The sequence below is a fragment of the Rutidosis leptorrhynchoides genome, chromosome 5 (assembly GCF_046630445.1).
Source record: "Rutidosis leptorrhynchoides isolate AG116_Rl617_1_P2 chromosome 5, CSIRO_AGI_Rlap_v1, whole genome shotgun sequence".
Lineage (NCBI taxonomy): Eukaryota > Viridiplantae > Streptophyta > Magnoliopsida > Asterales > Asteraceae > Rutidosis > Rutidosis leptorrhynchoides.
This window is the reverse complement of record NC_092337.1, coordinates 78,113,305-78,185,393: the sequence shown is the minus strand read 5'-3', so window position 1 is coordinate 78,185,393 and position 72,089 is coordinate 78,113,305. Positions and strand designations below refer to the sequence as shown.

The following is a 72,089-nucleotide window of genomic DNA, read 5'->3' as shown; positions in this document are numbered from 1 at the left end:
ATTGGAGTGTATATACCAATAGTACATACATCTAAAAGCTGTGTATTGTACGAGTACGAATACGGGCGCATACGAGTAGAATTGTTGATGAAACTGAACGAGGATGTAATTGTAAGCATTTTTGTTAAGTAGAAGTATTTTGATAAGTGTATTGAAGTCTTTCAAAAGTGTATAAATACATATTAAAACACTACATGTATATACATTTTAACTGAGTCGTTAAGTCATCGTTAGTCGTTACATGTAAGTGTTGTTTTGAAACCTTTAGGTTAACGATCTTGTTAAATGTTGTTAACCCAATGTTTATAATATCAAATTAGATTTTAAATTATTATATTATCATGATATTATCATGTATGAATATCTCTTAATATGATATATATACATTAAATGTCTTTACAACGATAATCGTTACATATATGTCTCGTTTAAAAATCATTAAGTTAGTAGTCTTGTTTTTACATATGTAGTTCATTGTTAATATACTTTATGATATGTTTTCTTATCATAGTATCATGTTAACTATATATATATATCCATATATATGTCATCATATAGTTTTTACAAGTTTTAACGTTCGTGAATCACCGATCAACTTGGGTGGTCAATTGTCTATATGAAACATATTTCAATTAATCAAGTCTTAACAAGTTTGATTGCTTAACATGTTGGAAACATTTAATCATGTAAATATCAATCTCAATTAATATATATAAACATGGAAAAGTTCGGGTCACTACATATGAAACTCACCTTAGCAGCACATAAGGTAATTCACCAAAAAGTGACCAAAACTCGAAATGCAAAATTAAACGTAGATCTCAACCTAGAGAACATATGTTGGTCAATACATGTCTAATAAGCTAGGTTGGGTCATAGTGTATCACAATCCTAATGCTCGAGACCGACATGCAAAAGTTAACAAAAGTCATCTCAAAAGTCAACCTGACCCAATATGATCTTTAAATCTATACATGTTTATTAACATAGTATAAGTCTTGATAATTGAACGAATTTATAGTTTAACAAACTCAAAATATTATTTATTTCAGGAGCTATGTTATATTTGAATTATCATGGCAATCGAAAATATTTCATTATTTCACATAGTTTCCCAATACTTGTAAAATCAGATTATAGTGTTTATAAAGCTTTAAAACATGATAAGACAGTCAACTTTGATAATTGTTCAACAAGACGAGACGTGCCTTATATATAAATTCATTTACTCAATTAGTAATATTTGAAAATCCAATTTATCAATCTTATAAATAGTTGTTTAAATATCAATTGCAGATTCAAAAGCAATTTCAATTAATGTTAATCATAATTCAGTTGACCATAACTTTTAATCCGTTCATCGAAATCACGCGATTTCTAAATGAAAAGTTAATAATTTTTCGTTAGCTTTTCAAAAACATGTATATCATATACTTTATATCAGTAATATATGTATTAAATTCGTTATTCATTATAAACTATCTAACGACAAAATTAAAGCATACAAGCATGGATAAACATATATACTCGAACACTAGAGATTGATACACTATTAAATATATAAAAGATAAGATATGAGTGCTCACATATCAATATTGAGATTCAATATTGCAGGAAAGTACGTAGACGCAACGGAGATGATAAACACTAGTTTGACCTCACGAGCTATACCCCTGAACCAAATCTATAACCTCCAAAATTATACCCATAATTTTTTTAGCTCTATCCCGCTCATAAAACTCGTTTTGAAATGACTTACTCATAACCTCGTCGTAGTATTTTATGTGTATTATTAATAATAATACTAATACTACTAATAATAATTAGATTAATAATAATAATATTAATATTAATAATAATAATATAAATAATAATAATAATAATAATATAATAGTAATAATATAAATATATATATTACTCTTACAGAAGAAAGAAAAAAAAATGAAGGTGTATGTTGAGTCGAGCAGAAATCGTGTCTATTTATAGTACTTTTCCAAAAACTGTAGCCTATGCGATCGCATGGGTTTCATGCCCATTTGTCATGCGATCGCATGGCCAGCTGGTACGCACCCAATATGTTTTGTTTTCTTGTTTGTCGACATATTGTGGCTGTAGCAAATAGTTTTTACTGTAGCAAATAGTGTTTTACTGTAGCAAAGTCGTTTTCACTGTAGCAAATAGTGATTTTCAAAAACACTGTAGCTTTTCGGGTACTATAGCAATTCGAAAATACTGTAGTAAATTAGTGTTTTACTTGTTCATCTTAAACGTTTTAGTTAAGTTATCTAAATATCAATCGAATCAATAAACGAATGTTACTATCGTTTACTAAATAACTTGAAATTATATATATGTATATATCTTTATTTAATATACGTAAATCAGTTTTTAAATACACATTGCAAGTTATTTATGAATAATTAATATTCCAACTTATTGTATATATATATATATATATCTATTTACAAATAGATGTTCGTGAATCGTCGGTCAATAGTCAAAGGTTAACTGAATATATAACATTAGTTCAAAAAAGTTTGAGAATCAATATTACAGACTTTGCTTATCGTGCCGGAAACATATAAAGATTAAGTTTAAATTTGGTCAAAAATTTTCGGGTTGTCACAGTACCTACATGTTAAAGAAATTTCGTCCCGAAATTTGATTTGGATGGTCATGACGGACAATAAGTATGTTTTCATGACGCATACTAGCTGAAAATTAGTGTTTTATCATCATTGAGTAATATAGATAAAACAATTCGATTTTGTGAAGAGTACGAGTGAAGTTATCACAAAAGAGTGAAATGAATAAATGTAGATTCGTCATATCTTTTGACGTAGATAGGATTGATTTCCGGATTTCAAGGGATTTAGAGAAAATCTTCGTAATAAGATTTGATTCTTCGATAATTAAGAAAATTAGGATCTTCTTTGATTAAATGCGATTACCTGTCACGATTGCTCTGTCAGATTTTTCGCTATAAATCTACTCCCTTCGTTTCTTTATTTCCACAGCTCGCCTTCTATTCTTCCTCCCTCAACTCATACTTTAAAGTATTCGTCAATATGCTCCATCCAGTTCTGGTTCTTGATATACTCCTAACTTTCATATCTATCATTCTTCTTTTTTCATTTGCTGCCGGAAAAATCTATTCACTTTTACTATACTCTTGGCTTTATAGTGTTTTTAGTTCTCCCGTATCTTTACGTTGCAATACTTATTGATATACACGGTTTGTAATTTATGTGTTGTCGTCGGGCTTTATATCTCTCCTTATTTTTCAGAGTCCCTGCTTCTGTCTTTCTATAATCATCGACATCCACAGTTAATGCTCTCTCCTATTTGATGCGATTTATACCCCCATTTCTATTTCGGAGCTTCATGCTCTGTTTTCTCTTCTATCCATTAAGCACCGTATGTAATGGTCCATAATTCGCAGATATGAATTTCGGAATGAACATAGTTAATGTTCTAAGAAAAAAATCGTAATGGTACGGTCTTGATTTGTCAAATTACCAGAATACCTCGGAAAAGGCCGAATCATCAAGAAAAATATTTTCTTGATATGTTTAGAGTTTAAGTAGAATACAAGAGTCGTGTAACATGGCACATGATGACGTTATGATATGTGAATCATCACATTCCATTTAGAAACTCAGCATGACTTACTGTAATATAACCACGTTGATCAAGTGTCGTTATATTATACTAACTCATGCTCCAATTCCCAACACTTCTTCAAAAACATTCATAATTTGAACTCGAAGGTTTACAAAATATAGAAACTAAACAGTTTCCTTTATGATGTAATACGGATAACGCGGGGAGATAAATGATTTCAGAATAGTTATGAGGATATCTCCAGAAATATCGAGGATATTTATAATGAAAGATACGATGATATCTTAGAATTTCTAATATTGAAAGATGATAAAGAAGATTCGTCCATAAAGGTTTAGAGTCAGGAGTAAGGTATTTGTTAATGACTTCAACAGATACTGAATCATTTGGATTCTTTGAAGGCAGGTTTAGTCTTTGTGATTTGTCCACAGCCTCCTTCATAGTTTGCTCAATCCGTTTTCCAGTTCCAAACCTTCTCTTTTTCTGAGCTTTGCCAACACACTGTTCTTTATCATCAAACTTTTGGCTGATAAGGTCGTTTACAGTTTTTGCTGCTTCATCAGCATTCAAAGTTATCATAACTGAATTATCGGTTATCAATCCGAGGTGTTTTCAAAAGTTTGAAGGGTTTGCATGAAGATTGTAATTGTCAAGATATGTATGATGTTCTAGAATTTTGAATGATACAAATTTTTTTTTCTGGGTTTATGAGTAGAAGTGATGTTCTAGCACAGTTTTGAAGTCAAAGTATAGCTTTGAAAGATGTAAGAATCTAAGAGTGATGTTTTCTGTTAAATCTTGGCTTGGATTCCGATTTTTCAAAATCAGAATATGTAATCAAATTTGAATGTGAATGGTTGTTTTGATTTCTAGGAAAGAATATATATCGTTGTGAAAGTAGTGAGTATAGTTGATGATTTGTTGAATCGGAAGCGAAGAATGTAACATATTATTTGTGAATTTATATATCTTTTGGGTATTACCTACCCGTTAAAAGTTTCACAAATAATATTTTGTACAAGAGAATTTTATTACAATTTTTATGAAAATATTAGTATGTATATTTTCTTCAAATGTAATACAGATTTAATGAGTTAATATTATATTAAGCTCATTTGATTTTCAGCTGGTACTAGAAATGAATAATGTCTAAAACTTTAGAAATTTCGTAATCTTCGTGGATTATCTCTTCAACGTAAATGAAATTATGAATCAATACTTCGTTATTCATTTTTATTGATATTTTCTCGGTGAATGATATTAGTTCTCGTGGATTTCTTATGAACTTCATAAGATAAATGATGCTTTCTAAAAAGTTTCGAGTACATCGAAGATAAAAGTGTAAAATCAAACATGTAGTTGATTAATACACTAAGTTTATTATGAAATGGAATTCATTGAGTTGAAATAGAGATTGTAGTTAATGATGATTAAGTCGTTAACGAAGGATGTACATCATAGCATATTAGTAATATGAATTAACCGAGTAGTACCTACTAGTTAAGATCCACACGTAATAGCTTAGTACGAAAATATTTATTTTTATCTCAAAATTCATATATATATAAAATATACATATAATTTCTTCAGATGGAATGAGTTAATACTTCATAACTCGTTAATACGATATACGCGTTGCTGATTAGTGATGATGTTTGCGGTGATGATGGATCTGGCGGAGCTTGTGATGTTGTATATGCTGCTGATGCTGATGATGCTGACGGTACTGACGGTGCGGGTGGTAAAACAGATCTAGCTTGTAAATCGTGCACCATTCCGATCAGGGTTTTATTTCATCATTTCTATTCGCTCAATCATTTGGTTTTATTTCATCATTTCTATTCGCTCAATCATTTGGTTTACAATTAGAACTAGAATAAGTAATCTCTAAAACTTTTAGAAACTACATATTCTCTGCAGAATATTTCTTCAATGAAGCTATGAATCAATACTTCATCGTTTGTTGTTGTTGGTATTCCTTAGTATCTATGGTGCGTATGACGTTGATGTTCGAGGTACAGATTGTGATGTTAAGGTGTGGGATGCGGAGGTTGTTGTTGGTGGTAGTAATGGTACCGTTGGTGTTGATGATGATGGTGATGTTGATGCCGGTGTTGCTGCTGGTGCTTGTAACATTTGCACCATATTCTCTAAAGTCACTACTCGAGCGCGAAGCTCGTTGACTTCTTCTATTACACCGGGGTGATTGTCGGTTCGGATGAACGGACGAATAAGATCTAGAATTTGAGATAGTATATAATCGTGACGAGATACTCGAGAAATGAGAGAGAAAATGGTATTACGAATAGCTTCACCGGTAAGTGCTTCAGGTTCCTCGCCAAGAGGGGAATGTGGTGGATGGAAGGGATCGCCTTCTTCTTGTCTCCAATGATTTAGTAGACTATGAACTCATCCCCAATTTATCCAGAATAGATGATGGCTAATTGGTTGATCCATTCCAGTCACACTGCTTTCGGAGCCCAGGTCGAATTCCATATCGGAATAGCTGTCGGAATCTGAGGAATTCGAACTTGATGCGGGATCCATCTTGTATAATTAGGGAGATGATTTTTTATTTGAAATAGATTATAGAATTTAGATTGGTACTCTTCAATACATAATTTACATATGTATATATAATACCAAAATTCCATAAATCACGGAGGAATTTTCGAAAGATGTCAGGTAAAGTTTACAGTAACAGATATGCCAAGATATCAATTTGTCTGTACACTATCTATGCAATAAATGCAAGAAAATGCGTCTAGACTTAGGAACGATAAGCAAGTAATTTCTGACAAGAAATGATAAGCAAAAGTCGGTAAAAACAGATACGGTCATAGTCCAGACTCATTAATGCATCCTAACAATTACCAGTTAAATACACTAATGCAAATTCTGGTTCCCTATGACCTTGTGACGACCCGGAAATTTCTGACCAAATTTAAACTTTATCTTTAAATGATTTAATGTTTTCGACACGATAAACAAAGTCTGTAATGTTGAGTCTTAAAGTTTTGGAACTATATTCATGTAATCAATTATTCTTTGACTGTTCTCGAAGATTCATGAACAATATATATAACTTAATGTGCATATATATATATATATATATATATATATATATATATATATATATATATATATATATATATATAAGATTTCAAGTTATTTAGTAAACGATAGTAACATTCGATTATTGATTCGATTGATATTTAGATAAGTTAACTAAAATGTTTAAGATGAACCAGTAAAACACTAATTTGCTACAGTATTTTCGAATTGCTACAGTACCCGAAAAGCTACAGTGTTTTCGAAAAATCACTATTTGCTACAGTAAAAAATGAAAATGTATATATGTATATGTATATACTACGAGACGATGATTTATAGAAGCAAATAACCAAAACACTTAATTGATTAAAGCTACACTTCGAGTGACATAGTTTATCAATGATTAAGTTTAATTTTTGATAAAGGTACACGTCGCGTAACGAAAAGTACTAGTTTTCTAAGCGTATGAAAATGCATTCGAGAAACCGGAACCGGGACATAAGTCGAGTAACAATGTACGAGTCATCGGACCAAAAATTACAAGTCAACTATGCACGTAAATTTAATATAATATATAAATAATTATATAAATTAATTATATTATAAATATAATTAAATATTATGTCGACAAACAACGAGACAAACAATTGTGAGCTGGATCATAGGGCCATGCGATCGCATGGCCATGATTCCCATAAACCATGCGATCGCATGGAGGGCTGGAACATGTCAGGATCTATAAATTCAGTCGAATTCGTTCCATTTTGTTTGCACACATACATATTACACTCGTATATATATATTTATATTTATATTTATATTATTATTATTATTATTATTATTATTATTATTATTATTATTATTAAGATTAATATTATTATTATTAATCTTATTATTTTTTTAGTAGTATTATACATAAAATACTACGACGAAGTCATGAGCGTGTCACTTTCAAAATGGGTTTTCAAGCGGGATAGAGCTAAGGAAAATATGGGTTATAACTATGGAGGTTATGGGTAATGTTCATGGGTATTGTTCACAAGTCAAACCTAGTGTTTATCATCTCTGTTGTGTCTACGTACTTTTCTGCAATATTGAATCACAATATTGATACGTGAGCATTCATATCTTATCTTTTATATATTAATAGTGTATCCATGTCTAGTGCTCGAGTATATATGTTTATGCATGCTTGTATGCTAAATTTCGTCGTTAAACAGTTTATGATGATTCACGAATTTAAAACATATATTACTGGTAAAAGGTATATGATATACATGTTTTTGAAAAGCTGGTGAAAAATCAATAATTTTTCATTTAGAAATCGCGTAATTTCGATGAACGAATCAAAAGATATGGTCAACTGAATTATGATTGACGTTAATTGAATTGCTTTTGAATCTGCAATTAATATTTAAACAACTTGTTTGTAAGATTGATAAATTGGATTTTTGAATATTACCAACCGAGTAAATGAATCCTTATATAAGGTACGTCTCGTTTTGTTGAACTATTGTCAACATTGACTTTTTGAAACGACTTTGGATAACTTTTGTATGTCGATCTCGAGCATTAGGATTATGATACACTATGACCTGACCTAGCTTGATAGACATTTATTGACCAACATATGTTCTCTAGGTTGAGATCTATGATTATTTGGTATTCCGAGTTTTCGGTCACATTTCGGTGAACGACTTTATGTGCTGCTAAGGTGAGTTTCATTTGCTCCCTTTTTAATTGTTTTTGCAATCTATATTTTTGGGCTGAGAATACATGCACTTTATTTTAAACGCAATGGATACAAGTACATACTAAATTCTACACCGAGTTTGAACCGAAAATCCCTTAGCTTTGGTAACTAGTAACTGCCAGTTATAAGAACTGGTGGGCGCGAGTAGTTATATATGGATCCATAGGGCTTGACATCCCCGTCTGTTCCAGGTATAGAAACCCTAGCCTGAACTATAAAACAGACGTATGCTATTTGAGGTTAGTACACGTTGGTTTGCGTGTATTTTACATGTTGGTTGCATGTATGTTAAAACAGGGGTACTTATTATAACGTTAAAGTTTAGTTACCAGGGTGCTCAATCTTGTAGAATATTTTGATAAACGTTTCTGGATGAAACAACTGAAATCTTGTGATCCACCTTTACGTACAGATTATGCAAAACGTTAAAACTATGAACTCACCAACCTTTGTGTTGACACTTGTTAGCATGTTTATTCTCAGGTTCCCTAGAAGTCTTCCGCTGTTTGCTTATATGTTAGACAAGCTATGTGCATGGAGTCTTACATGGCATATTTTTTTTCAAGGAAACGTTGCATTCACCAAATCATCACCATGTATCTTATTTTGACTGCATTGTCAACGGAAGTACTATTGTAAACTATTATTTACGGTGATTGTCTATATGTAGAAATCATCAGATGTCAAAAACCTTTGATTTAAATATTCATTTATGGTGTGCCTTTTCAAAAGAATGCAATGTTTACAAAATGTATCATATAGAGGTCAAATACCTCGCAATGAAATCGATGAATGACGTGTTCGTCCATATGGATTTGGAGCGATCATCACAGACCTCAAGCTCTGATACCAACTATGATGACCCGTCCAAATCCATTTGGACGAATACATCATTCATCGATTTCACAGTGAGGTACTGACATCTACATGATACGTTTTGTAAACATTGCATTCTTTTGAAAAGGCACACCATAATTGAATATCAAATTTCAAGGTTTTTGACGTTTGATGATTTATACATTTAGACAATCACCGTAAATAATAGTTTACAATACTACATTCGTTGTTAATGCAGTCAAAATAAGATACATGGTGATGATTTTGTGAATGCAACGTTTTCTCGAATAAAGCATGTATGACTGCATGCACATAGCTTGTATCACATATAAGCAAACATCAGAAGACTTCTAGGAACCTGAGAATAAACATGCTTAAAAGTGTCAACACAAAGGTTGGAGAGTTCATAGTTTTAATGTTGCGTATAATCTGTATATAAAGGTGGATTACAAGATTTCAGTTGTTTCATCCAGAAACGTTTATCAAAATATTCTACAAGATTGAGCACCCTGGTAACTAAACTTTAACATCTATATAATAAGTACCCCTGTTTTAACATACATGCAACTAACATATACAATACACGCAAACCAACGTGTACTAACCTCAAATAGCATACGTCTGTTTTATAGTTCAGGCTAGGGTTTCTATACCTGGAACAGACGGAGATGTCAAGCCCTATGGATCCATATATAACTACTCGCGCCTACCAGTTCTTATAACCGGCAGTTACTAGTTACCAAAGCTAAGGAATTTTTGGTTCAAACTCGGTGTAGAATTTAGTATGTACTTGTATCCATTGCGTTTAAAATAAAGTGCATGTATTCTCAGCCCAAAAATATAGATTGCAAAAGCAATTAAAAAGGGAGCATATGAAACTCACATTAGCAGCACATAAGGTAATTCACCAAAAAGTGACCAAAACTCGGAATGCAAAATTAAACGTAGATCTCAACCTAGAGAACATATGTTGGTCAATACATGTCTAATAAGCTAGGTTGGGTCATAGTGTATCACAATCCTAATGCTCGAGATCGACATGCAAAAGTTAACAAAAGTCATCTCAAAAGTCAACCTGACCCAATATGATCTTTAAATCTATACATGTTTATTAACATAGTATAAGTCTTGATAATTGAACGAATTTATAGTTTAACAAACTCAAAATATTATTTATTTCAGGAGCTATGTTATATTTAAATTATCATGGAAATCGAAAATATTTCATTATTTCACATAGTTTCCCAATACTTGTAAAATCAGATTATAGTGTTTATAAAACTTTAAAACATGATAAGACAGTCAACTTTGATAATTGTTCAACAAGACGAGACGTGCCTTATATAGAAATTCATTTACTCAATTAGTAATATTTGAAAATTTAATTTATCAATCTTATAAACAGTTGTTTAAATATCAATTGCAGATTCAAAAGCAATTTCAATTAATGTTAATCATAATTCAGTTGACCATAACTTTTAATCCGTTCATCGAAATCACGCGATTTCTAAATGAAAAGTTAATAATTTTTCGCCAGCTTTCCAAAAACATGGATATCATATACTTTATATTAGTAATATATGTATTAAATTTGTGATTCATTATAAACTATCTAACGACAAAATTAAAGCATACAAGCATGGATAAACATATATATACTCGAGCACTAGACATGGATACACTATTAAAAATATAAAAGATAAGATATGAGTGCTCACGTATCAATATTGAGATTCAATATTGCAGGAAAGTACGTAGATGCAACGGAGATGATAAACACTAGTTTGACCTCACGAGCTATTGATAGTGCTCCAAATGAACATATATTTAGTAGCAATATCCTTCCGATATGTAAAGTTTTCAGTTGCAATTGTTCTATTTTCAAGTAATATTCGTTTAAATAAATAAGTGCGAAGACAAAAGGCGAAAACGAAGATTTGAAGACGCAAACGTCCAAAAAAGCTCAAATGTACAAGATACAATCCAAGTGGTTCAATTTATTGATAAGAAACGTCTAAAAATGACAAAAGTACAAGTTGCGGAACACAAAGTACAAGATATTAAATTATACGAAAGGACGTTCGAAAATCCGGAACCGGGACATGAGTCTACTCTCAACGCGCGACGCAAGGGTGCAAAAATTACAAGTCAACTATGCACATAAATAAAATATAATATTTAAATAATTATTAAAATTATTTATATATTATATTATTATTTAATAATGTCGACAAGCAAAGATCCAAAATCATGTGAGCTGGAAATTCAAACTCCGCGACTCGCGGAGTTTGAAGGGTAAAAGTGCCGCAACTCGCGGAGTTTGAAATTTCAGAAATGTCCTATAAATATCAACGTTTTCTGCCGAGTTTTAGTACACCAAATAAATAATAATAATAATACTCTTGTTTGTTTCAATATTGTGATAGTTTGATTCAATAGATAGTCAATTAGGCCGTTCGATTTGAATATATCAATGGTTTTTGTTTGGTGAGTTGTTAGTTGTTGTTGTGACGTATTCAAACAGACTTGTTAAGATATATGTAATTTGTAATTCAATTAAATATTTCTATGGTTTCAATTTGTTCTTTATGTTTTTTGGCTAAGGAAAGAAAAACACTAGTCACTCAATTTATTAAATTTGTTAATTGTTAATGTTAATTATGACATATTAGACATAGGCATTACAAATCTTAATCAAAAGCAACTGATTATCGGATCTATCATCAATCAATCAATTCAATTCAATCAAACACATTAATACAAAGGGTTAAATCACATCGGGACATCGATCATAGAGATTAGTTTGGGTCTAAATGGACCTCGATGCCAACGCATATGCCCAACTTTTTATTGGGCTAATTGTTTTTTAATCACATATACAAACTTCATGTAGCCCAAATTTTTATTGGACTTATTGACTGGATAAGTTCTTACTTTGTTCAATGCACGACTTGCACGTTGTTAGTTTATGTGACATAATAGAGTTAAATAAAAGAATTTAACCGTATACAAGTTTTTAGTAAACAAAAGTTTGATTAATTAAGATACCTTCGTGTTGTACAAAAATTGTCTAATACAGAGCCAACAAATAGTTAAATTATTATTCGTATTTCAAGTTAAGGCCCACTTCCTAACTAGAAGTCATCGGACCCGTTAACAATCGTGAGCATTTAACGTAGATAGGCACCAGCTAGCCAATGGCGAAGCTAGTGGCACCTGCAATGAGCATCAACGGATAAAACATATGGCACCCGCAAATTTGTTTTATTGTTTATTGAATGCAAACGGTAAGAAATTGATATAAATACAAATCTTTTTTAAAATCAATATTTACCCAACAATAAATACAACCCATTACAACTATCATTTCACTACCAATTTACTTAACATTTCATACTACTCCGCTATCATTTTACCATCTCAATTTCATCCAACTTCTTCATGGCTCCGTGTTTCGTTAGATTCGACTTTCATTCGTAGTTTTTTTACCGACGACATGAAAGAATATTAGGGCGGTTCGAAACACACTTTGGAAGATATCGATGTTACCATCTTTGATTTTGGCAGCTTGTTCAATTTTTTAAGACGAAGCATTGATTGCGAGGCATCGGAGTTTGCATATTGGGATGAAGTCTCGAAGCTATTCGTGTTTCTTAAGCACAACGAAAAATGGTACGAAATATTTGAAAAAGCAATAATAACGAGAGTAGTAATGAGGGATACATGAGTGATGACACAATCGGGGACTAAATAGGAATGAACAATCTCAGAGGATAGTTTTCATAACTTAATCTTGTAAATTAATCATGTTTTCTATAGTAGCCATATTGGCTAACAACATGACACTGCAATCTTGACCCATATAAATCTAGTTCAATCCAAACTGGTCCATGTAAACAAAATACTTAAAAATGAGATGGGTTGGGTTCAATTTCAAAGTTATCAAAAATCTATTTTTAGCATGGTTATCATTTTTTTGTTTTCAATCACTTAAAAATTAAATTCTCTTATGCTGTATTATAATTATAATTATTGTAATTGTAATAGTGTAGTTTCTGTAATTTCTTTTAGCACAGTGATTATTTGTAAATCCGTCAAGACACAGAAACTTTTCAACTTACGATACTTAATATATAAGGTGAATTAGCTTCTATAGTTATTTAATAAAAAAAGTTATTGTTCACTATGATAATACAACAATATAAAGATTAAAGACATACACTAGTAAAAAATTATCAATACGAAATTTCAAAGGAAATTAAAGCATAAAGTTCTTTTACCACGTATTATATTTTCTAATTTTTTTCCTCAGCTTGTTCCCACATCGGTAAAAGTTCAAACTAAAACCCTATTTATAAAGCGCTTTTGTAAGTCATTTGTCACCGGGTTTGGTAACGCTTGCCTGTAACTCAAGTGAGGGTATTAAGATGATTGGATGGTTACTTAGTCAAGTTAGATTGGTTCTGCTGGAGTGTATACTAGCTTGCCCGTTCCAAGTTGTGAGTTGAACCATGTGGCTCGAGCGAAAGCTTGGGCCTCATGGATCCTAGAGTAGAGGGCATTGCGTAAGGCTGGTTTCACAGAGCTGCGAAAACCTCTCGCTCATGACAGTGGAAGGATAACGAGCTGGTTCTTCACAGGTCCATATAATCTGCTTGGCTGGCTTAATTAAACAGCCATTTTTGACTTTTTTTCATCTTATATTTCATCTTATAATCTGCTTGGTGCTTCACAGGTCCATTATACACGTTTTGCACTTTTGTAAATCATAATTATATCTTATTTTTAGTGATCGATCGTAACTCTATTTGAGTCTTATACTGCTAATAGTGATATAGACAAATTAAAGACACGTTTTTGCACTTTTGTAAATCATAATTGTATCTCATTTTTGGTGATCGACGTGTAACTCTTTTCGTGTTAGAGTTAGATAGGTGTGTGAGTTTGCCTTTCAAAAAAAAAAAAAAAATTTGTCTTTTCAAGTCTCGTAGTAGATATATCCCATCTCAAATAACTGAACAACCATTTTTTAGACTATTTTTTATAATCTGCTTGGTGCTTCACAGGTCCATTATACACGTTTTGCACTTTTGTAAATCATAATTATATCTTATTTTTAGTGATCGATCGTAACTCTATTTGAGTCTTATACTGCTAATAGTGATATAGACAAATTAAAGACACGTTTTTGCACTTTTGTAAATCATAATTGTATCTCATTTTTGGTGATCGACGTGTAACTCTTTTCGTGTTAGAGTTAGATAGGTGTGTGAGTTTGCCTTTCAAAAAAAAAAAAAAAAAATTGTCTTTTCAAGTCTCGTAGTAGATATATCCCATCTCAAATAACTGAACAACCATTTTTTAGACTATTTTTTTTCATCTTATACTGCAATAGTGATACAGACAAATTAAAGAAACATTTTGCATTTTTGAAAATCATAATTGTATGTCATTTTAAGTGATCGATCGTAACTCTTTTCGAGTCTCGTAGTAGATATATCCCATCTCAAATAAGTTGGGAGGACAAATTTTTTTTTTTTAAATCCTCATTCTACACTTGACAAGTGATTTTGCATAGAACTATTTAATGACGAGTATAAAATTTGGTTGCAACCGTCTCTTGATTGTTTTTTTTTTTTTTTTTTTTTTTTTGAAGTCGTTTCGGTAAGGTCAGATTTTAGGGGTTGTTTTAATTGTAATTTTGCATGTTTGTTTTCAAGTGACTTGTAGTAGATATATCACATCTCAAATAACTGAACAACCATTTTGCATAGAACTATTTAATGACGAGTATAAAATTTGGTTGCAACCGTCTCTTGATTGTTTTTTTTTTTTTTTTTTTTTTTTTTTTGGCATTTGAAGTCGTTTCGGTAAGGTCAGATTTTAGGGGAGTTTTAATTGTAATTTTGCGTGTTTGTTTTCAAATGACTTGTATTTATACAATGTATGTTAAAATACAATGCAAATTTAGAATAATATGGAATTAGTTAATGTATATGGGTAAAATATCTAGATATTAATATGTATATGAAAAATATCTAGATATTAAAATGTAAGGAAAAATCTAGATATTTATGTGTGTAAGAAATATCTAGATATTTATATGTATAAAAATATCTAGATATTTATATATATCTATGGAAATATCTAGTTTCTAGAAACTTCCATGGAGTAGTATAAATATAGGTGGGTGCTTCATTTGTGTAAGGTGTGAAAGTTGTGAGAGTGAAATAAGAAGTGAGTTGTGAAGAAGAGAAGAAGAGTATGAGTTAGCGAAAGTAGAGAAGAGAAAACTTGTAAGTAATATTGTAATTGTAATTTAATATAAGTGTTTTTGTTAAGTTTCCCGATCAAGCCTTAGTTTGTGTTTAAGTTCTTAGTGCACTTTTGTTGTTCTTATTATATGGTCGGCTCTGCCGCCTAAGTAATACATGGTCGGTTATATCGCCTAAAGATATATGGTCGACACTGTCGCCTAAGTACATTGTGCACTAAGGATTTATAAAATTAAAGGCTAACCAACGTCAAAGTGTTGGTGTAGTGAGTCTAGTATAGTCTAGGTCCTCTATAGTGGGTGTGTTGGGCTCATCGAAGCTTCCAACAATTGGTATCAGAGCGGGTCGTTCGGGACCATTGCTAGTGGAGGTACTCATCGGTAAACGTTGGATGTTTACATTGACTTGTTTTCACCAAGGCTCTAAGGGAGATTCTGTCGGAGCACAGTTAGGAACTGTGAAAGCTCATCGGTCTGGGACCAAGCTTATTGGACGTTGGACGTCATGATGGCATATCTTGCAAGTACGAGCAGTGGAATCAAGAGTCTCAATAACCACAACTATGCTTATTGGCGGACTTGTATAGAATCCTACCTACAAGGACAGGATTTATGGGAAATAGTTGCTGGCAGTGACACAACGCCTCCACCGAAAGAAAATGCTGAAGCCTTAAGAAAATGGAACATCAAGGCCGGGAAGGCTTTATTTATATTGAAGACTACAATCGAGGAGGATCTATTGGAGCACATCCGTGACGAGAAAACACCAAAGGCAGCTTGGGAAACTTTTGAAAAATTATTTTCAAAGAAGAATGAAGCACGCCTCCAGCTCTTGAAAAATGAACTCGCAGTTATCTCACAAGGAAGTTTGTCTATTTCCCAGTATTTCACCAAGGTGAAATCTATTTGCCGTGAGATATCTCAGCTTGCTCCTGAAGAGAAAGTGAGTGATGCAAGGATGAAGAGAATTATCATCCATGGCTTAAGATCCGAGTATAATGGATTTATAGCCGCTGTGAGAGGATGGCCTACTCAACCATCATTAATAGAGCTGGAGAATCTATTGGCTAATCAAGAGGCATTAGCCAAGCAGATGAATAAAGTAACCATAAAATACGGAGAAGATGCACTCTTCACCAATAAGAAAAAAGCAACATCTCGAAGACAAGAGGCGATGAAAGAAAGTAAGACATATGGGTGGAAGGGTCACCCAAAATCAAAAGACAACGCTTCAGGGGGAGATCAACAAGGAAGAAGAGATCATCGCCAACAATATGGGGAAAATGATAAGAGAAAGAATGGTGAATGCTTCAATTGTGGCAAGAAGGGTCATTTTGCTCGAGATTGTAGATTCCCCAGAAGGCGAACTTTCGAAGGAAATGTGTCCGCCGCAAGAGATGAGAAGAAAGAGGTCACATTCGAAGCAACCATTAATGAGGAAACATGGGATGCAGAAGCTGGACTCTCTGTTGAAGCTGACATAGATGATCAAGCTCTTGCAGCAACCTTAAAGTCAAAAATAAACTACAAAGATGATTGGATCATTGATTCTGGGTGCTCAAATCATATGACCAATGATGAGACGAAGCTGTAAGAAATGGATGATTACAAAGGAAAGAGAGTCGTGTTGACAGCCGACAATTCAAGGTTGTCTATTTCTCACATTGGAAAGACAATAATTCCAAATGAAGTCGACTCTCATAAGCTCCAACTCGAGAAGGTGTATCTTGTCCCTGGCCTAAAGAAGAATTTACTATCAGTACCACAATTGACAGCAGAAGGGAATTATGTGCTCTTTGGACCAGAAGATGTGTTCGTATTCAAGAGAGTAAAGGTGGTTGGCAATCCAGTTATGCATGGAAGAAGAATAGAATCGGTCTATGTATTATCTGCTGAAACAGCTTATGTGGATAAGACTCGAAAGAATGAGACGGGTGATCTTTGGCATGAACGTCTTGGGCATGTGGGCTACAACAAGTTAAAGGAGATGATGGTGAAACACATAGTAAATGGGCTTCCTCAAATTGATATCCGAACAGATACAATATGTGTTGGATGTCAATTTGGAAAAGCTCACCAATTGCCATTCAAGGAGTCACAACATCAGTCCAAGACACCACTAGAGCTAATACACTCAGATGTCTTCAGCCCAGTGAAACAAACATCACTTGGAGGTATGAAATATATGGTGACATTCATTGATGACTTCTCAAGATATGTGTGGGTTTACTTCATGAAGGAGAAGTCGAAGACTTTTCTGAAGTTTAAAGAGTTCAAGAACAAGGTAGAAAGTGAGCTCAATACTAAGATTCGATGCTTACGCACAGATAATGGAGGAGAATATTTATCAACCGAGTTCAATATCTATCTTGAGAAGCACAAGATCAGAAGGTAATTAACTTGCCCTAATACTCCACAACAGAATGGAGTGGCAAAACGTAAGAATCATCATCTTGCTGAAACCTGTCGAAGTATGCTTCATGGTAAGAATGTACCAGGAAGATTTTGGGCCGAATGTATGAGGACGGCTTCATACGTGATTAACTGACTCCCACAAACAAAGTTGGGATATATTTCACCATATGAAAGATTATGGAAGATCAAGCCAACCGTCAACCATCTCAAGGTTTTTGGATGTGTATGCTACGTCTTCGTACCAGATCATCTACGAAGCAAATTTGATAAGAAGGCAATTCGATGCATTTTTGTCGGTTATGATGAATCAAGAAAAGGATGGAGATGTTGTGATCCAAATACTGGAAAGTGTCATACTTCAAGAAATGTGGTATTTGATGAAGCTTCTTCATGGTGGTCACCTCAAAAGATAGAGCTTCCAGAATCTCATGGATTAGAAGAAGTTCCAGAAGAGAAAGAAGAACATAAAGAGCACATATCGGATCCAATTAAAGAAGGAGATGGATCGTACTCTAAGGAAACGAGTCCATGGAAAACTGGGGTACATCAATCTACATCCGAAGAGGTTCGTCCAAGCCAAATGGATGCCGAGGAGCATGTGCAAGATTTACGGAGATCAACAAGGCCGAGGCAACCTAATCCGAGGTATGCCAATGCTGCTCATGTGGATGAATCAATACCTATTGAGCCTTCCACTTATGAAGAAGCAGCACAAAGTCAAGAATGGCTGAAAGCAATGGAAGAAGAAATTAATGCACTAAAAGAAAACCAGACATGGAGTTTAGTTCCAAAGCCAAAAGATGTAAAACCAATATCTTGTAAATGGGTTTACAAGGTGAAGACTCGATCAGATGGCTCCATTGAAAGGTATAAAGCTCGACTTGTTGCTAGAGGTTTTTCTCAACAATATGGGCTGGATTATGAAGAAACGTTTAGTCCAGTGGCGAAGATCACAACAATTCGAGCTCTACTAGCTTTAGCCGCTAGCAAATCTTGGAAGTTGTGGCAGATGGATGTCAAGAACGCTTTCTTACATGGAGAACTTGACAAAGAAATTTATATGGAGCAACCAAGAGGCTTTGAAAACAAGTTCCATCCTGACCATGTCTGCAAATTAAAGAAAGCACTATACGGCTTAAAGCAGGCTCCAAGAGCTTGGTACGGGAAGATTGGCGAGTTCTTGGTATAAAGTGGTTTCACAGTTGCTAATTCAGATTCTAGTTTATTTGTGAAACAAGATCAAGGAAAACTAGCCATAGTGCTAGTATATGTGGATGACTTAATCATCACGGGAGATCACTATGAGGAGATCCAAAGAACAAGAGAGAATCTATCTATCAGATTTCATATGAAGGAGCTTGGAGAACTCAAACATTTTCTTGGACTCGAAATAGAGCAGAAAAGAGAAGGATTATTTCTGGGACAACAGAAATATGCGCGAGATCTTTTACAAAAGTACGGAATGCTTAATTGCAAACCTATCTCAACTCCGATGGATCCGAATACAAAACTACGAGCAGATGAAGGAAAAAGTCTTCAAGATGTTACCATGTATCGAAAGATGGTCGGAAGTCTTATTTATCTCACACTAAGCCGGCCAGACATATCTTATGCAGTTGGAGTGGTTAGTCGATACATGAGCAATCCGAAGAAGCCTCACCTTGATGTTGTACGACGCATCTTAAGGTATGTTAAAGGCACTATTAACTTTGGTATTTTATACAAGAGAACAAAAGAATGTCACGTGACTGGATATTGTGACGCCGATTATGCTGGAGACTATGATACACGACGATCAACAACTGGATACATGTTTAGTCTTGGATCGGGAGTAATATCATGGTGCAGCAAGAGACAACCAACTGTATCCTTATCAAGCACCGAAGCAGAATATCGATCGGCAGCATCAGCAACACAAGAAATTACTTGGTTGAAGCAGCTAATGGAAGATCTTCATCAATCAACAGATTATCAAGTAAAGCTTTTCTGCGATAACTTATCAGCTATACGTCTAGCAGAAAATCCAGTCTTTCATGCGAGAACAAAACATATAGAAGTGCACTATCACTATGTTCGCGAGAAGGTCCTTGAAGGGGAGATCAAGATGATGCCAACAAAGACAGATGAACAGGTTGCAGATATATTCACCAAGAGCCTAAGTAAACCGAAGTTTACAAAATTCAGAGAAACACTTGGAATGGTCTGCAAGACATCGTTGGAAGAAAATTTGCATTGAGGGGGAGTGTTAAAATACAATGCAAATTTAGAATAATATGGAATTAGTTAATGTATATGGGTAAAATATCTAGATATTAATATGTGTATGAAAAATATCTAGATATTAAAATGTAAGGAAAAATCTAGATATTTATGTGTGTAAGAAATATCTAGATATTTATATGTATAAAAATATCTAGATATTTATATATATCCATGGAAATATCTAGTTTCTAGAAACTTCCATGGAGTAGTATAAATATAGGTGGGTGCTTCATTTGTGTAAGGTGTGAAAGTTGTGAGAGTGAAATAAGAAGTGAGTTGTGAAGAAGAGAAGAAGAGTGTGAGTTAGCGAAAGTAGAGAAGAGAAAGCTTGTAAGTAATATTGTAATTGTAATTTAATATAAGTGTTTTTGTTAAGTTTCCCGATCAAGCCTTAGTTTGTGTTTAAGTTCTTAGTGCACTTTTGTTGTTCTTATTATATGGTCGGCTCTGCCGCCTAAGTAATACATGGTCGGTTATACCGCCTAAAGATATATGGTCGACACTGTCGCCTAAGTACATTGTGCACTAAGGATTTATAAAATTAAAGGCTAACCAACGTCAAAGTGTTGGATTAGTGAGTCTAGTATAGTCTAGGTCCTCTATAGTGGGTGTGTTGGGCTCGTCGAAGCTTCCAACAATGTATTCAGTTGTTATTGATGTTTCAATGTGTCAAATAGATCGTATGATCTATCGATCGAAAGATGTTGGGTGTGAGTCAATATTGTAATACAATTAAATGTTTTTAATCTAATTTAGGTTTATCAAAAAGAAAATGACTCAAATACTGACCTGCAGAGAATATATACAGTACATTTTATTGCAAATCAATTTGTTGAATAAAAAGATCATTTAAAATATTTATATTTTCTTGCCTTTTTTATTTACCTATACATACTAATATTGATTGATCATCATACTTTTAAGTTTTGTTCATTTAATTATATTATATTTTACAATTTATGATAATGAAACAAACTTGCGTGATAAAACTTGGTGATGCATTTTTATAGTGGCAATTTGTATTTCTAATTTATATACGTAGTACTAATAAAATTGATCAAATTTTTAGTTAGATTCATATATTGTATTTTACGTAGGTCGTGCAAATTTTTATATTCCCTTAGTTATACATATTTTAATATCTATATTAGTCTTTCCCATTTTATTTATGCGGATGATGTTGTGATTTTTTCGGATTGGAATGCCATAGAATTGAGGCGAATTCTTCTTATCTTGGAAGTGTTTCACAAAACTTCGGGTTTAAGGTTGAATGTTAATAAGTCGAATGTCTTTGAAATTGGTGTAGATCATATGGAGGTGGAAACATTCGCTAATGCTACGGGCACCCGAGTAGGTACGTTTCCTACGACTTATTTGGGTATTCCCATTGGTTCTAATATGAATATGGTTTCGAATTGGGAATCGCTAGTAGTTAAGTTTCGTACGAAGCTGGCCACTTGGAAAGCGAATCTTATGTCGGTTGGTGGTAGATTGACTCTTATAAAATCTGTAATGGGTAGTTTGGGGATTTATTGGTTCTCATTGTTTAAATGCCTCGTTACTATTATTAAACATCTTGAATCGATACGAGCTACATTCTTTTGGGGTGGAAGTAATTCGACCAAAAAAATGTCTTGGGTTAAATGGGAGAAAGTTTTAGCTTCGTTTAATAAAGGCGGGCTCAATATTGGAAGTCTTAAAGCATTTAATTACGCCTTAGTATTTAAATAGTGGTGGCGTTTTCTAAAGAGCCCGAATGCTTTATGGACTAGAGTTATGAAGTCGATCCATGGCCATAATTTTTTTGATGCTACTGTTGGCTCATCTACATGGTCATCGATCACTAATTGTTGCTCGAAATTGGTCTCTAATCAGACACTTCCTTCTGATTCTTTTCGGATTCTTGTGGGCGATGGTCACAACATACGTTTTTGGCACGATTTATGAGTTGGAAATGAACCTCTTTCTTATCGTTTTAATAGAATTCTCCACCTTGATTCTACACCTAACGCAACCATCTCGGATAAATGGGTTAACGGTAATTGGGTGTTCACTTGGGTTAGAGATAACTTAGGTGGAAGAAATGAAACTCTTATAAACACTCTTCTCGAGACTATTGGTAAACTGGTGCTAAGTGATCGGCCGGATTCATGGTTGTGTTCGTTTTCTAATGACGGGTGTTATACGGTGAAAAAAGCGAGAGAGTTGATCGATGATAAGTTACTTCCCACATCGCAGATTCACACGGTTTAGTACGACTTTATCCCTAGAAAAGTTAATGTTTTTTTATGGCGTTTTCGTTTAGATTCCCTCCCGGTTCGTTGGAATCTTTCCGCGAAAGGGATTGATGTTGCTTCGATTGCTTGCCCGTCATGTATTAATGGGGTAGAAACTAGAGACCACTTATTTTTCGATTGTGATTTGGCTCGTGATTTATGGCGGAAAGTTCGTGTTTGGCTCGATTGTGATATGCCTCATTTTGTTTCATGGGATTCTTTTTTGGTATGGTTAGAAGGTGTACGTTTACGGTCTTCTTCCAAGGAAAGGATCATTGCGGTTATGGTGACGTCGTTATGGGCTCTTTGGCGATTCAGGAACGGCCTCGTTTTTTCAGATTCTTTTTGTAACAAGAGTAGTTTATTTGATTTTGTTAGATTAATTACTTTTCGTTGGATTAAAAATAGAGGTCATTTAGTTTCCAATTGGAACTCATGGCTTGCTATACCTTTGTAATCATCCCTTAGCACCTTGCTAGGGATCGCTTTTATTTAATATAATTATTCTTTGGCCGTAAGAAAAAAAAAATAAACGTAAATCAAAATTTTCTGGATATCACATATAGATAAATACTTGATTAAATTTCTTCGGTTAATGAATTAATTTCCTTCACACAGTGGAGTGGAATTATCGTAACATCGTTAATGAGCATAAAAATTATATATTTACTTTAAACTGAAGATTATTGAAACTTTAAAGTGACGATTATTGAAATTTACAGCACGTTTAATAATTAAATTGTGACCTTGCCTAATAGTTTTTTTTGTTTTTTTTTTTGAACGACAAAATTTTATTAATAAACATAACAAGTCAACAATTACAAAAAAGAAACTAGCAAGGGGCTAGAACCAAAAAAGGGAGAGAAAAAAACAACTAAAAGCAAAACCAAAAATGGACAAAAGTTAACACGTTTAATAATTTAAATCCTACCTATAATGGACAAAAGTTACATAAACATGTTATATGAGTTATTCATTCATTACACATACCTTATAATATGATACCAACTTTTTTTTATTTATGTTGAACGAAATATGTGGTAGTTAATTAGTAGTAGTAATAGTTAGTTATAAATCCCCGGGAAATTACATTAAGATAGTCCCGGGTCTCTCTCTTTAACAGCAGCTCCGCTCACTGAATTAATTCCGGCAAATGGCTTCCTCTGCAAATGTTCCGTTCGTCGTCTTCTTGTTATTGTTCCTCGTAACCTCGTCATGTTGCAATGCAGATGATAGTAAACAACAAGAGTTGGTTCTGACTCTTGATCAATCCAACTTCACACAAACTATCACCAAACATGATTTAATCCTCGTCGATTTTTATGCACCTTGGTACGTATGTAACGTTACTCTTGTTTTATATATGCCTTCATGTTGTTAGACGTATTGTTGTATTGGATGGATTGGATTAACGTGAGATTTGTTATTTGAGTTTTGCTTGTCTATGCTCGTGCGATATGTTAAGCTTCATTTAATGAACTCGAAATTTCCCCAAATCAGAATTTGTAATTAATGAACGCATAATAATGGTAAATATCATATTGAACCTATGAGTATTAACTGCTGATGATATGATATGATAGTAATATATAAGAATACTTCGACTTAAATAAATACACATTAACGTGCGTCAAACAGGCAAAATTAGCAAAATTGAGAAATCGTTATAATTTTCGTTGTTGTTGCCGATACTTTTATCAGTGGCGAGTTTAGGTTAGTGTCGTGGAGTCACGGGACACCACTAGTGTATAAAGTTTACGTAGAAAATACTCTTTAAATTCTATAGGACACCACTAAATATAACTATAGGACCTCATATGTTTTTCGAATTTATAGTTTTTCGTTTCAATTTTTTAGGACACCACTAAATTTAACTACTCGGACCACATATAATTTTTGAATTTGTAGATTAAACAACCACTAAAATAACATTCAAATATAATTACTACTTGAAAAAAAAAATTCGGGACCCATCGAGTCCTGATCCTGGAATCGCCACTGACTTTTATATTGTTGTTTAGTTGTTGATAACTAAACTAATGCATGGGAATGATCAGTAAGCATGCAATTACATAACTAATTACTGGTAATCAACTTTTAAGATCTGATTTAAGAGGTGTTTGGATCATATATAGTGATGATTGCATATTCAAAATTAGATTAATCAAATCAAGTATTTAACTTTTAGATACCAACTAGTCCTTCAAATCTTGTAATTTTTGGCTTAAAACTCTGAATTAAAAAGTTGTATCACGCCGGTTTTACCAAAACTTAAACTAATTATTTTGCTGATACACATCTTGAAATGTGGTATTTTGATTTGTAATATATTAACATTTATCATATAATTCTCATTTTGTCACCAGGTGTGGCCACTGCAAGAAACTTGAGCCAGAGGTAATAATCCATTTCTATTTAAATTTTAGTTAGTACAACATTTAATTGGTTACATATACTCATTATGATCTTATAACTTGTTTAATAAATTCAGCTTGAGAAAGCTGCTTCGATATTGCGTACAAATGACCCCCCGATTACTCTTGCAAAAGTTAACTGCGATGACGAAAAGAACAAAGATCTTGCAACCGAGTACGACATAAAAGGTTACCCAACACTTAAAGTCATAAGAGATAAAGGGAATACTATTAAAGATTATAAAGGACCTAGAGATGCAGAAGGAATCGTTTCTTACTTAAAGAAACTAACGGGACCCGCTTCTATCAAAATTGAATCTGCCGAAGATGGTAGTCGTCTTATTGATGGCGATAACATTGTTATTGTAAGTCTATCACACCATTCATAAATTCTTACCCATTTTGACATGTATCAGAACATTACCCATTTTGACATGTATCAGAAAACTACCCATTTTGACATTGACATGTATCAGAACACTACCCATTTTGACATGTTACCTGCAGCCCATTATATGTGGCAAACTGTCAACTAATGTGCAATTTGTTTGTTTGTTCTCTTAGGTTGGTATATTTCCTGAATTATCTGGAGAAAAGTTCACTACTTTTTTAACGCTAGCTGACAAACTACGATCCGATTATGATTTTGCTCATACATTAGATGCTAAATTTTTACCACGAGGTGATTCGTCTGTTTCTGGACCTATTGTTCGTTTATTGAAGCCTTTTGATGAACTTGTGGTAGATTTCGAGGTACGTTTTACATTCGACAGTTGATCGTGATTATGATTACTTCCTTTCAAAAAGGATTAACATTTTTTGCAGGATTTTAAATTGGAAGCCTTAGAGAAGTTTGTTGAGGAAGCAAGTGTTCCTACTGTAACTATCTTAAATAACGATCCAAAGAATCATCCGTACGTCCTCAAATTCTTGAACACTCCCAAAACGAAGGTGAAAAAAAGTTACTTGATTCATAATTCTTTTATTTGTTAATATATTTTAGAGATTTTGTAACAAAATATTGTGGAATTGGTAGGCTATGCTTTTTGTGAACTTTAGTAGCAAGCCTTTTAGTGATTTCGAATCCAAATATCATGATATCGCTAACAAGCACAAGGGAACGGAATTAAGTTTTTTTATGGGAGATGTTGAGGCTAGTGAAGGTGCTTTTCAGGTTGAAATCTCTCGATCCGTATTCATTTTGAAGAATATCTAATCAAAATGCTGATACTTGATTAATCATAAATGTTTCACCTAACAGTTTTTTGGACTTAGAGAAGAACATGTTCCTGTTATCCTTATAAACAATGAAAAAGAGAAATTTGTGAAACCGAATCTAGAGCCTGATCACATCGAGTCATGGCTGAAGGATTACAAGGTGATTCTTTCCAATAAATTTATTTTTTAAGTATTAAATAATTTTGGATTGTAATTACGCGCGGTAGTATATTTTTAATAAAATTTTTGAATAAACATGTAGGATGGAAAAGTTGCACCATTTAGGAAATCGGAACCTGTACCCGAGGTTAATGATCAGCCAGTTAAAGTGGTTGTTGCAGACAATTTCGATGAGCTCGTCTTTAAGTCAGGGAAAAACGGTACACAAAGCGTTAGTTAAGTAGTCAAATTATTCAGATCAGTTAGATTATGGGTCAGGCTATTCTGGTCCAAATCTGACCCGTTTATAAGACTAGTTTCATTTTTTGCATCAGCAACCACTAATGAAACGCTACATAATTTACAGTTCTGGTGGAGTTCTATGCTCCGTGGTGTGCACATTGCAAAAAGTTGGGTCCAGTTCTCGATAAAGTTGCTGCTTCATTCGCAAAATGTCCTGATGTTGTCATCGCTAAATGTGTAAGACTTCCAAACATTTAAAAATAAATAAATAAATAAATAAATAAATTAATCATAACTGTAAGCTTTTTTAATGTTAAGCTCAGTCGGTGCGTATTTGGTTACTTTGTATAGGATGCTACTGCAAATGATATTGTTTACGAAGGAATCGAAATTAAGGGGTACCCGACATTGTACTTAAAGACAGAAAGCGGAAAGTTGCTGCAATACACAGGAAAAAGAAAGAAGGATAAGATTATCGATTTTATAAAGAAGAACAAGGATAAAGCAATACAGCAAGATTCTGCAAAGGATGAACTGTAGTTTAGGTAATTACTAAATCTCTAGAATGGAAGAGAACCCCCTTTAAAATATATGACTGTGGAGCAATAAGCTCTGAACATAGGTGGCAATTTCAACCCATTTACTTCTTGGTGGGTCAATCGGGTTACATTTTGTCACTGACAGGTTACAAGGATAAACTATTTGACATTAACTAGTTATTTTTATGAAACAGGTGCAGGAATCTTCTTTTGGATCAGGATAAACTATTTGACATTAACTAGTTATTTTTATGAAACAGGTGCAGGTATCTTCTTTTGGATCACTCGAATGGATACCCACGGGCAGCTAACGAACAAGAGATGGAAATTTCAATATAGCTGTTTCCTTGCTGTCTATCTTCCCAAGCGGCCAAGATCTTATATGATATCAACTCTAGTTAAGTTAAAATAAGACCAATGATTTGTAGTTTTTACTTTTTACAATAGATGCATAGCAGCCATCGACGATGTAGTCATCTTTTTGCTAAACTTTCATTAGGAAGTAAATGGTTATTTTGTTACTCCGTATTTGTGTTTGATAATCTCCCTGATATGAAAAACCAATATTGCTCACAACAAAAGATGATAGCATTGAAAACTTAATAACTTTTCGCAATTAAAATTAAGTATCTAAGCTTTTATGTTTAACTGAACACCTCCAAAATTGTCATATCAGCTATCCACAGTACCGCTCCATTCATACTTATGCCATGAATCAGACATGATGAATATTACGGTCGATACAACGAGTAGATCACATTTAGACGCAGTTATTTCTTTAGCTATAGGAGAAAAATCAAAACTAAAAAGAATATACACATTCAACAAAACTAAACCTTTCAAGCATGTAATAATTGAACATACAAAAGGAAATAGGCAAAAGATGGGATCAAAAGCAATGACATGATATTCTTCTTTCGTGTGGTAAATTCGTCCGATCAAAATATTGGATGTAAATAATATCAAGTTTCCAACATACCAGGAGATTCGTCTTTTGTTTATAAGTCTTCAAGTAAAGTAGACTGTGGTTGTTGATCTATAGATTATTATATCATTTGAGCTTCACCAAAAGGATTAGATGAACATTTCTTTTAAATATAGATCTCAGCTCTTCATTGGCTTCAACACCTATTCTCCTGAAAAAATGTTAAATCTTGTGAGATTTATTAAATTTATCTGCCAACATCATAAACACTTAATTACGCTTAAACAAACCAAAACTCCCTTAAAAAATCCATAAGAAAAAGTGAATTTTGAAGTGTAAAAAGAAAGATTACCCAATTTTACAACCATTTTTGCCGACTATGATTTTGCGCTGGCTCATTTTGTTGGTAATGAAATGCTGCTCAATCCTTACAGACCCATCACGCAATTCCTTCCAATCTATTAATCGATGTTCAACATCATACGGTACCTCCTGTTACAAATCACCTTGTTATACCACCTCACCATTCACCAGTATCGAACATAATTACAAAATTTGTCTAAAAATAATCTTTTTTAATTGAAATAATTTGGGAGGTAGAATGCCCATTTGACAAGTTAAAGATACGATAATAAAAAACACGAATCGACTCATTTGGCCATTAAGATGTAAATGGGTTAAAATTGCACCTCTGTTAACATATAAATTCGCCGAACAATACCTGATGAATATGGTCTAGAAATCTTTCCCTAACAACTTCGAGTGATATATTCTTCATGACATCATCAGTCATGTTTAAAGGATCTTCATCCCATGGTCTTTTAATCGCCTATACAAATTAAAAACAATTATTACTAAAAACAACAAAACATCACTGTGCACAAAATGGAAATGCGAAATAAAAGAACTCGCAAGTAGTAAAATACATGCCTGATCCATCAAATATTCAGTAAGATCTTTGACCCCGGAGCCCTTTAGTCCAGATATCATAAAATACCTGATATGAACAAAGTTGAAAATATAACTTATACAATACAAGTTCTAACAAATGGACGAAAAAAATCATTGAATTAAAAAAAAAAAAAAAAGTACTTCTCGTATCCGGGAAGATCTTTGAACTGGTCAGCAACCGTTAGCAAATCTTTCTTTTTCTCTACCAAATCCACCTTATTCATGCATAATATCCGTTTTTGTTTTGGATGTACTTGTGAACCCATTCGTTTAATAAGTCCAATCACTCTTTTATCGGGCCTGTGTACATAATATACACATAAATACGGGATAGGTATTGATTTAATAGCACTGGACAATAAAGAAAGTAATCAAACACAGACTAGTGAAGTGCCCTTATAATAAAAAGTTTACTTTTGAACTTGGAGAATCATAAAAGATAATCGCTTGATATATTCTAAAGGATACGCATAAGTTCGGTATTAACCTGGTGAGATGTCTATGGACATCAAATAGAACAACGAGCACGTCATAAAGATCCATTGAACTCCATGCACTATCAACACGAACTTTGATGTCAGATTTTGGGAGTCCGACACTTCGCATAATTAGCCCCGGGGTGTCGAAAAAACACTGTTCACCAAATAAAACTATGTGAGGATTAATGCAACATAAGATTAAGATATTGTAAGAAAATAGATCATCATATAAGCTAATATAGCATTGTAGAATGTCATAAGCTACAACAGGTAATGAGATGTCGAGAAGCACCAAAATAAAAACAAATAACAATAAGTAAATACTGTAGATGAAAAGAAATATATAAGTTAGTCAACTATAACTAAGTATATGTATATTTTAAAACAAACGTTTGAAGCTAAACTCATTAAAAACATTGAAAAACCTAGTGACAGTTTTATATATGGGATATCCAATAGCATAATATTCATTCGAGTGTTTCATGTTTTAGGTAACATTGTAAAGGTATTTTAGACTATCAATACCTAACAACTCATTTTAAATCGTACTACAAAGACACATGAACATAAAAACTGTTTCTTTTCAGAAAAAACGTACTATTTGAGTTTTGCCTTTCGTCATCACTCCTAACACTTCATGTGTAGTTGTGTTCGTCTTTCGTGAAACTGCAGCAACCTTTGTCCCAACCTATAAGTATTCAAAACAAAACTCAGCAAACAAATGTGAATAATATCAATTAATTAATCTGATCTAATCCAACTTCAAATAAAAGCAATTAACTTGTCCGTCCGAGTAATAATTAAGTACTTCAACTTGGCCTTTAATATGAAAAACAACTAATTTTCAAGATCCACAAGACCACAACTACCAAATGTTTCTTGTAAGTATACATATTCATATCAACCGAGACTGGTCTATTTCGATGTGCACTATCGAAACGATGAATATCATATTCATAATCATATAATCAACTTAAAGACATTCGAATACGCAACATTTCAAAAAACAAATTAATAAACAAACAAACAAACCATGAAATTAGTAAGAGCAGATTTGCCAGCATTAGGAGCACCAATAATTCCAACTGACAAAGATAACTGATCTTCCTCTTTAACAATTTCATCATCCTCACTCTCAGTTTCATCACCTTCAGCAACTGCAGCTTCGAGTAACGACTTCGAAAGAATCATAGTACGACGTCGTTTTTCTTCCTGTTCAATCATTCTCTCATTCTTAGTCTTACCTTTTTTCTTATATTTCCTCTCTTTCACAATCTTTTCATGTTCTTCAGCAAATAAAGTCTTGTTAACTTTTTTACGATACTTTTCGTCCCAAGTTGATTCTCGATTTCTAGTCTCATTTGATCCTAACCCTAAACCTGAATTTATATTTGGTAATTCATATTCACTGCTATCGAATCCAAAACTGCCGCCATTGTTGTGATTCGTATTGAATTCGTGCAATTCTTCAGATTCGGAAACTGGAGTTTGTTCTAAGGTTTGTGATGAAATGAATCGGAAGAGGAAAATTGGGGGTTTTGAAGTGGGGTTTTTGAGAGTTTTAATAAAGTTTAAAGCTTTCATGGTGAGGATGTAATTAGCTATGAAAACATGCAAGTTTAGTGATGGATTCACGTATTACATGAAAATAGATCGAGAAATTGGATAGATTAGTTGATGAACTGAGTAGAAAAATGGGGGCGAGCAAAAAAAAGGGTTCTATTGAGGGTTTAAGATTGTTGCAGAGATGATTAAACTCGTTTTGCAAGAAAGGTCCTCATGGTCTTGAAAATTACAAAACAGACCCTGGATTGGATGAGAATCAAACCCGACGTGATGACCATGGACTAATTGGATGACCCGAACCCATAAGGCAATTAGATGGGTATAAAAACGCCACTTCCATTTTAAGATTAACGAAAGGTATAAGCTCTTAATACTACTAATCCACAAACCTCCCCTTTCTCGATAAGCCATAGCAACGTCCCACTTGACCAAAACAAAATTCTTTAGTTTGATTGACATCTCTAGATAAATTCAGTTTTTAAATGGAATTTGAGTTGAACCACAACTTAAATGTGTTGTGTTATATAAATTCAATTTGGGTGGTTTTTATTGTGATTTCAAGTAGTCGTTTCGGGTACTTTCAAATAGTAATTTCAGGTGATTTGGGTAAAGGTCAGATGATTTCAGGTTGTTGTGTTAGGTGTTGATGCCTTCGGGTTATTTTTGATACCTTATCAAGCATATACGCATACATGAGTGCGGATTCGAGTATATGTGTGTGGCTAGGTCGATTTGAAGATACTCTGTTCCGGATACCGTGATAACTCTAGCCGAGATAAGAATTTGCTAGAGGGTGGTTTATGGTCGATTCTTGTTTTGTTGCCTTTTTGGCAGTTGAGTATTTAATCATATAATGTATTTTATTCATCTTGAAATCTTGTTTGGATAAGGACTAGGTTTAGATATATATAGTCGAACCTTATCTTGGGGAATCATCATGGATTCATGGATGAGAGACTATAAATATTCGGTCAAACAGTGAGTTATGTTGGACTTTATTTTGGGCTCCAATCCTCAACCATCATCAAATGAAAAGACGATAATGTTCCATGTCTTATTCTTTGTCACGTGCTTATCATGTGCATATTATTTTTAAGTCCCCATCTAAAGTCGTACACCGTTTAGGTTGCGACGTCAAACTTTTCATTCCCGTTGTTCGTTTCTTATAAGAGCATTTCCAACGGTAATCGTGCTCGGCTGCCCTCAAACCTGACCTTTGAGGGCGCCGATGGTATTCACACCGCCCTTGGCCCGCCCTCGATTACCTCTCTCCATTTCACCCGGGTTTTGTCACTTTGAAGCATAATCGAGCACGAGTTAATTTGTTTTTTGTTATATCCTTTCAATTTCATTTCACTAGTATCAACTCCTTAGTTTGGTAAAAAAAAATGTTTTTAAAGGTTTTTAAAATGGAAAAGGGTAGATGAGGAAGAAGATGATAGATGAGAGAGTAGCTAAAAATAATAAATAATAAATGCTCATTATGTTACATTGTTGGAAAAAATATATGCAATGTATTAACCAAAAGGGAGGCATTATTTATATTCTTATTTAAGTTTAGACCAATTTTGTTAGGATTAATATTCCATATATATGTATAGTATGAATATACATATAAATAATAATTTTTACTCGTATTATGTTAATATAAATAAAAATAATAAACGTAAATAAATCCTATATAATAATAATAATAATAATAATAATAATAATAATAATAATAATAATAATAATAATAAAATGTGAGGAAGGATGTTATGGTTAGAAGTGTTTAGTTATGAGTATGTGATAGGAGGAAGTGTAGATGAAATGGAGAGAGAAAGTTTATGTGACATTGATGTGGCGGTGGAGAAAGATGTCATGGTTGGAAATGGTCTGAAGAGAGAGTATTCCTCGATCATTGATTACCGCATCTGTAGAGACCTATCCTAATCCATCCACACGAAGTCCATATCGATTATAAACGATTCACAACAGTTGATTACATCGCGAGGTACTTGACCTCTATATGATACATTTTACAAACATTGCATTCGTTTTTGAATAGTCAATCTTTCATTACATCGAAAGTTGACGGCATGCATACCATTTCATAATATATCTAACTATAATTGACTTAACAATAATCTTAATGAATTTAACGACTCGAATGCAACGTCTTTTGAAATATGTCATGAATGACTCCAAATAATATCTTTAAAATGTGCAATTACACAGCAGAAGATTTCTTTCGTGCCTGAGAATAAACATGCTTTCAAGTGTCAACCAAAAGGTTGGTGAGTTCATTAGTTTACATAAGTAATCATTTCCATCATTTTAATAGATCACAAGAATTTCATTTCCATTTCTCATAAATATACGTCCCATACATAGAGACAAAAATCATTCATATGGTGAACACCTGGTAACCGACCTTAACAAGATGCATATATGAGAATATCCCCATCATTCCGGGATCCTCCTTCGGACATGATATAAATTTTGAAGTACTAAAGCATCCGGTACTTTGGATGGGGTTTGTTAGGCCCAATAGATCTAATCTTAGGATTCGCGTCAATTAGGGTGTCTGTTCCCTAATTCTTAGATTACCAGACTAAAAAGGGTGATATTCGATTTGATAATCCAGCCATAGAATGTAGTTTTTGAGTACTTGTGTCTATTCCGTAAAACAGTTATAAAAGCAGCGCATGTATTCTCAGTCCCAAAAATATACATTGCAAAAGCATTTAAAAAGGGAGCAAATGAAACTCACCTAATGTATTTTGTAGTAAAAATACATATGACTATATTGAACAATGCAGAGTTGGCCTTGGATTCACGAACCTATATCAATTATATATATTAATACATATAATTGTACTTGAACAAATACTTATATTATTATTAGTGACAATTTTTATCTTATTAACTTACATATTTTATTATATATTTATCTTGTATATTTTAGATAACTAGAAGTATTAATATATTTAAATTATGGGTGTTAAATGTATTTTTATATAATTACTCTTTGGTTTCCAAAATACTAATTATAATAGCACTGGAATAATTACAATGATAATAATAATAATTTTCATACTACTACTAATAATAATGATAGTATTAATAATAGTTTTTATAAAATTATAGATTTAAAGTAATGATACTTTTAGTAGTAATTATATTAATTTTCAACAATAACAGTACTTGTTAATGTTATTCATATTAACGAAAACGATAATATTAATAATAATACTTATGTCACTACTAATAATAGTGAATATTATAAGATAATACTAATACTTAATAATAATGCTATTAATAACAATAATAACCATAACAATAATAATTTATAACAATAAAAATAACAATATTAATAATAATAATGATTTTTAAAATATAGAACTACCTTGAAAGTCCTTCAAAAAATATAATTGCCCAAAGCAGGGATCGAACCCGCGACCTCTCGAACACCCGTCACACACCATAACCATTGATCCGTCTATGTATTTATGAATTTAAACCTAACTGATATATAATTAACCCGATATACTTTTTCTGTTCCATTATCCTTCTTCTTCATCATATATATGTTCACAGTTCTTAACCCAATCATAACAGATAACTAATGAATTGAATTTATATTATGATTTTGAACCTAAACGGCCTGTGTGGTTGTTTCAATTGATTAAAAAAAATATACAGCAAAAGGAAACGCTGAGCAACGAGGATGAACTCAAATCGTGATCATGACTTAGAGGTCGTTTTTGATAAAACTTTTAACACAAAATAGATTCTAATTCTTTCTTAGAAACTTTCTAAATACTCAATTGAAATAATTACATAAACCTGACTTCGAATTTATCCAAGAACACGATGGTTTGACTTTTTACATTTAAACTTTGACTCTGCAATTAGAACACGATATCACGAATTGGATTTTGAAATTTTGCAGATAGTTTGGACTAAAGATTTTTAACATATCTGCATTAATACATTTTGAATTTTTATTCGTGATTTTGGTATTGAAAAATAAAAGTAATAACATAGCAGGGGGCTGGGTTCTTCCTTTATTTTGGTTTTGTTTTGATAATTTGACAACTGTAAAATGTAAATTGAAAATGGTAGTTGATAATATAAGGTGGAACGATTTAATTAATACTGAAATGGCTCGTTCTTTCTACTAATGCGAGTGCCAATTAGTCAGATTACAAGGACAATGATAAATGTTAAAATATAAGAAAAAGGACTATGTTTGGTATCTGATTTTTGTCTAGATTAGAATCTGATATAGACAGGTAACAATTGCAAAGATAGAAACAAGATTTAGCAACAGGTGGATAGTTACATTAAACAAAATCGATCTCTTTTTCTGATTTTTATATAAATTATACAATTTTAATTAATTAATAAATATATATATATATATATATAGTAGTAATAATAATAATAATACTAATTAAAAATAATTATAATACTGTTTTGTACTAATAGAATTATTAATAATAGAATACAAATTTTATTGATGATATTAATAATAGATTGTATTATTTTCTAATAATAATAACTATAATAATATTAATGATATTAATAATACTAATATTAATAATAATAATGATAAATATTTTATTAATAATAACTAAAGTTGTAATCTTACTACTAGTTATGATAACCCTAATACTAATAATAATAATAATAATAAATCAATTGTATTAGATTTCTTAATTATGTAATATACTTAATAATAATAATAACATTAATAATAATAAATTATATGTTTCAATTTCTATAGTTATATATTATATATTATAATAAAATTTATAATACATATATTAATAATAATAATGAAAGTAATATTGATATAACACTATATTTAAACTTATAGCTAAATTTAATATGTGTAATATTACATATTATTAGTTACATAATATGATATATTATTTAATAACACATAATAACAATCTTGTATAGAAGTCATGTATATATATATTTATATATCTATATATACATAATTATTTACAAACAATGTTCGTGAATTGTCGGAAGTAGTCAAAGGTCAAATGTATGCATGAACACAGTTCAAAGTTTTTGAGACTCAACATTACAGACTTTGTTTATCGTATCGAAATCAAATAAGATTCAAGTTTAAATTTGGTCGGAAATTCCCGGGTCATCACAGTACCTACCCGTTAAAGAAATTTCGTCTCGAAATTTGAGTGAGGTCGTCATGGCTAACATTAAATATGTTTTTTCTGACGAATATGAGCTGATAAATAGAGTTTTATCATTATTGAATAATACAGATAAAATAATTCAATTATTCGAAGAGCATGAATGAAGCTATCACAAAAGAGTGAAATGAATAAATGAAGTTTCGTTTTAACTTTTGACGCTGTCTTGGTTGAATTCCGGAATTCAAGGGATTTAGAGAAAATTTTCGAAATCTAAAAGATTTGATTCTTCGGCGAATAAGGAAAATTAAGATCTCTATAATTAAATTCGGTGATCTGCCTCGATTACTCCGTCTGATATTTCACTATAAATCTACTCCCTTCGATTCCTTATTTCTACATCTCCCACTTTCTATTCTTTCTCCTTCAATTTAAATTTTAAAACATTCGTCAATATGTTTCCTCCAGTTCTAATCCATGATATTTTCCTAATTATTATTTCTGTCCTCCTTCTTTTCAATCTTCCACCAGAAAAATCTGTTTGCTTCTACTATTGCCTTGAGGTGATACTATTCTTAATTATACCGTGTCTTTATATTGCTATTCGTATTAATATCCACTGTTTGTAATTTATGTGTTGTTATCAGGTTTTATATTCTCCTTTATATTTCAACGTCCCTGCTTCTGTTTTCAATAATCATTGTCATCCACAGTTAATGCTCTCTCTCCTATTTGCTGCGATTTATACCTGTGATGACCCGAAAATTTTCGACCAAATTTAAACTTAATCTTATATGATTTCGATACGATAAGCAAAGTCTGTTAAACTGAATCTCAAAATTCTTGAACTATTCAATTACCTTTCGTTTATTCACGATGATGCACGAATAATTATATGTAAATAGATACATATACTATAACTTAAAAACGTAACTAAGTGTTGGGTATATGATACTGTGCATTAATCTTATTTGATTGATTACCTGATTGATATATTTAACTACGGAGTTAAAAGATTATGCCAAACGATTCAAGTAAAAGACATTTACTGAGTCTCTTAAGGATTATGATATCATTACGGGTCTCTATTGAGAGGTCCACGTTGATTTGAGAAATCATTCATTTTTAACGGTATTCGGAACAAATGATAAAGTGTTTGTTTAAATAACGTAACTTGGACACATACAATAATAAGGAATATTAACTGTTGGAATTAGATATATGAATAACCTGTGTTATGTATTTTAAAAATGTGTTTATTAAATATTGAATATATATATTTAAATATAATATTAACTTGGTCATAAAACAATCTGTTATTATATATATAATAACAAATAACGAGACGATGATTTATAGAAGTAAATGACCAAAATACTCGAAAGTTTAAGATATACTTTGAGTGGTATAGTTTAGGAATAATTTAAGACTATATTTTGACAAAGGTACGAGTCGCGAAATGTAATGTACAAGTTTTCTCAACGTACGAAGGGACACTCGAAAAACCGGAACCGGGACATAAGTCGAGTGATGACGTACGACTTATCGGAACAAAAATTACAAGTCAACTATGCATGTGAATTTAATATAATATATAATTAATTATTTAAATTAAATATATTATATATATTATATTAAATTATGTCGACAAACAAAATTACAAAAAAATATGTGAGCTGGATCTGATGGCCATGCGATCGCATGGCAAATAGGCATAAAACCCATGCGATCGCATGGGCATCAGATTCCAAAAAGTTGCCTATAAAAGTCCAGTTTCTGCTCGAGTTTTATTTACACATACACTACTCCCTTTGTAATATTATTATTATTATTTATTATTTATATTAATATTATTAATATTATTAATATTATTATTATTATTAAGATTATTATTATTATTTATTTTATTATTATTAGTAGTATTATTATTATTACTAATTATATCACTTAAAATACTACGACGAGGTCATGAGCGTGTCACTTTCAAAATGGGTTTTCAAGCGGGATAGAGCTAAGGAAACTATGTGTTATTACTAAGGAGGTTTTGGGTATTGTTCAAGTGTTTTGCTCGTGAGTCAAACTAGTATTTATCATCTCCGTTACGTCTACGTACTTTCCTACAATATTAAATCTCAATATTGATACGTAAGCACTCATATTTTATCTTTTATATATTAATTGTGTATCCATGTCTAGTGCTCGAGTATATATATTTATACATACGTGTATGCTAAATTTTGTCGTTAAACAGTTTATAATAGATCACGAATTAAATACATATATTACTGGTAAAAGGTATATGATATACATGTTTTTGGAAAGCTGGTGAAAAATCAATAACTTTTCATTTAGATATCGAATAGTTTCGATGAACGGATTAAAAGATATGATCAACTGAATTATAATTGACGTTAATTGGAATTGCTTTTGAATCTACAATTAATATTTAAACAACTTGTTTGTAAGATTGATAAATTGAATTTTTGAATATTATCAACCGAGTAAATGAATCCTTATATAAGGTACGTCTCGTTTTGTTGAACTATTGTCAAAATTGACTTTTTGAAACGACTTTGGATAACTTTTGTATGTCGATCTCGAGCATTAGGATTGTGATACACTATGACCAGACCTAGCTTGATAGACATTTATTGACCAACATATGTTCTCTAGGTTGAGATCTACGGTTATTTGGTAATCCGAGTTTCAGTCACATTTTGGTGAACGACTTTATATGCTGCTAAGGTGAGTTTCATTTGCTCCCTTTTTAATTGCTTTTGCAATCTATATTTTTTGGCTGAGAATACATGCACTTTATTTTAAACGCAATGGATACAAGTACATACTAAATTCTACACTGAGTTTGAACCGAAAATCCCTTAGCTTTGGTAACTAGTAACTGCCAGTTATAAGAACTGGTGGGCGCGAATAGTAGTATATGGATCCATAGGGCTTGATATCCCCGTCCGAGCTAGAGCACTAGCCTTTTAACTGACGTATGCTATTTGAGAAGCGTACACGTTGGTTTGCGTGTATTATTAAGATGATTATACAAAGGGTATAAATTATATATACGTTAAGTTTAGTTACCAGGGTGCTCAATTTTGTAGAATATTTTGATAAACGTTTCTGGATGAAACAACTGAAATCTTGTGATCCATCTTTATATACAGATTATGCAAAAAAAAAAACTAAAACTATGAACTCACCAACCTTTGTGTTGACACTTGTTAGCATGTTTATTCTCAGGTTCTCTAGAAGTCTTCCGCTGTTTGCTTATATGTTAGACAAGCTATGTGCATGGAGTCTTACATGGCATATTTATCAAGGAAACGTTGCATTCACCAAATCATCACCATGTATCTTATTTTGACTGCATTGTCAACGGAAGTACTATTGTAAACTATTATTTACGGTGATTGTCTATATGTAGAAATCATCAGATGTCGAAAACCTTTGATTTAAATATTCATTTATGGTGTGCCTTTTCAAAAGAATGCAATGTTTACAAAACGTATCATATAGAGGTCAAATACCTCGCAATGAAATCGATGAATGACGTGTTCGTCCATATGGATTTGGAGCGATCGTCACAGTTGGTATCAGAGCGTTGGTCCTAGCGAACCAGGTCTTGCATGAATGTGTCTAACTGATAGTTGTTAAGATGTATTAGTAAGTCTGGACTTCGACCGTGTCTGCATGTTAAAAGTTTTGCTTATCATTTTTTTTGTCGAAAATTACATGATTATCATTCTTAAGTCTAGACACGTTTTACTGCATTGATTGCATGAATAGTGTATAGACAAAATTCATATCTTAGCGTATCTGTTACTGTAAACTTTTCCTGACATCTTCCGAAAATTTCTCCGTGATTTATGGAATTTGGTATTATATATACATATGTAAATTATGTATTGAAGAATACCAAACTAAATTCTATAATCTATTTCATATCAAAAATCATCTATCTAATTATACAAGATGGATCCCGTATCTAGTTCAAATTCCTTAAATTCCGACAGCTATTCCGATATGGATATTCTCCTGAACTCTGAAGAAAGTGTAACTGGAATGGATCAACCAATTAGCCATCATCTATTCTGGATGAATTGGGGATGGGTTCGTAGCCTACTTAATTATTGGAGACAAGAAGAAGGCGATCCCTTCCATCCACCACATTGCCCTCTTGGCGAAGAACGTGAAGCACTTACCGGCGAACCTGTTCGTAATACCATTTTCTCTCTCATTTCCAGAGTATCTAGTCATGATTATATACTATCTCACATTCTAAATCTTATTCGTCCGCTCGTCCGAATCGACAATCATCCCGGTGTAGTAGAAGAAGTCAACGAGCTTCGCGCTCGGGTAGTGGCTTTGGAGAATATGGTGCAAAGGTTACAAGCACCAGCAGCATCACCGGCATCAAAAGTACCACCGACAACAACACCAACAGTACCATTACCACCACCAACAACATCCGCATCGCAAACCTCAACTTCACAATCTGTTCCACGAGCATCAACGTCATACGCACCGTAGTTACCAAGAAATACCAGCAACAATAACCGATGAAGTATTAACTCATTTCCCCTGAAGAAATTTTATGTATATTTAATATATGTGAATTTTGAAATCAAAATAAATCTTTTCGTACCAAGTTATTACGTGTGAATCTTAACTGGTAGGTACTACTCGGTTAATTCATATTACTAATATGCTATGATGTACATACTTCGTTAATGACTTAACCATCGTTAACTACAATCTCTGTTTCCAACTCAATGAATTCCATTTCATAATAAACTAAGTATATTATTCAATTATATGGTTGATTTTATACTTTCATCTTCGATGTATTCGAAACTTTCTAGAAAACATCATTCGTACCTTGCGAAGTTAGCAAGAGTTCCATGAGCACCAACATGATTCACTGAGAAAATATCAATAAAACTGAGTATTGATTACATTAGTGAAATACTCCGTAAAGATTATTAAATCTTTAATATTTTATTCATTTCTAATTCAAGTCAAAAATCAAATGAGCTTAATATGATATTAACTCATCAAATCTGTATTACATCTGAAGAAAATATACATACATATATTTTCATAAGGACGGTAATAAAAATTCTTTTGTACAAAATATTACTTGTGAAATCTTTAACGGGTAGGTAATTCCCGGGAAATATTTAAGTTCACAATTAATATGTTACACTGTACATTCTTCAACTTTGATTCAAAAATTAATAACTATGCTCACAGCGATATACAATCGTTTTCATACAAATTCAATTACATATTCTGATATTGACGGATCAGAATCCAAGTCAAGATTTAACGGGTGACATCATTCTTAGATCTCTACATCTTTCAAAGCTATACTTTGACTTCAAAAATGTGAAAGATCCTTTAGCATTGTTATTACTGAAAATAACCTTGCAATTCCTTTCCAAAAGTATCCAGTATTATCAACCGTTCAACCAGTCAACGACGACCTTTCAGACTTGTAACTTTGGCATATACGTTTTTGTTACTGGGGAACCTTTCATGTTCTACCACATTAGCAGTAAATTTACCAACAACTTCATTGATCTTTGACCTTCCGAAAAATCCTTATACTCATTGAAACCCTATCATGTACTCATCTACATCTTGTAACGGCAATTGCCATACCAACTACTAGGAATTAGCAATTAGTATTTCGAATTTCGCAGCAATTCTACGCCAACAGTTATATATATACATATAATGTCTATCTTCTAGACTTACATACTTCGAATGTGAAGTTTCTGAAAAACATCCCAAACTATGAACTAGTTCTCTGAAATTGGAACAATGCTGATGAAGCAGCAAAAAATGTAAACGACCTTAACAGTCAAAAGTTTGATGATAAAGAATAGTATGGTAATAAAGCTGAGAAAAAGAGAAGGTTTGGAACTGAAAAATGGATTGAGTAAAGTATGAAAGAGGCTGTGGATAAATCATAAAGACTGAACCCGCCTTCAAAGAATTCAAATGATTCAGTATCTGCTGAAGCCATTAACGAATACCCTGCTTCCGAATCTAAACCCTTGCAAACAATATTCTTCATCATCCTCTGATATTAGAAATTCTAAGATATCATCGTATCTTTATTATAAATATGCTCCATATTTCTGGAGATAATTCCATAATCATTCTTATCGGAAATCAATTTTCTCCTTATGATATCTGTGTTACATCATAAAAGAAACTATTTTAGTTTCTAAATTCTGAAACCTTCGAGTTTAAAATGTGAATATTTTTGAAGTGGTGTTGGGAGCTGAAGCATGAGTTAGTATAATATAATGACACTTGATCAACGTGATTATATTACAGTAAGTCATGCTGAGTTTCTAAATGGAACGTGATGATTCACAGATCATAACGTCATCATGTGCTATGTCATACGACTCTTGTATTCTAGTTAATCTCTAAAATATCAAGAAAATATTTCTTGATGATTCTATCTTTCTAGATATTCTAGTAATTTGACAAATCAAGATCATGCCATTACGATTACCTTCTTAGAACATTAACTATGTTCATCCAAAACTCCATACCTATGAATTCTGGACCATTATTCGCTTGACTTGAAGTCGGGAAGGAAAAATAAAAGCATGAAGCTCCGAAATATAATGGAGAATAAAAAGTCCGATAAAAACCCCAAAATTACAAACCGTGTATATCAATGCGTATAGCAATATAAAGACACGGGAGAATGAAAAACACTATAACCCCAAGGTAATAGTAGAAGAAAATAACCTCCTCTGGTGGCAGATGAAAAAGAAGAATGAAGGATACGATAGCCAAGAAAATATCAAGAATCAGAACTGGATTAAACATTTTCAAAATCTATTAGGAAGTATGAAATAAGGAAGAAGCTTATAGGATTGGTAAAAATAAATAAAACGGAAGAGGCCAATTTATAGTAAAATATCAGACATAGCAATCGAGGCAGATTACGCATTTAATTAAAGAAGATCTTAATCTCCTTAATTTCCGAAGAATCAAATCTTATTTAGATTATGAAGATTTTCTATTCCTTAAATTACGGAAATCAATCGTTAATATATCAAGAGTTAAGATGAATCTCTATTCTTCATTTCACTCTTTTACGATAACTTCCCTCATACGCTTCGAGTAATTGGATTGTGTTATCCATATTATTCAACGGTGATAAAACTCTAATTATCAACTCATATACGTCATGAAAACATTTTTATTGTTAGCCATGATGACCTCACTCAAATTTCAGGACGAAATTTCTTTAACGGGTAGGTACTGTGATGACCCGAAAATTTTTGACCAAATTTAAACTTAATCTTATATGATTTCGATACGATAAGCAAAGTCTGTTAAACCGAATCTCAAAATTCTTGAACTATTCAATTACCTTTCGTTTATTCACGATGATGCACGAATAATTATATGTAAATAGATACATATACTATAACTTGAAAACGTAACTAAGTGTTGGGTATATGATACTGTGCATTAATCTTATTTGATTGATTACCTGATTGATATATTTAACTACGGAGTTAAAAGATTATGCCAAACAATTCAAGTAAAAGACATTTACTGAGTCTCTTAAGGATTATGATATCATTACGGGTCTCTATTGAGAGGTCCACGTTGATTTGAGAAATCATTCATTTTTAACGGTATTCGGAACAAATGATAAAGTGTTTGTTTAAATAACGTAACTTGGACACATACAATAATAAGGAATATTAACTGTTGGAATTAGATATATGAATAACCTGTGTTATGTATTTTAAAAATGTGTTTATTAAATATTGAATATATATATTTAAATATAATATTAACTTGGTCATAAAACAATTTGTTATTATATATATAATAACAAATAACGAGACGATGATTTATAGAAGTAAATGACCAAAATACTCGAAAGTTTAAGATATACTTTGAGTGGTATAGTTTAGGAATAATTTAAGACTATATTTTGACAAAGGTACGAGTCGCGAAATGTAATGTACAAGTTTTCTCAACGTACGAAGGGACACTCGAAAAACTGGAACCGGGACATAAGTCGAGTGATGACGTACGACTTATCGGAACAAAAATTACAAGTCAACTATGCATGTGAATTTAATATAATATATAATTAATTATTTAAATTAAATATATTATATATATTATATTAAATTATGTCGACAAACAAAATTACAAAAAAATATGTGAGCTGGATCTGACGGCCATGCGATCGCATGGCAAATAGGCATAAAACCCATGCGATCGCATGGGCATCAGATTCCAAAAAGTTGCCTATAAAAGTCCAGTTTCTGCTCGAGTTTTATTTACACATACACTACTCCCTTTGTAATATTATTATTATTATTTATTATTTATATTAATATTATTATTATTATTATTATTAAGATTATTATTATTATTTATTTTATTATTATTAGTAGTATTATTATTATTACTAATTATATCACTTAAAATACTACGACGAGGTCATGAGCGTGTCACTTTCAAAATGGGTTATCAAGCGGGATAGAGCTAAGGAAACTATGTGTTATTACTAAGGAGGTTTTGGGTATTGTTCAAGTGTTTTGCTCGTGAGTCAAACTAGTATTTATCATCTCCGTTACGTCTACGTACTTTCCTACAATATTAAATCTCAATATTGATACGTAAGCACTCATATTTTATCTTTTATATATTAATTGTGTATCCATGTCTAGTGCTCGAGTATATATATTTATACATACGTGTATGCTAAATTTCGTCGTTAAACAGTTTATAATAGATCACGAATTAAATACATATATTACTGGTAAAAGGTATATGATATACATGTTTTTGGAAAGCTGGTGAAAAATCAATAACTTTTCATTTAGATATCGAATAGTTTCGATGAACGGATTAAAAGATATGATCAACTGAATTATAATTGACGTTAATTGGAATTGCTTTTGAATCTACAATTAATATTTAAACAACTTGTTTGTAAGATTGATAAATTGGATTTTTGAATATTATCAACCGAGTAAATGAATCCTTATATAAGGTACGTCTCGTTTTGTTGAACTATTGTCAAAATTGACTTTTTGAAACGACTTTGGATAACTTTTGTATGTCGATCTCGAGCATTAGGATTGTGATACACTATGACCAGACCTAGCTTGATAGACATTTATTGACCAACATATGTTCTCTAGGTTGAGATCTACGGTTATTTGGTAATCCGAGTTTCAGTCACATTTTGGTGAACGACTTTATATGCTGCTAAGGTGAGTTTCATTTGCTCCCTTTTTAATTGCTTTTGCAATCTATATTTTTTGGCTGAGAATACATGCACTTTATTTTAAACGCAATGGATACAAGTACATACTAAATTCTACACTGAGTTTGAACCGAAAATCCCTTAGCTTTGGTAACTAGTAACTGCCAGTTATAAGAACTGGTGGGCGCGAATAGTAAACGTTTCTGGATGAAACAACTGAAATCTTGTGATCCATCTTTATATACAGATTATGCAAAAAAAAAAACTAAAACTATGAACTCACCAACCTTTGTGTTGACACTTGTTAGCATGTTTATTCTCAGGTTCTCTAGAAGTCTTCCGCTGTTTGCTTATATGTTAGACAAGCTATGTGCATGGAGTCTTACATGGCATATTTATCAAGGAAACGTTGCATTCACCAAATCATCACCATGTATCTTATTTTGACTGCATTGTCAACGGAAGTACTATTGTAAACTATTATTTACGGTGATTGTCTATATGTAGAAATCATCAGATGTCGAAAACCTTTGATTTAAATATTCATTTATGGTGTGCCTTTTCAAAAGAATGCAATGTTTACAAAACGTATCATATAGAGGTCAAATACCTCGCAATGAAATCGATGAATGACGTGTTCGTCCATATGGATTTGGAGCGATCGTCACAATACCCCCATTTCTATTTCGAAGATTCATTCTTTTGTTTTCTCTTCCCGAATTTAAATCAAGCGAATAATGGTCCAGAATTTGTAGGTATGGAGTTTCGAATGAACATAACTAATGTTCTAAGAGAGAGATTGTAATAGTACGATCTTGAGTGGTTAAGTTATCAGAATTTAAGAGAAAAGATAGAACTATCAAGAAAATATGTTCTTGATATGTTTATAGATTAGATAGAATGTAAGAGTCGTGTAACATGTCACATGATGACGTTATGATCTGTGAATCATCACGTTTCATTTAGGAACTCAGCATGACTTACTGTAATATAATCACGTTGATCAAGTGTCATTATATTATACTAACTCATGCATCAGTTCCCAACATTACTTTAATAACATTCATATTTTAAGCTTAAAAGTTTACAGAATATAGAAACTAACAGTTTCTATATGATGTAACACTGATAGCACGAAGAGACTAATGATTTCAGATAAGAATAGTTATGAAAATATCTTCAGAAATATGGAGGATATTTATAATGAAAGATACGATGATATATTGGAATTTCTAATATCGAAGGATGGTGAAGAATATCATCCACAAGGGTTTAGAGTAAGGAGCAAGATATTCGCTAAAGACTTCAGCAGGCATTGAATTATTTGGATTCTTTGAAGTCAAACTTATTCTTTGTGATTTGTCACGGCTTCCTTCATAATTTCGCATAATCCGCTTTTCCATACTAAATTTTCTATTGAGTGTTTCCAATACTCTATTCTTTATCGTCAAACTTTCGACGGTTAAGGTCGTGTACAGTTTTTGCTGCTGTATTCAGCTTTTTCATAATTTGTGGTATTGATTTGTAGACTGAGTGCTTTTCAGAATTTCAGAATTAAAGATCATAATTCTAAGAGGTAAATTTTATATGTTTACATATAACTGTTGATGTAGACATGCTGTGAGATTTCAAAATATTGTTTGTTGATTCCCGATAATTGGTATGGCAGTTCTCGTTACAAGATGCAGATGAGTATATGATAGGGTTTCAATAAATAAATATAATGATTTATCGGAGATATTTAAACCAATACGCAACAAGGTTGCTGGTACGTCTGCTGGTAATATGGTAGAATATGAAAGGCTCTCCGGTAACAATAAAAGAGCACGCATATATATCAAGGTTATAGTAAGGCTAGTCAGACTGAAAAGTCGAGGTTGACTTGCTGGAGCTGTGTCAAAATTGCTACCTTGAAAAGGAATTGTAAGGTTATTTTAGGTAATAATAATGTTAAAGGAGCTAACACAGATACGGGTTAAACGTTTTACTCAGGTTCCGAGTGTTTTCAAATGCATATCTATATTCATCATTCTTTTCTTCCGTAGATGGAGTGCGGTTGGTTCGTTCTCTCGACTGAAGTGTTATCAAGAATCATGAAAGGTTTGAACGCAGATTGTATCGTCAAAATACAAATGAGGTTTAAGATGAAATCAAGTGGCAACTTGAAGAATTGTTTAGTTTCATATGTTATAATCAATATTTTAATTCATTTTAATTGTCCAATGTTATTAGTCCACAGTCGATAGTCCACAATTAACATTCCAATAATTCATATATAGTTTAATATATAATATTCGAATTAATTAATATATCGTGACCCGTGTACATGTCTCAAACTCGATCACAAATCAAAGTATATATATTATTGTAGAATCAACCTGAACCCTGTATAGAGAACTCGATCATTACTGCATATAGAGTGTCTATGGTTATTCCAAATTATATATATATATATATATATATATATATATATATATATATATATATATATATATATATATATATATATATATATATATATATATATATATGCGTCGATATGATATGTCAAAACCTTGTATACATGTCCCGATATTTAAAGTGCGTAAAATAAATACAGAAATTAAATGACGATAAATTAAATGCGTAAAGTAAATAACAGAAATTAAATGACGATAAATAAAATTGCGATAATTAAATTGCGATAAATAAAATGCGATAAATAAATTTCGATAAATAAATTGCGATAAATAAAAGGTAATACAGAATTAACAGTTAGCTAGGATTTTGTTAGCGTGGATTCTTAACAAAATTTCTCATAGTTAATTTGTCTGTTTCTAACAAATTTTATTTTGTCAAATATTTTCTTCATTATGCCACTTGTTGGATTCTGATAGGTCAAAATCCAAATATGAAATTGAATGAAAATGATTATTCTGCAGTGAATGGATACGTATATCTGTGGATGTAAGTAGGATAGTAAATGACTGTTGAATCAGATTCGAAGAACGTACAATGTAACTTATTAATGAGAAATTTAAATATTCCTCGGGTATTACCTACCCGTTAAAATATTTTCACCATTAACGGTTTGTATAAAAGAATTTTTAATTATAATCTTTATGAAAACATATATACATATATATTTTCTTCAGATGTAATCATGGATTTAATGAGTTAATATGATATTAAACTCATTTGATTTTCGGTTTGAGCTAGAATAAATAATCTCTAAAACTTTTAGAAACCACATATTTTTCGCAGAATATTTCTTTAGTGAAGTTATGAATTAATACTTCATCGTTCATTGTTGTTGGTACTCCTTGGTATCTATGATGCGTATGACGTTGATGTTCGTGTGACAGATTGTGAAGTTGAGGTTTGCGACACGGTTGTTGTTGGTGGTGGTAATGGTACTGTTGGCGTTGATGATGGTGGTACTGGTTATGCTGCTGGTGCTGCTGCTGGTGTTTGTAACCTTCGCACCATATTCTCCAAAGCCACTACCCGAGGGCGAAGCTCGTTGACTTCTTCTATTACACCAGGGTGATTGTCGGTTCAGACAAGCGGATAAATAAAATCTAAAATTTGATGTAATATATAATCGTGACGAGATACTCTGGAAATGAGAGAGAAAATGGTGTTTTGGACAGGTTCGTCGGTAAGTGCTTCAGGTTCTTCGTCAAGAGGGCAATGTGGTGGATGGAAAGGATCACCTTCTTCTTGTCTCCAATGATTGAGGAGGTTATGAACCCATCCCCAATTCATCCAAAATAGATGATGGCTGATTGGTTGATCCATTCCGGTCACACTGCTTCTGGAGCTTGAGTGAGATTCCATTTCAGAATCCGAGGGACTTGAACTAATGACGAATTCCATTTCGTACGATTTGAATAAGGGATTGATTTTTGAATATTAAATAGTACTCTAACTATTTAGAATATCTATATATGTAGAGCAAAAGGTTTCGTAGATTACGGCGGAATTTACGAGATATGTCAGACAAAGTTTACAGTAATAGATACGCTAAGATATGATTTAGCAGATACGCTAAGATATGAATTATTGTCTATACACTATTCATGCAATCAATGCAGCAAGATGTGTCTAGACTAAGAATGATAAGCAGATAATTTCCTAAGGATGATAAGCAGATAATTTTCGACAAAAATGATAAGCAAAACTTTTGACATGCAGACATGGTCGAAGTCCAGACTCACTAATGCATCCTAACGACTATCAGTTAGACACACTAATGCAAGACCTGGATCACTAGGACCACCACTCTGATACCAACTGTAGAGACCCATCCTAATCCATCCAGATGAAGTCCATATCGATTATAAACGATTCACAATAGTTGATTACATCGCGAGGTACTTGACCTCTATATGATACATTTTACAAACATTGCATTCGTTTTTGAATAGTCAATCTTTCATTACATCGAAAGTTGACGGCATGCATACCATTTCATAATATATCTAACTATAATTGACTTAACAATAATCTTAATGAATTCAACGACTCGAATGCAACGTCTTTTGAAATATGTCATGAATGACTCCAAATAATATCTTTAAAATGAGCAATTACACAGCGGAAGATTTCTTTCGTACCTGAGAATAAACATGCTTTCAAGTGTCAACCAAAAGGTTGGTGAGTTCATTAGTTTACATAAGTAATCATTTCCATCATTTTAATAGACCACAAGAATTTCATTTCCATTTCTCATAAATATACGTCCCATACATAGAGACAAAAATCATTCATATGGTGAACACCTGGTAACCGACCTTAACAAGATGCATATATGAGAATATCCCTATCATTCCGGGATCCTCCTTCGGACATGATATAAATTTCGAAGTACTAAAGCATCCGGTACTTTGGATGGGGTTTGTTAGGCCCAATAGATCTATCTTTAGGATTCGCATCAATTAGGGTGTCTGTTCCCAAATTCTTAGATTACCAGACTAAAAAGGGTGATATTCGATTTGATAATCCAGCCATAGAATGTAGTTTTTGAGTACTTGTGTCTATTCCGTAAAACAGTTATAAAAGCAGCGCATGTATTCTCAGTCCCAAAAATATACATTGCAAAAGCATTTAAAAATAGAGCAAATGAAACTCACTTAATGTATTTTGTAGTAAAAATACATATGACTATATTGAACGATGCAGGGTTGGCCTTGGATTCACGAACCTATATCAATTATATATATTAATACATATAATCGTACTTGAACAAATACTTATATTATTATTAGTGACAATTTTTATCTTATTAACTTATATATTTTATTATATATTTATCTTGTATATTTTAGATAACTAGAAGTATTAATATATTTAAATTATGGGTGTTAAATGTATTTTTATATAATTACTCTTTGGTTTCCAAAATACTAATTATAATAGCACTGGAATAATTATAATGATAATAATAATAATTTTCATACTACTACTAATAATAATGATAGTATTAATAATAGTTTTTATAAAATTATAGATTTAAAGTAATGATACTTTTAGTAGTAATTATATTAATTTTTAACAATAACAGTACTTGTTAATGTTATTCATATTAACGAAAACGATAATATTAATAATAATACTTATGTCACTACTAATAATAGTGAATATTATAAGATAATACTAATACTTAATAATAATGCTATTAATAACAATAATAACCATAACAATAATAATTTATAACAATAAAAATAACAATATTAATAATAATAATGATTTTTAAAATATAGAACTACCTTGAAAGTCCTTCAAAAAATATAATTGCCCAAAGCAGGGATCGAACCCGCGACCTCTCGAACACCCGTCACACACCATAACCATTGATCCGTCTATGTATTTCTGAATTTAAACCCAACTGATATATAATTAACCCGATATACTTTTTCTGTTCCATTATCCTTCTTCTTCATCATATATATGTTCACAGTTCTTAACCCAATCATAACAGATAACTAATGAATTGAATTTATATTATGATTTTGAACCTAAACGGCCTGTGTGGTTGTTTCAATTGATTAAAAAAAAATATACAGCAAAAGGAAACGCTGAGCAACGAGGATGAACTCAAATCGTGATCATGACTTAGAGGTCGTTTTTGATAAAACTTTTAACACAAAATAGATTCTAATTCTTCCTTAGAAACTTTCTAAATACTCAATTGAAACAATTACATAAACCTGACTTCGAATTTCTCCAAGAACACGATGGTTTGACTTTTTACATTTAAACTTTGACTCTGCAATTAGAACACGATATCACGAATTGGATTTTGAAATTTTGCAGATAGATTGGACTAAAGATTTCTAACATATCTGCATTAATACATTTTGAATTTTTATTCGTGATTTTGGTATTGAAAAATAAAAGTAATAACAGAGCAGGGGACTGGGTTCTTCCTTTATTTTGGTTTTGTTTTGATAATTTGACAACTGTAAAATGTAAATTGAAAATGGTAGTTAATAATATAAGGTGGAACGATTTAATTAATACTGAAATGGCTCGTTCTTTCTACTAATGCGAGTGCCAATTAGTCGGATTACAAGGACAATGATAAATGTTAAAATATAAGAAAAAGGACTATGTTTGGTATCTGATTTTTGTCTAGATTAGAATCTGATATAGACATGTAACAATTGCAAAGATAGAAACAAGATTTAGCAACTGGTGGATAGTTACATTAAACAGAATCGATCTCTTTTTCTGATTTTTATATAAATTATACAATTTTAATTAATTAATAAATATATATATATATATATATATATATATATATATAGTAGTAATAATAATAATAATACTAATTAAAAATAATTATAATACTGTTTTGTACTAATAGAATTATTAATAATAGAATACAAATTTTATTAATGATATTAATAATAGATTGTATTATTTTCTAATAATAATAACTATAATAATATTAATGATATTAATAATACTAATATTAATAATAATAATGATAAATATTTTATTAATAATAACTAAAGTTGTAATCTTACTACTAGTTATGATAACCCTAATACTAATAATAATAATAATAATAATAATAATAATAATAATAATAAATCAATTGTATTAGATTTCTTAATTATGTAATGTACTTAATAATAATAATAACATTAATAATAATAAATTATATGTTTCAATTTCTATAGTTATATATTATATATTATAACAAAATTTATAATACATATATTAATAATACTAATGAAAGTAATATTGATATAACACTATATTTAAACTTATAGCTAAATTTAATATGTGTAATATTACATATTATTAGTTACATAATATGATATATTATTTAATAACACATAATAACAATCTTGTATAGAAGTCATGTATATATATATATATATATATATATATATATATATATATATATATATATATATATATATATATATATTTATTTATTTATTTATTTATATATCTATATATACATAATTATTTACAAACAATGTTCGTGAATCGTCGGAAGTAGTCAAAGGTCAAATGTATGCATGAACACAGTTCAAAGTTTTTGAGACTCAACATTACAGACTTTGTTTATCGTATCGAAATCAAATAAGATTCAAGTTTAAATTTGGTCGGAAATTCCCGGGTCATTACAGCACCAAGTACCAAGTTTTTGAAAAAGGCGGTTGATAACGCGCGTTCTTTTCACCTAATGTTACTCGACCATAATTGTCGAATCTTCCAGCTTTTCCGTTGATTGACGGAACATATACTACTGGTCATAATTTTTGCCCCTACACATACTGTTTGATTTTCTTAATTAAAAAACCATTGGTATCGTAAATTTACTTTTAAATTATAATTCAGTGGTTGAGAGAATTAGTTGGTTGTTAGTTTAGCCGACCTTAAGGTTCTTCAAAGACTTATACCGAATCTAAATGATTATAACATGGTTATTTTGACTATCGGTATAGGAGTTTTTTTACTCATGTCGACTTCAGATCTGGGTGAGTAGCCTTCAAGTTGTTGGTTTTCGAGTTGGGATGCTCGAAATTGTACTCATTCTACGTTTTCTCGATAACAACAATTTACAACCTAGAAGGTGCGTTGTCCTCCACTAATAGCTTTCAAAGTCACATGAGTATGTAATGCTTAACGATTTATCTATATAAAACGATTAAATAATCGTAAACATGCGATTGTCATATGTCTCAAGGATGGCGACGTTATATCAAGTATATATTCATGCCCGAATGCAGATCTGGGTAGTTGGGTCTGATTTGGTCGACTTACAATAACTCTGGTCCATAACCCTAAATGAGATGAGAATATGTTGGAGGATGGTTTTATGGCCGATTCTTGTTTTATTGTCTTTTTTGGCGGCTGGGTATTTAATGAGAATGTGTTTAATTCTTGTTGAAATCTTGTTTGGATATAGACTACGTTTAGCTATTTGTAGCCAAATCATATATTGGGGAATCATTATGGGTGAGAGGGCCTAAGAATATTCGGCCCAACAGTGAGTTATGTTGGACTTATTTTAGGGCTCCAATCCCCATGTCATCATTTACAAATGAAAATACTAAAATGCGCATTGTCTTATTATTTGTCATGTGTTTGGCATGTGCATATTATTATTACATGCACGATTAATACATTATTCAAGTTATTATTGACGGTGGTGTGATGCGTGGTCAGAATATGTGACGCCCCGTACAAAGTCAACGTGTACGGATCATCAACAACAGGTCCATTACACGGTACAATACTACATGTTGTTTTAAAACAAGTTTTGCATTCATGAAAAGGTGTCGTCTTTACCAACGTCAAATGTTTTATAAAGATAACGTGCTTCTACGAATAGAAAGCATTAACATAAGTACGTGACACAAAGGTCATTACAAAGCCATTGTTCAAATGTAACATAAGTTGAAAATGCAAAGTAAAAGTTCCATAATTGAGACATCTCTAAGTAATGCAGCGGAAGTCTAACACAGCGAGTCTGTAACATCAAGTCTATAACAGCAAGACTATAACAGCAAGTCTAACAGCGGAAGCAACAACGTCTAAGCACCTGATAAATACATGCTTAAAAAGTCAACACGAATGTTGGTGAGCTATAGTTTGTTTGTAATTAGTAATGTAATGTAGACCACGAGATTTCAGTGCTTCAACCAGCGTTTCAAAACAGTATGATAAAGTATATGCTTATCTGTGGGCACCAGGTAACTAACTTAACGTAATAATAGTATCACCCCCTAAAAGTACACTTGGCGAGTGCGTATGTCCTCGAAGTATCAAACACCCGTTAAATGCTAGCACGACTAGCCCGAGTGGGGATGTCAAACCCTATGGATCCATATCTAATATTTGCGTTCACCGGTTCAAAAACCAATGATTAAACGTTACCGTGCTAAGGAAAATCTTTGTGCCGTTATATAACCCACACATATATAAAGTTTAAGTACTCGTGTCTAGTATGCAAAACATAAAAAGCGCATGTATTCTCAGTCCCAAAAATAGTTGTAATGACCCGGAAAATTTCGACTTATTTAAACCAATTCTCTATATGATTTAATATTATGTAAATATACATATATATATATATATATATATATATATATATATATATATATATATATATATATATATATATATATATATACATACATATATATATACATATATATATATGTACATATATATATATATACATATATATATATTATAAGATGTACAAGTAAAACACTAATTGCTACTGTAAAAACGACTTTGCTATAGTAAAACACTATTTGCTACAGTAAAACACTATTTGCTACAGTGAAACCGTATTTTGCTACAGTGCTACGGTGAAAACGACTTTGCTACAGTGATTTGCTACAGTAACACACTATTTGCTACAGTAAACACTATTTGCTACAGTACACTATTTGCTACAGTACACACTATTTGATGTCGACGAACTAGAAAACAAGCAGAAATGAGCTGTTCAGCCTAGCCATGCGATCGCATGGCAAAAGCACTGAAAACCCATGCGATCGCATGGGGACCAAAAACACTATTTGCTACAGTAAATATTATGTCGACGAACTAGCAAACAAAACGCCATGCAATCGCATGGCAAAAGCACTGAAAACCCATGCGATCGCATGGGGACCAAAATCAGGAAACATGCCTATAAAAGGCAGTTTACTCGACGAAGTATTTACTTAATTTTTTTTCTTCTCTCAAAATTTATATTTATATTATAATTATAATTTTAAATTTAAGTTTAATAATAATAAGCTATATACGAGGGTGTTTTTAATTCGGGTTTCAAACCGTTTTAAAATAAGGAAATATTGGGTATTGTTCTTGAATTCAAGGCCAACCATACAGTCGTCTACCATCATTACGTCTACGCAATTTGCCTACAATATTGAGTCTCAATATTGAACCGTGAGTTTATAGTCTCCCTTTTTAAATACTTTAAATATTTTTGGGCTGAGAATACATGCAATTTATTTTAAATGCAATAAGGCACAAGTACATACTAAATTCTACACTGAGTTAAACCAAAAATCCCTTAGCTTTGGTAACTAGTAGCTGCCAGTACATAGGATATGGACTGGTGGGCGCGAATAATTGTATATGGATCCATAGGGCTTGACATCCCCGTTCGAGCTAGAGCGCTAGCCTTTTAACGGACGTATGTTATTTGAGTTTAAGACACGTTGGTTTGCGTGTATTAAAACGAATGGGGTAATTATCACTATAGCGTTAAGTTTAGTTACCAGGGTGCTCTTTTACGTAGAATCTATTGATAAACTTTTGATGAAATCTTGTGTTCTATCTTTATATATGTTTATGACTCGAGCAATTAAACCTATAACTCACCAGTATTCGTGTTGACTTTTTAGCATGTTTTATTCTCAGGTCCTTAGGCTGCTTCCGCTGTGATGTGCTTGTTGCCTGCATGGAGTCTCTCATGCTTTGTACAAAGTTTATTGCATTCAAAATAAAACTGCGCTGTGTAATAAATAATTGGACTGTGATATCAACCTGTAAATTAAAGACTTATGTATTTTGGGGTTTTGCTTATACCTAAGCACTCGCCCACATGTTTATAACTTTCTATGTTTAGAAAGTCACTTATTTTAATGAATGCAATATTTTATCAAAACGTATCATATAGAGGTCAAAACCTCACTGTGGAATCAATGATTAACGTGCCGCGTCAATAGCGATTTTGACGGGTCGTTACAGTTGGTATCAGAGCTTGAGGTCATAGGGAACCAGAAATTACATTAGTGTGTTTAACTGGTAATTGTTAGGATGCATTAGTGAGTCTGGACTATGACCATATCTGTTTTTACTGATTTTTGCTTATCATTTGATCAAAAACATTATATATGATATATTTATATGCTAACGTAATTGTTGTTTCAATTATGTGATAGATGACTTCTTCTAATCCTATCATTTTGTATGACTCGGAATCGGACACTGAATCTATTCTATCCACAACTGAAAAGGGCGTTCCAATACCTATTAAAGAAGAAATTGTATTAGCCGGGGAATCTCAAATCCCGGTAAACCCAGAGGAGGTCCCAGCTCCACCCAACTCTAGTTTTCCGGAGCCACGGTATCGTTGGCATGTACCCATGATCCCTGGAATAAACGAGGATCGTCCATTTCTAAACGAACATGGACATTGGGCCAGATACACCGCCTGAAATGTCCCGTTCATATTGATTATAAACGTTCCATATTAATTGATTTCGTTGCGAGGTTTTGACCTCTATATGAGACATTTTTCAAAGACTGCATTCATTTTTAAAACAACCATAACCTTTATTTTATCAATAAAGGTTTTAAAAACATTACGTAGATTATCAAATAATGATAATCTAAAATATACTGTTTACACACGACCATTACATAATGGTTTACAATAGAAATATATTACATCGACATATGTTTCTTGAATGCAGTTTTTACACAATATCATACAAACATGGACTCCAAATCTTGTCCTTATTTTAGTATGCAACAGCGGAAGCTCTTAGTATTCACCTGAGAATAAACATGCTTTAAACGTCAACAAAAATGTTGGTGAGTTATAGGTTTAACTTATATATATCAAATCGTAACAATAGACCACAAGATTTCATATTTCAATACACATCCCATACATAGAGATAAAAATTATTCATATGGTGAACACCTGGTAACCGACATTAACAAGATGCATATATAAGAATATCCCCATCATTTCGGGACACCCTTCGGATATGATATTAATTTCGAAGTACTAAAGCATCCGGTACTTTGGATGGGGTTTGTTAGGTCCAATAGATCTATCTTTAGGATTCACATCAATTAGGGTGTATGTTCCCTAATTCTTAGATTACCAGACTTAATAAAAAGGGGCATATTCGATTTCGATAATTCAACCATAGAATATAGTTTCACGTACTTGTGTCTATTTTGTAAATCATTTATAAAACTTGCATGTATTCTCATCCCAAAAATATTAGATTTTAAAAGTGGGACTATAACTCACTTTCACAGATATTTCCTTCCTCGGAAATAAGACTTGGCCACGGATCGATTCACGAACCTATACAAATATGTACATATATATCAAAGTATGATCAAAATATAATTACAACCATTTTTATTATGTTTTAAAGATTTGAGTGTATTAAGTCAGCTGTCCTCGTTAGTAACCTACAACTAGTTGTCCACAGTTAGATGTACAGAAATAAATCGGTATATATTATCTTGAATCAATCCATGACCCAGTGTATACACGTCTCAGGCTAGATCACAACTCAAAGTATATATATTTTTGGAATCAACCTCAACCCTGTATAGCTAACTCCAACATTACTGCATATAGAGTGTCTATGGTTGTTCCAAATAATATATATACATGGGTTGATATGATATGTCAAAACATTTGCATACGTGTCTATGGTATCCCAAGATTACATAATATATTAGAATACATGTATAATATAATATAAGTTAGCTAGGATATGATTTGTATAGATTTGTTAAACATTTCCCGTAGCTAAAAAGATCAAAAATATCCAATCTTGTTTTACCCATAACTTCTTCATTTTAAATCCGTTTTGAGTGAATCAAATTGCTATGGTTTCATATTGAACTCTATTTTATGAATCAAAACAGAAAAAGTATAGGTTTATAGTCAGAAATATAAGTTACAAGTCATTTTTATAAAGGTAGTCATTTCAGTCAAAAGAACGACGTCTAGATGACCATTTTAGAAAACATACTTTCACTTTGAGTTTAACCTTAATTTTTGGATATAGTTTCATGTTCATATGAAAAATCATTTTTCCAGAAGAACAACTTTTAAATCAAAGTTTATCATAGTTTTTAATTATCCAAACCAAAACAGCCCCCGGTTTCACTACGACGGCGTATATCCGATTTTATGGTGTTCATCATGTTTCCAGGTTTTAAATTATTAAGTTAGCATATCATATAGATATAGAACATGTATTTAGTTGATTTTAAAAGTCAAGTTAGAAGGATTTACTTTTGTTTGCGAACAAGTTTAGAATTAACTAAACTATGTTCTAGTGATTACAAGTTTAAACCTTCGAATAAGATAGCTTTATATGTATGAATCGAATGATGTTATGGAAATGAGAAAAATGGATCTAGCTTCAAAGGATCCTTGAATGGCTTGAAAGTTCTTGAAGCAGAATACTGACACGAAAACAGTTCAAGTAAGATTTTCACTCGAAATAAGATTGTTATAGTTGTAGAAATTGAATCAAAGTTTGAATATGAATATTACCTTGAATTAGAAAGATAACCTAATGTAAATAATAAAGATTCCTTGATCTTAGATGATTAATTGGAATGGATTAGAAAGCTTGGAAGTAGATTTGCAAACTTGGAAGTATTCTTGATTTTTATGAAACTATACTTATGGAATTTATGAAGAACACTTAAAACTTGAAGATAGAACTTGAGAGAGATCAATTAGATGAAGAAAATTGAAGAATGAAAGTGTTTGTAGGTGTTTTTGGTCGTTGGTATATGGATTAGATATAAAGGATATGTAATTTTGTTTTCATGTAAATAAGTCATGAATGATTACTCATATTTTTGTAATTTTATGAGATATTTCATGCTAGTTGTCAAATGATGATTCCCACATGTGTTAGGTGACTCACATGGGCTGCTAAGTGCTGATCATTGGAGTGTATATACCAATAGTACATACATCTAAAAGCTGTGTATTGTACGAGTACTAATACGGGTGCATACAAGTAGAAGTATTTTGATAAGTGTCTTGAAGTCTTTCAAAAGTGTATGAATACATATTAAAACACTACATGTATATACATTTTAACTGAGTCGTTAAGTCATCGTTAGTCGTTACATGTAAATGTTGTTTTGAAACCTTTAGGTTAACGATCTTGTTAAATGTTGTTAACCCATTGTTTATTATATCAAATGAGATGTTAAATTATTACATTATCATGATAATATGATATATAATATATCTTAGTATGATATATATACAGTTAAATGTCGTTACAATGATAATCGTTACATATATTTCTCGTTTCGAAATCATTAAGTTAGTAGTCTTATTTTTACATATGTAGTTCTTTGTTAATACACTTAATGATATACTTACTTATCATTTAACATAATTAACCAAGTATATAAATATCTTAATATGATTCATATGTACCTAGTAAGACGTTGTTATAACGGTAATCGTTATATATATCGTTTTCGAGTTTCTTAATTTAATAGTCTCATTTTTATGTATATAACTCATTGTTAAAAAAACCTAATGAGATACTTACTTATAATAAAATCATGTTAACTATATATATAACCATATATATGTCATTGTATAGTTTTTACAAGTTTTAACGTTCGTGAATCACCGGTCAACTTGGGTGGTCAATTGTCTATATGAAACCTATTTCAATTAATCAAGTCTTAACACGTTTGATTTCTTAACACGTTGGAAACATTTAGTCATGTAAATATCAATCTCAATTAATATATATAAACATGGAAAAGTTCGGGTCACTACAGTACCTACCCGTTAAATAAATTTTGTCTCGAAATTTTAAGCTGTTGAAGGTGTTGACGAATCTTCTGGAAATAGATGCGGGTATTTCTTCTTCATCTTATCTTCACACTCCCATGTGAACTCGGGTCCTCTACAAGCATTCCATCGAATCTTAACAATCGGTATCTTGTTTTGCTTAAGTCTCTTAACCTCACGATCCATTATTTCGACGGGTTCTTTAATGAATTGAAGTTTTTCATTGATTTGGATTTCATCTAACGGAATAGTGAGATCTTCTTTAGCAAAATATTTCTTCAAATTCGAGACGTGGAAAGTGTTATATACAGCCGTGAGTTGTTGAGGTAGCTCCGATTGGTAAGCTACTGGTCCGACATGATCTATAATCTTGAATGGTCCAATGTACCTTGGATTTAGTTTCCCCCGTTTACCAAATTGAACAACGCCTTTCCAAGGTGAAACCTTAAGCATGACCATTTCTCCAATTTCAAACTCTATATCTTTTCTTTTACTGTCCGGGTAGCTCTTTTGTCGACTCTGGGCGATTTTCAATCGTTGTTGAATTTAGATGATTTTCTCGGTAGTTTCTTGTATTATCTCCGGACCCATAATCTGTCTATCCCCCACTTCATTCCAACAAATCGGAGACCTGCACTTTCTACCATAAAGTGCCTCAAACGGCGCCATCTCAATACTAGAATGATAACTGTTGTTGTAGGAAAATTCTGCTAATGGTAGGTGTCGATCCCAACTGTTTCCGAAATCAATAACACATGCTCGTAGCATGTCTTCAAGCGTTTGTATTGTCCTTTCTCTCTGCCATTAGTTTGTGGATGATAGGCAGTACTCATGTCTAGACGAGTCCCCAATGCTTGTTGCAACGTCTGCCAGAACCTTGAAACAAATCTACCATCCCTATCAGAGATAATAGAGACGGGTATTCCATGTCTGGAGACAACCTCCTTCAAATACAATAGTGCCAACTTCTCCATTTTGTCATCTTCTCTCATTGGCAGGAAGTGTGCTGATTTGGTGAGACGATCAACTATTACCCAAATAGTATCAAAACCACTTGCAGTCCTTGGCAATTTAGTGATGAAATCCATGGTAATGTTTTCCCATTTCTATTCCGGGATTTTGGGTTGTTGAAGTTGTTGGAATAAGATCTGATGAGTCAAAATGTTTTGCAGGAAGTTAGAGTCTGGAAGTTAGAGTCTGGAGATGCAAGTTGTAGAATCTGTTTGTGTGAACGGTTTAATTACTTGGTAAAGAAGCTATAGGAATTCTGGAGATCTGGATAAATATTTAGAAGATCACGTTTTGATTTGATATTATCTCTAGAAGATAAACACTGATTTGTTTAGAATATTAATAAGTTTTAGTTTATCTTTTCCTATCTTTTAGTCAAGTAGTTTTGGAAACCAAATCTTGGAGATTTGGTTTAACCTTGTATAAATAGGGGTACGATGTTCATTGTATTTTGTATCTCTCAAGCACGATTACTTTGTCTTTCATATTATATATCATTCGTGTTCTCTCAATTTTGTTCATATAATTTGTATCTATTGTTTATTGAGAGTTTAGTGTTCATAATCAAGTTATTGTGAACTAATAACTGGTATCAGAGCGGGTTTGGTGTAAATCCAATTCGGTAATCTTAAAACGATCCATATATTGTTCAAAGATGTCCTCCAGTACCATCCCAACTCCAGTTATGGCTGGTAAAGGAGTGCCAATTTTCGATGGCACAGACTTTGCAACCTGGAAACTAAAAGTTCTATGGTTTCTTGGTTCGATTCATGAAGATGCTGAACAAGTCCTTACAGTAGGACCTATTATACCTGGTACAATGGTTGAAGCTGTTCCTGCTACAAGTACTGCTTCTGCTCAACCTGCTTATCTTCGTGAAAAACCAAGAGATAAGTGGACAGAAGCAGAAGCCATAAAGTTCAAGCTTGATAGCAAGATAAGAAGTATTATAGGTAATGGTGTTACTGTTCCAATTCTCAGGAAGATCAGTCATGCTAAAACTGCAAAAGCTATGTGGGATCTCTTGCTTAATGACTATGAAGGTGTCACAGTTGTTAAGACTCAGAAGAAAAAGAATCTGATAAGGTGTTATGGAAATTTTGCTGCTCAGCCTAAAGAATCATTGAGTGATCTTCATTCAAGATTCCAGGTTCTGATTAATAATCTTGAAAGTGTTGGTGTAGAGAAAACACAACAAGTGTTGTGTCAAAAGTTCATTGAACTGTTACCTTCAAACTTTGAATCTGTGATTACATCAATGGTAATCAGTGAAAAGATAGACACTTATGAACTAAGTGAGTTGTTTGGCATATTGTCAAACTTTGAAGAATCACAGTTGAAGAACAAGATCAATGCTAAGAGAGTTGTTAAAGATCCAGAAGCTGCATTAATAGCTACTACTAAGAAGAACAAGCAATTGTTCTCTAGTTACTCTAGTAGGGTTGATTCTGAAAGTGATGAGACCTCTGATGATAGTGATTCTGATGTAGATGAGGAGATTCAGGATCTGGAAAGTCAAGTGGCTCTTTTGACTCAAAGGATTGAGCAGAAGAAGTTTGGTTTTAAGAAGGGTAAAGGCAAGAGTTCTTTTGATCCAAAGAAAGCTAAATGTTTCAAGTGTGGCAAGGTAGGTCATATAGCTGCTGATTGCTGGTCCAAGAGTGAAGGAGGTTCAAGCTTCAACAAACCTGTTGACAAAGCAAGAAAGTATAAACTCAAGTACAAGAAGATGAAAGGTGAAGCAGAAAAGTTGAAGAATAAAGAACAGGAGAAAGCATTGTACACAGAAGCATGGGAAGATGAAGATTCATCATCTGATGATGAAGAGGATAAGTGTCTGATGGCTATAATTGAAAAGGATAGTGAGTCTAGCAAGTTTGAGGAAGATTTGAAAGCTATTGAGAAGATGGATAAAGACTCTACTTGTAACAAAGGTTCTGCCTATAAGGTACAAAACTTTGTAAACTATCTTAATAATGAAAAAGTGAGAATGTTTCAGTATTTGTTGCTTGATTTCAATTGGTGCTTAGAAGATAGTGACAGGTTAAGAACACAGATCATTGAGCTTAAGAACACCATCAAAGATAAAGATGCTGAAATTAAAGTATTAAAAGAATGTGAGGTAGAACTTGACACATACAAAATGGCATATTCAGAAGAAACTAAACGGTTAAATACTGAATTAGGAAGATCAATTAAAAAGGCAAACCATTATGAAAATATTTGCAAATCTTGGTGTGTTTCTTCCAAAAAGAATTCTGATGCTATTGCTAAGCAAGTACCAAATGATGTCAAAGCTATACTTGGTGAAAACTACACATTAGATAATAATGTGGAAGTTGATCCTATTATATTTAAGCCTGACATTTTACCAAATACTTTTATAAAATTTGATGGTGAGAGAAAAATTTTAACTAATGCTTTTGTAAGATCAACTGAGTTTGTAAAATCATTAGAACCTGTTAAACCTTCAGAGACTATAATTTTAGACTGTAGAAATCCATCAGAGTCTGAACTATTGAAACCTTCAGACTCTAACAGTTTAGTCTCTAAAAGTGAAAGTGTATGTTCTGACCTAGAATCTGACACCCAAGAATCAAGTAGCATAAGTGATACTGAATCATCTTCTGATAGTGTCTCTTGTCCAGATCCTAAATGGTCAACTAAAAGAAAGTCAAAGTCAAAACAGGCTAAGACTATTAAAAAACTGAAAAGGAGAATTTCAAAGCTTAGTGAAAGATTAAAGGGTCAAGAAAAATTCTCAAAATCATCTTGTTTTCCTGAAAATTTCAAAAAGGTATGGAAACCTAAAGTTTGTGAAAATAAAGGTGTTTTGAAAACAGTGATGGATAAGTTGATCTGGATTGGTAACAAAGCTTTTGTATGGAGAGTTAAATACACTCCATCTGAACCCACTGCAAAGTGGGTTCCCCCTAAGATTTAATCATTTTTCTTTTGCTTGTGTCTTGTGTAGCAGGGTAATAAGTGGTATTTAGACAGTGGTTGCTCAAGACACATGACTGGATGCAAAGAGCATCTTGTAGGGTTTGTAGAAGAAAAGGGTCCTTCTGTGAGATATGGTGATAATTCTGTTGCAAAAACTATTGGTTATGGTACTGTTATTGCTGGAAGTGTGTCATTCAAGAAAGTTGCTTTAGTTGAAGGGTTAAAGCATAATCTGCTAAGTGTGAGTCAAATTGCTGATGAAGATTGTGAGATCAGAATAAGAAAGAAAGCTGGAATTATTTATGATCCTAAAGGAAGACCAACTCTTGTTGCCTGGAGATTTCAAAATGTGTATATGCTGGATTTGGATTCTGTTGATTCTGAAATTGAAACATGCTTGTATTCTCAGTCTGTTCCAGAACTTAGTTGGCTTTGGCATAAAAGGCTATCTCATCTGAATTTTAAAAATATTAATGAGCTTTCCAAAAAGAAGCTTGTTAGAGGTTTGCCTCAGCAACCTTTCAAGAAAGATAAACCTTGTTCTGCTTGCATTATGGGTAAACAAACCAAAACAAAGTTTCCCTCAAAATCCCTAGCTACTATTAGTGATCCACTTCATATGCTTCATATGGATCTTTTTGGTCCAATGAACACTAGTAGTCTAGGTGGGAAAAGATACACTTTGGTTGTTGTTGATGAGTATTCAAGGTTTACCTGGGTTATCTTTTTAGCTGCAAAGAGTGATGCTCCTGAAGAAATCATTAATTTAATCAAGAAAGAGCAGGTTCAAAAAGGTGTTCTTGTTAAACAATTGAGAAGTGACCATGGCACTGAGTTCAAGAATGTTACTTTAATTGAATTTTGTGAAGAATCTGGAATTGGTCAAAATTTCTCAGCTGTTAGAACTCCACAACAGAATGGAGTTGCTGAGAGAAGAAATAGAACACTTATTGAGGCAGCCAGAACCATGTTATGTCAATCAAATGTTGCACTCAGATTCTGGGCAGAAGCTGTCAATACAGCTTGTTATACTCAAAACAGGTCATTAATTGTGAAGAGACATGGCAAAACTCCCTATGAATTGTATCATAAAAAGGTGCCTACTATTCATTACTTTCATGTATTTGGATGTAAGTGCTATATTTTGAATCAAAGGGATCAGCTTGAAAAGATGAGGCCAAAATCTGATGAAGGTGTGTTTATTGGTTATTCTTCTGTGTCTAAAGCATATAGAGTGTATAATAAGAGGAGGATGAAGATTGAAGAATCCATTAATGTTTCCTTTGATGAAAGTCCCATTGAAATGGATCAATCCTCTAGTTCTGAGCATTCTGCACTTGGTGAATTGTCAAATTTAATTTCTGGTAACAGTACTCAGACTCTAGATTCAGAGTCTGAGACAGATGAATTTAATTTGTCTGGACTGAAACATTCTGCAGATAATGCTCTCACTGAAGAAGTTCAACAAGAAGATGAGCCAATTGTTATTCATGAAGATGATCAACCTTCCAATACTACTGTGAATCCTGTTGTTCCTATTAGAAAATCTTCTAGAAATATTGTTATTCCAAAGCATCTTGAAGATTATGTTGTAGATCCTACTGGTTTACCTAAAACTGGTTCTTCATCTCAGACACCTGTGTCTGATTTTGCAATTGCTAATTATTGTTTCTTCTCAAATTTTCTTTCACTCATTGAACCCAAAGAAGTAGATGAAGCATTGTCAGATAATGATTGGGTTGAAGCTATGACTGAAGAATTGACAGAGTTTGAAAGAAATGATGTGTGGGAATTGGTTCCAAAACTTGAAGGTAAAACTGCAATTGGCACTAAGTGGGTTTATAGAAACAAGGTTGATAAAGATGGTATTGTGGTTAGAAACAAAGCAAGGTTGGTGGCTCAAGGGTATAGACAAGAAGAAGGTATAGATTATGATGAGACATTTGCTCCTGTTGCTAGAATTGAAGCAATCAGATTGTTTCTAGCTTATGCCTCAGATAAAGACTTTGTGGTGTTTCAAATGGATGTGAAGAGTGCTTTTCTGAATGGTATTTTGCAAGAAGAGGTGTATGTGAAACAACCTCCTGGTTTCAAAAATAAGAAGTTTCCAAAGCATGTTTACAGGTTGAAGAAAGCTTTGTATGGTCTGAAACAAGCTCCCAGAGCCTGGTATGATACTCTGTCAACATTTCTTCTAGAAAAGAAATTTTCTAGAGGAGCTATTGACAAGACTCTATTCATCAAAAAGGAGAAAGGTGATGTGTTACTGGTTCAAATTTATGTTGATGACATTATTTTTGGGTCTACTAATCCAACTTTGAGAAAATGGTTTTCAGATATAATGTCAAAAGAATATAGGATGAGTAATTTGTGTACTCTAAACTATTTTCTTGGGCTTCAAATTAAGCAAAGTCAAGAGGGTATTTTTATTAACCAAAGTAATTATGTTTCTGATATGCTTACTAAGTTTGGTTTTAAAAATTGTTCCACTTTAAGAACCCCAATGAGTATTTCTGAAAAGCTTGATAAAGATGAATCTGGAAAACCAACTTGTCAATCAACCTATAGAGGTATGATTGGATCTTTGTTATACTTAACTGCTAGTAGACCTGATATAATGTTTGCTACATGTATGTGTGCACGTTATCAGTCAGATCCTAAAGAGTCTCATTATAAGGCTGTGAAAAGAATTTTTAGATACCTGAAAGGTACTCCTAACCTGGGTCTTTGGTATGCTAAAGACTCAGGGTTTGATCTAATTGGTTATACAGATGCAGACTATGCAGGTTGTAAGTTAGACAGAAAAAGCACATCTGGTGGTTGTCAATTGTTAGGTGGCAAATTGGTGAGCTGGTCAAGTAAAAAGCAGAATTCAGTTGCTACTTCAACAGCAGAAGCTGAATATGTAGCTGCAGGGAGTTGTTGTGCTCAATTGCTTTGGATGCAACATCAGTTATTGGATTTTGGATTATCATTAACCAAAACTCCAATCATGTGTGATAATGAAAGTGCTATTGCTATTACTGAAAATCCAGTGTTTCATTCCAGGACCAAGCACATAGAGATCAGACATCATTTTATAAGAGATTGTGTTGAGAAAGGCAAAGTGGTGTTAAAACATATTGGCACAAAAGATCAATTGGCAGATATTTTCACTAAAGCACTTCCTGAAGAAAGGCATTTTTATCTTCTTGGACAACTTGGAATGTTAAATCCATCAGCTGAAATGTTGTCCAGTAATGATATTTCTTGAGTCTAAATTATTTTCTTAGAGTCTGGGTGACGTAATATTGTTCAGAGTCTGGGAAAGTTTACTCAAGTGTATTTTTGTGTATAAATTTGTTTCCTTCTTTCGTCAAATAAAGTTTTTTTTTTAATTTCGTTTTTAGGCTAATTTTTTTTAATTCTATTTCCTAAAATAAAAGGGTCAAATTTGGTATTAATAAAGGGAGTTAATGGTAATTTTTTTTTAAAAAATTTTTTGTCAGGAGTATTAATTTGATAATGATTGTGTCAATCTTTTTGATAACTTTCTGTTATGATGCATTGGGTCAATCTTGGCCGTGCAGACCAACCTGCAGATTCTGAGCAATCAGAGTCAAAGTTGTTACCCAAGAATTGAATTGTACAAATTGCCATTCTCGAGTATCTTTTCCGCCCTACACCGACACCGGGTTTAGTTGGCTCGGTAATTTTACTCGACGTGTGGTTGTTTCGGAACAGGGAACAACTTTGAATACACAAGCTTGTAACCCGCGGATGAACCGCACACTAGAGCCTTATTGGGGCTAAAACCAATAACGAGAGCCTTTTTGGTATCATTGGAATTAACGGTATACTCCATCCCATGATGTTACACAAACAGAGCAGGCAGAAGGGATGGATGAGGAAATCCCACTCAATTCAAACCCACCTTCTCCCACTGCTCAAGAACAAAATTCTTCATTAAACAACCTTATGAGCTTACCAACTCATATTGAGAATATTCACATGTCTGAAAACCTAGTTGTTTCAGCACCCATAGATGCACATCAAACATCTATTAGGCAAGGTGCTGCAAGTACAACTCCATCACCTCTGCTAGAGGTTGGTGAGGGGAGTACTTTAACCCAGCCTAAACCATCTAGGATAGTGAGCTTGGATAACCTCATTACAGTTACTGAATTAACCCCCTCAGATAACTTAAATCAAGTCCCAATCCTGGACTTATCAAACCAAACTCAAGACCAATCTATGGCTAAACCTACCTCAGACATCAGTCTGCCACTCCACTCTCCAAATGTCCAATTCTTACACATTCTTGCACAGGCTGCCAATGCTTCATTCAGATCACAGGATGAAGTACAAGTCTCAATAACTTCTTTGTCCAAGGATCACTCTACTTCACAACAGGTAAGTGTTGAGGACATACAACCTTTATTAATCCCAACTGGTTCTACATTGCAGGCTGAGGCACCAGTCACAGAGGTTGGCTTTTCTCAAGCTTTGACTTCTATGGCTCAGGAGTTTGATGACAAGCTTCAGGGTGTGCAGTCACAAATTAATAAACTTCATTCTAACTTTAATAATAATTTGGTTTCAAATAATGAGGTGTTGGAGGTTAGGAGGTTGGTTGGGATTGTACAGGGTTCTGGTGATATTGCAGGTTTTGGTGATCGATTGAGCAGTTTGGAGGCTAAGATGCAGGGTGTTGAAGAAATTAAAGAGTGTTTTGCTGGTTTTGCCTCAGATATCAAGTCTATTAAGGATGATCAAGCTGAAATTTGGAGATTCTTATCTGCTCTCTCTCAAGATGATGTCAAAAAGGGGGAGAAACGAAAGAGGTTAGCTGCAGGTGGTGATGGTGAGTCTTCCAAAAGGGCTCATATTGAGGGTGAGTTACAGGTTGAGGGGGAGAATAATGATAATGAAAGAACTGAAATTGAAGCTGAGGTTATTGAAACTGAAGTTGTTGATGCTGAAGTTGTTCCAATGGTTGAAGATGAGATTGTTGTTAGAGATGATGGTGATCAAGTTAGAGATGATGGTGATCAAGCAGTTTCTCAAGAAAATGTTGAAAATGTTCAAGTTGTGGTTGCAAATGTAAGTCAAATGGGTACAGGTGATGGTGTTGACACAGGTGAGGATGTACAAATGAATGTTGAAGAGGGTGGTGCTAGTGTTGATCAATCTGGTGTTCAAACCGATGTTGGTGAAAGTGGTACTCAAATCATAGTTGGTGGTCAAGAAAGTGTTCTTGATATTGCTGCTGCTCAAGAGAGGCTGAGGTCTTTGATGAATAAAAGGTTTAGGTTTAAAAGGTATGAAGGAGATGTTGTCAGTGTTGAGATTGTGAAGATTGAAACTGAGGTGAATTTGTTATTAACCATGACCCATTTGTCTGATAGAAGAATAAAGGTGAAAGTGAGTCATATTTTGAGACTTGGTTTTTGTGAATGGAGAGGGTTGGCTGTTTGTATTCAAAGATGTGAGGGAGATAAGGAAATTGTTGATGAAGTGTTTAAGAAAGTTTGTAATTTAGTTCATCTTGTGTTTGAAGAAGGTTTTATTAGCTCGAAGGACTATGAAGTTTTCTGTAGTATGTTCAATTTGGAGATGAAAGAGAGAAGATTTAGAGGACATGTTGGTAGATACTCTGTTCCAGAACATTTGCAGTTCATTGATGAATGTTATGTTGAATATCTAGATGCTCTGATGATTAAAACGACTAGAAACCAAAGGATGCTGATTAGAGTAGAGCAGTTTGAAGGTGCTGACATTAACTTGTTGCTTGGACTGTTGACTAGGTGTACGAATGAACAGAATCATCCTTTTCGGGTTAAATTGTTGAAACATTTGGAAGGTAAGTTGTTTATGTTGAAGAGCATTAAGTCAATGAAGAGCAAATGTAGGTTGATCGAAAAAGAGCTTGCAAAACTGAAGAAGTAGAAAGGGTAGTTTTTGACATCATCAGATAGGGGGAGATTGTTGGAATAAGATCTGATGAGTCAAAATGTTTTGCAGGAAGTTAGAGTCTGGAAGTTAGAGTCTGGAGATGCAAGTTGTAGAATCTGTTTGTGTGAACGGTTTAATTACTTGGTAAAGAAGCTATAGGAATTCTGGAGATCTGGATAAATATTTAGAAGATCACGTTTTGATTTGATATTATCTCTAGAAGATAAACACTGATTTGTTTAGAATATTAATAAGTTTTAGTTTATCTTTTCCTATCTTTTAGTCAAGTAGTTTTGGAAACCAAATCTTGGAGATTTGGTTTAACCTTGTATAAATAGGGGTACGATGTTCATTGTATTTTGTATCTCTCAAGCACGATTACTTTGTCTTTCATATTATATATCATTCGTGTTCTCTCAATTTTGTTCATATAATTTGTATCTATTGTTTATTGAGAGTTTAGTGTTCATAATCAAGTTATTGTGAACTAATAGAAGTAGACCTGATGGTTTCTGATGCTCCACTTTGACCTTAGAACACGTAAAACATTTCCCTATGTATTTTGCAACATCGGTTTTCATACCTGGCCACCAAAAATGTTTCTTGAGATCCTTGTACATCTTTCCCGTTCCAGGATGTATTGAGTATCTGGTTTTATGAGCTTCTCTAAGTACCATTTCTCTCATATCTCCAAATTTTGGTACCCAAATTCTTTCAGCCCTATACCGGGTTCCATCTTCCCAAATATTAAGATGCTTCTCCGATCCTTAGGGTATTTCATTCTTCAACTTTCCTTCTTTTACTACCCCCTGTTGCGCCTCCTTTATTTGAGTAGTAAGGTTAGTACGAATAATTATATTCATAGCTTTTACCCGTATAGGTTCTCTGTCCTTTCTACTCAAAGCGTCGGCTACCACATTCGCCTTCCCCGGGTGGTATCGAATCTCAAAATTATAATCATTCAACAGTTCAATCCACCTGCGTTGTCTTATATTCAGTTGCTTCTGATTAAATATATGTTGGAGACTTTTGTGGTCGGTATATATAATACTTTTGACTGTGTTGGAGACTTTTGTGGTCGGTATATATAATACTTTTGACTCCATATAAATAATGCCTCCAAGTCTTTAATGCAAAAACAACAGCACCCAATTCCAAATCGTGAGTCGTATAATTTTGCTCGTGAATCTTCAATTGTCTAGACGCATAAGCAATCACCTTCGTTCATTGCATTAATACACAACCGAGACCTTGTTTTGATGCGTCACAATAAATCACAAAATTATCATTCCTTTCAGGCAATGAAAATATAGGTGCCGTAGTTAGCTTTTTCTTCAATAACTGAAACGCCTTCTCTTGTTCATCCTTCCATTCAAATTTCTTCCCTTTATGCGTTAATGCAGTCAAAGGTTTTGCTATTTTGGAGAAATCTTGGATGAACCTTCTGTAGTAACCAGCCAATCCTAAAAATTGACGTATATGCTTCGGAGTTTTTGGGGTTTCCCACTTTTCAACGGTTTTGATCTTTGCCGGGTCTACCTGGATACCTTTTTTGTTCACTATGTGACCGAGGAATTGAACTTCTTTCAACCAAAATGCACACTTTAAAAACTTAGCGTACAGTTTTTCTTTCCTCAATACTTCTAGCACTTTTCTCAAATGTTCTTCATGTTCTTGATCATTCTTTGAGTAAATAAGTATGTCATCGATGAAAA

At 32.7% G+C, this 72,089-nt stretch overlaps 2 protein-coding genes across 2 annotated transcripts; one reads left to right on the top strand and one right to left on the bottom strand.

The window, feature by feature from the left end:
- The first annotated feature begins 23,648 nt into the window (after positions 1–23,648).
- On the top strand, positions 23,649–27,069 carry LOC139848767 (protein disulfide-isomerase-like). Its single transcript, XM_071838466.1, has 10 exons — positions 23,649–23,827; positions 24,862–24,892; positions 24,987–25,274; positions 25,474–25,662; positions 25,735–25,860; positions 25,946–26,083; positions 26,171–26,287; positions 26,390–26,507; positions 26,654–26,766; positions 26,881–27,069. The coding sequence occupies exons 1-10, from the start codon at positions 23,649–23,651 to the stop codon at positions 27,067–27,069; spliced, it is 1,488 nt and encodes a 495-aa protein (XP_071694567.1).
- A 635-nt stretch (positions 27,070–27,704) lies between these two features.
- On the bottom strand, positions 27,705–31,100 carry LOC139848090 (GTP-binding protein ERG). Its single transcript, XM_071837818.1, has 8 exons — positions 30,456–31,100; positions 30,022–30,111; positions 29,432–29,577; positions 29,086–29,244; positions 28,924–28,990; positions 28,715–28,822; positions 28,346–28,485; positions 27,705–28,204 (listed from the first exon to the last, which is right to left on the bottom strand). The coding sequence occupies exons 1-8, from the start codon at positions 31,005–31,007 to the stop codon at positions 28,120–28,122; spliced, it is 1,347 nt and encodes a 448-aa protein (XP_071693919.1). The 5' UTR covers positions 31,008–31,100; the 3' UTR covers positions 27,705–28,119.
- Between the last annotated feature and the right edge of the window lie 40,989 nt (positions 31,101–72,089).

What these genes read in the sequence shown, in the direction of transcription:
- LOC139848090 (XM_071837818.1), bottom strand. Translation starts at nt 31,007, where the DNA reads ATGAAAGCTTTAAACTTTATTAAAACTCTCAAAAACCCCACTTCAAAA. An exon ending in GATCTTCCCGGATACGAGAA is followed by an intron (nt 28,991 to 29,085) that starts GTACTTTTTTTT and finishes TGTTCATATCAG; the next exon opens with GTATTTTATGATATCTGGAC. An exon ending in TTCTAGACCATATTCATCAG is followed by an intron (nt 28,486 to 28,714) that starts GTATTGTTCGGC and finishes GATTTGTAACAG; the next exon opens with GAGGTACCGTATGATGTTGA.
- LOC139848767 (XM_071838466.1), top strand. Translation starts at nt 23,649, where the DNA reads ATGGCTTCCTCTGCAAATGTTCCGTTCGTCGTCTTCTTGTTATTGTTC. An exon ending in ATGGCGATAACATTGTTATT is followed by an intron (nt 25,275 to 25,473) that starts GTAAGTCTATCA and finishes TTGTTCTCTTAG; the next exon opens with GTTGGTATATTTCCTGAATT. An exon ending in CATGGCTGAAGGATTACAAG is followed by an intron (nt 26,288 to 26,389) that starts GTGATTCTTTCC and finishes ATAAACATGTAG; the next exon opens with GATGGAAAAGTTGCACCATT.